The following is a 72,089-nucleotide window of genomic DNA, read 5'->3' on the forward strand; positions in this document are numbered from 1 at the left end:
ATGATAGAAAAAATATTTTTTTTACCAAAATGCACCATTACAGTAGCACAAGTACCTCTACGTGACATTACTGCTATGATGTACTTAGGCTTACAATGTCTAAGGAAGGAGGAAATCAGTTAGTCAGGAAGGAATAATGATAATAAAACACACACACACCTTTTATATACTCACTCCTTATACTAGGTGATATCATTTTAGATGATGTCCCCCCCTCTATTCCCTCAAGGACGGGCCTCCCTTTATTAATTTCCAAAGCCAGCTCCTCTGCAGGAGTGAAGCTGGCTGGTGGTGGCCCTCCCCCAGTGCCAGCAACCTCAGTCTTCTTTTTGGTCGCTGCAATTAAAAAAAAAAAAAAAAAAAAACTGAATAGTTGTAACTTCAAGCTGGCATTGATTACATATGTACATACCATTAGATTTACTTACCATTCTGAACTATATTTTTATATTTTTATATTTACTGTTATTCACACACAAACTTTGCAATGTATTGTGACACACATTCAATGTTGATAAAGTATTTTAAATAGTTTACACCGCTACTTACGCATTGAGACGATCAGCAATTTCCTGCCAACCTTTCTCTCTTGCTTTATTTATTGCCGCTGTATTGCCTTTTTTGGTGATGACATCTTTAAATTCTTCATATGTTTTCAATAGCAAACGCTGTTCCGTTGCCGTGAACATCGCTGCTCTATCTTTTCCTTTTGTTGCCATGGTAGCCCACAGTAAATCAATTGACCCATGCTCGACTTTTCAGGACTTTTAAACAATGGCGTGCACGCGCAATTATCTAGAATATTTAAACCTGACTTAAATTAGTAAGATCACATGATCCTCAATTTACTGTTATGGAACCAATTTAAGCGCGGATGTTTAGCTCGGCTCATTCAAGTCAGGTTTTGGACTTTAATCCCCGCTTTTCTAAGCGGCTTTTATGAAACAGCCCCCTGGCCTTGACTGGTGTTGGTAGCTGTTTCTCTGAGGACTTGACCGTTCGATAGTTCAGGACTGGAACTTCATACAAGTCTTCCTGAGTTTTCAATAACTAACTGGACTCCATATTAACATCCATCAACATCAACTGTTATGCTGAACTGCCTGCCAACTAACACACAGTATAAATGCAGATCAATTCCTGCTCTCTGTTTCACCCAAATAAGGATGGGTTCCTTGACGAGTCTGGTTTCTCTCAAGGTTTCTTCCTACTATCATCTCAGGGAGTTTTTCCTTGCCACTGTCGCCCTCGGCTTGATCACCAGGGACTATCTGACCATTTTGATTCATACACATTGAAATTCCATACAAACTTAAATAATTCTTTTGATTGTGTAAAGCGCCTTTGGGACAATGCCAATTGTTAAATAAAATTGAATTGAATTAAACCATTCTTATTCTGAGGAAGTCTAAGGGAAAGTTCATGTCCAAATAATGTCTCTAAATGTTTAACAGGCAGTGTCCTTCAGTTCTCACTCTGCAAAGATATTGTTTAGTTTGTCAAACTCATCATTGTAGTCCAGAAGGGCAAAACACCCATGAGGCTTCAACAAATGTGTAGTATTTACTTTGCTGTGGAGGAATTTTAGCCCGTTATCCTTTCCAGAATTGTTTTAATTCAGCCTCGTTGGGGGCTTTTCAAGCATAAACGGCCTGCTTAAGGACCTCAATTGGACTCTCCAAAACCTTAACTCATTGAATCTGAGTGTGTGTGTCTCTCTCTCTATATATACGTGCCATGCATGTTGGGGGTGTGTGGCCTAAGTATGTAGATTACCCAGACTGTTTTCCCTGTGAAAAGTGGTGGGTGACCTGTCTCAGTTCATTATCAGATAATGTTGTGTGACGGAAAGGCTTGTGAATCCACTCATTAAATTCATATGGATTACAGAAACTGTGGATATTTGTTTTTTTCTTAACATGCTTTACTTAAAAGTAGACCCTTGAATTAGCACACCCTGTTGATTTTCTTTATTTTATAAAGGCACAATGGTTTGTTCATATTGTGAGAGTTCATTCATTAAAGTAGACCCTTTACAGTTTTAAATAATTTCTACACTTTCAGTATGTATATGATAAAAAATGACAGAACATTTTAAGTTCTTTTTCTGTTAATCAGAATATATTTACATTTATTGACAAAAATTATAAATTGCAGTTTATTGTTTTTGTTGCTCTTTGAAAAATTAATTTTCCACAAATAGGATTTGTATGATCTACATCAAGGTTGTTGTTAGTATTATAAAAATGTTTGCAAGATTAATGAACATCTGCCTACTGTATACTTTAAATATAAAATAGTGCCTACTGTAGCTTTTTGTTCACATACTCCAGAATGAGTCTTGTAACATCATCAGGTGGAATTATGCAATATTGTTTGTGAACTTATGCATGGTGTTTAATTTCAAAGAACATCTGGGCCATGGCAGTGTCAGATACCACTCACACTCTGGTTAATAATTGCTTCACCATTACTACCCATTTACTGTATATTAGTAAGAAATATGTTTCTTTACTGGATTCTTCAGGTAATCATTGAATAGGGTAAAGTTATAATCTGATAATCCTTTGTTGTGATAATGCTGAGCATTTGTGACACATACAGTAGTGTACAGTGTATGTTACAAGGTGACTTGTTATTTATCCTTTAACGTTTACCATTTAGATTTTTGATACATTGTTTTCAGCTTTATATGAAGTAGTTGTGTCAGTAACAGTCTCTGTTAATTAATGAACGGGATATAGTCTGATAACATAACATTAAAAGCAAAAACATTTAAAATACATAGGTTTTGGATTCTGTTTATGCCACCGGGGAGGGCTGGCTCCTAAGGCATGTCTCTGCAGTGGCATCTAGGGGTCTGCTGTCGTGTCTGGCACCAGGATGTTGTCTGTGGATCCTTTGGGTGCTGTAGGCTGCGAGGTGACTCGTCCATGGATCAGACTGTTTTTAACAACATCAGTACTAAAAGTCATACTGTAGCTCAGTAACATATGCACTTTCTTTGCTTGGCTTTAATTAGCCTGACTTTTACCCACCCAAATCACACTAGGCCAAGACGATACAAAGTATTTATTATTAATTATTCTATATAAAAAGGGACAGGACAAACTCTCTGTGACATTACTTATACAGCATTTCACATTTAGGTGGAAAGGTTTGTTTCTAAGTATTGTGACACAGTTTGGGGATTAGGCCAGTGTTATTACGCATTATAAAAAAAGAGTCATCCCAAGTCATCCCACAATCCACGAACAAAAGAATAGTCTTCATTATAAAAATTAATTTTTGTACAGTAGATTACAGTACAGCAAATTGCACATGTGTGTGTTGGGAGGGGTGTATATTTTTAGATTATTTTAGCCATTATTTACATTGCAATTTGTCCAACAGCAGGCATGTATACAGTTGCATCCTTAAGATATGAGAAAAAGAGAATTAGAGAAACATGATACAGTAACATCAGTACTGAGTACACAGCAAAGTCCCCAGTGTTGCATCAACATCAGTAATTCTACAAGTAATTATATGAGTCCAGAGAATCTTATTCATCCTCTGATCAGCTCTCATGTATCTTCCATTAAAGGTTTTGAACACATCATTATTTTGTATAAAGATAATATTCTAATTACGAAATATTCCAGACTTTGCTCTGGACACAGGTCAAAAGTTTGCCTTTAGACAGACTGGATAAATCAATAATTTGGCAAAAGATTAATCTGGATTATTTTATGCCTAGACAAGAGTCTACCAATGCTAAACTAAAAAAAATAAAAATAAAAATAACTAACTAAAAGCTAAATCTTTACTAAAAGTTAACTGTTAGCATAAGACCTCACAGTGTCTAAACTGTGAGGTCTTTGCCTTGGATGGGTGACATAAAAGTAAAACCTTCTACTTTACTGAATAGCCTAGCTATTTTATCCACTTATTTGTTATTTATTTATTCTAGGGGGGAAAAACTGGCATAGATTTAATAATTTATTATAATACAAGATTTTTTATGAAAAAAAAAATGTTAAGTTAGCATGGGCAAGGTATTAATTCACTCTTAATTACTAATAAAGCCTAAGAACACTTGGAAGCTACGGAACTATCTACGTGTTTCTGGACAGTGAGAGCCCAAGCTCTGTTAAACAGATCTGAAGCAGCAATGCCACCCTAATGTTTGGCCATGCTGCTGTGTTTCAGAGCTAAAATGCCCTACTCTCTCTTTTGATCAGGGTCCAGATCCAAATATATATTTTTTTTTTTGTAAAAATGTAAATGTTTTTTGCTGTTTTGTAAAATCTTAATTGCATTACCAAAAAGCACTTTTATAACACTTACTCATTTCAGCACATGTAAGCTTTAAAATGTGACTTTTAAAATAAAAGGGAACAATGCACTCAACTACAATTTAAATTGTAGTGTAAGGAATCGCCACTAGAGGGCTAGTGTTTTGCCCTTTGTAGTTTTTGTTTTGCAGACTCAGTTTCCCAGAAGGCACCTTGGTTTTGGTGATGCTTGGTCAGGTTAAGTGTAGCTATGTGCATGTTAGGCTAAAGACATGTTTAGCTAAATGAATGTGTAGCTGACCGCCATTTTTAGCTGATTGCCATGTCTTTAGCCTTAGTCCTGTCTTGTCTCCCCATGTCTCTAGTCTCTCAGGCTCTCGTCTTGTCCCTGTTTTTAGCTCTATGCTTAACTTAAGTCTGTGTTTTGTCCTTGACCCTGTGTCTCAACATAGTGCTTCTATGTTGGGTAATGGGTATTACAGCCTGGATTTCGTCCTTAAGCATGTGTCTCAACGTGGAGCTTATATTTTGTGTAAATGGGTATAAGAGTCTGTGCCTTGTCAGTTAAGCATGTAACTCAACATAGTGCTTATATTTTCAGTATAATTCTTGTCTTGTCCTCTATGGGTCAGTTATGGGTAGTATAATTTAAGTGTTCGTTTATTTGTTTTTGTTTCTTTGGGACTCTTTTGTTCAAAAACACTCCTCTGTGCCTATGCCTGCCCATTGGTTGAAATGGTTGATATTATAACATATTACTGAGTGTCACTTAAAATCACCAGGATTTTTGAAATCTTTTGACCTTTTAGTACTTTTATCACCCTGCCCTTGAATTATTAATAAAAATGTATATTAATAAATAAATTTAACAACACCCTATTATTATAGGTACCTTCAAGTGACAGCAGAATGCCTACATTCTGTTACATCCGAGGGTTATTTCAGTATATTTCATGCCAGTATTAGTTCCATTACAGGATGGGTCCCTGCTTATCTCCTCATTCAAACAAATCACTGCAGTGCATGACTCTGATAAGCAAATTGGACATTATTATTATAATGGGACATATAATAATGACATAAATAAACTCTTCACTATCAAAGCAAGGGTACTTCTGAAATTTGGAACTCAAATTATTTATGGCATAACTCAATTATAAACATTAGGATTGCAGTTTTTTATAACAGTCCAGAGCAATTGAGAGTGTGGAAAGGAGGTGAAGAGGTGTGTACAAGTTGTAATGGGTGGAGAAAAGTGTCAGGTGTGTTAAGTGACACACATTCGTGAGAATGAAAGGTGTACAAGACAGTGGTGAGACCAGCAATGCTCTATGGCTTAGAGACAGTGGCCTCAAGGCCAACATGCAGCCTATAAAGTGTTTGCTTTGGGTGAATTTATGGCCAAAACCTTTGACCCAACTGTGTTAATATACTTCAGAATAAGTCTTGTAACATCATCCAGTGGAATTATGTAATATAATGTAAAACTTTAGTGTTTCATAAAACAAAGTGGTGAGACCAGCAATGCTCTACGGCTTAGAGACAGTGGCACTAAAGAAAAGACTGGAGGCAGAGTTGGAGGTAGCAGAGATGAAGATGTGGAGGTTCTCTTTAGGAATAACAAGGACAGGCAGGATCAAGGAGTTGTTCATCAGACAGACAACCCATGTTAGATGTTTTGGAGGTAAAGTCAAAGAGGCCAGATTAAGGTGGTTTGGACATGTATAGGTAGATGGATGCTGAGGTTGAAACTGCCAGACAGGAGGTCTAAAGGAAGACCAAAGAGGAGATTAATGGATGCAGTGAGAGGACATAAAATTAGTTGGGATGAGAGAAAAAGATACAGAGGACAGGGTTAGATGGAGGCAGATGATTCGCTGTGGCGACCAAATAGCCAAAGAAAAAGATTACAGTTTTTATGATCTAATCCATGTGGAATGTGCAAAGTCCTCCAGCAAAACCACTGACATTTCAGTATAGCACACACACTAATATATATATATATATATATATATATATATATATATATATACACTGTACATACACTATATATGTATATATAGTGCATCCGAAAGTATATTCACAGCGCATCACCTTTTAAACAATTTATGTCCTTATCCCAAAATAGATTAAATGCATCAGAATTCTACACAGAACACGCCATAATGACAATGTGAAAAATATTTACTTTAGGTTTTTGCAAATTTATTACAAATATATTTTTTTGATGGAGAAATAAGATGAGATAAAATAAGATAAGATAAACCTTTATTAGTCCCACAAGTGTGAAATTTGTTTTGCCACGGAAGCAAGTGGACAGTATAAAGTTAAACATTAAGAAACAACAGAATAAAGAATAAAGTAAAATAAAATAAAATAGAAAAAAAAAATACTAACAGCATTAAATGTACACTATACAACCTGGATATGGAATATGGAATAAGTATTCCATGTACATTAGTATTCACAGCCTCGAGGAAAAGTCCTGATGGTTTCAAACTTCTTCCACTTACTGTATGGATGAAGGAGGCCACTGTGCTCATTGGGACCTTCAAAGCAGCAGAAATTTATCTGTAACCTTCACCAGATTTGTCCCTCGAGACAATCCTGTCTCGGAGGTCTACAGACAGTTCCTTTGACTACATGCTTGGTTTGTGCTCTGACATGAACTGTCAACTGTGGGACCTTATATAGACAGGTGTGTACCTTTCCAAATAATGTCCTATCAACTGAATTTACCACAGGTGGACTCCAATTAAGCTGCAGAAACATCTCAAAGATGATCAGGGGAAACAGGATGCGCCTGAGCTCAATTTTGCAAACGCTGTGAATACTTATGAACATATGCTTTCTCATTTTTTTTATTTTACATTTTTTTGGAAAACAGTATATCAGTTATTTTAACTAACAATACCTATTGATTTAGACTTTTGTATATAGCCTCTTTCACAAATGCATCCCTTTTTTTCTTCAGACACAAGACATAACGTGTGAAACATGAACCATATAAAATTAAACCTTACACCACTTGATTTTTTATTTTATTTTGGGTCATCTTAAATCAGTAATCTCTCAGAATCAGCAGAAGCAGAAGTGCTGATTTGGTTTTATGTGAAAGTGTTTGTGTAAGTAGCCAATGTTATTCACAGTTTGTTGCCCAAATGTGGACAGGACTGAAACCAGTTTAAACTGAACCAGTCTTTTGCCTTATGCGATGGTCATAATTGGACTCTTAGAAGTCTTCTGTTTACATTTCTACTTACCTTTAAAACTATTAAACGTACTGAGGTTGTATTAGACTTAAACTCTCTCTCTTTCCCTCTCTCTCTACTTTTCAACACAATTATGCCTAATAGCCAGCATAAAGTGCCTTCAAATACTACCAGAGGTGGTTAGAGGAGCCAAATTTACTCAAGTAAGAGTACTGTACTTTATGTTTTAAATTTCTCATGTAGAAGTAAATAAGTTGAAAAGACTACTTAAGTACTAACTGTTTCAATCGTAATGTCTGATTACATTTTTTAAAATAAAAAAAAAATATATATATATATATATATATATATATATATATATATATATATATATATATTTTTTTCCCGCTATCCTGTCGGTTTGAAGGTGTGGTCTTCTGACTACATGTGGTTATTGTTACTGTGGCTGATTGGTCAAGTCATGCGGTATATCTACTGGCTGCATGTGTAGAATAAATGGTTAAAAAAAAAAACTGAGAGTCCTGTCTCTGAATGTAGTGGAGTAAGAGTAGCATTTCTTCTTCACAAATTTACTTAAGTAAAAGTAAAAAGTATGGTGCAGTAAAACTACTTATAAATGTAAGTAAATGTAAAAAAAAAAAGTAAATGTAACTAAGTAAATGTAAGTTGCTACTACCCACCCACACAATACAAAAATTCAGAGTGAATGTAAAACAACACCGATCAGTAACTTAGTGAAGTAGAAAGTACAATTTATTATTATTATTTTTGTATAAACAAGCCTGAAGGGTTAGGCTTTCCTAACTTTCCTGACTTCATTACACCACTTCCACTAGTCTGGGCTGTTTCACAATCATTTCAAAACTGCGATTCCTTTTTATTATTATTTTTTTAAATCCATATTTATAGGGTTTTTTTCCCATATTTTTTCCCATTTTTCCAATTATGTTGTTTTTGTTGCCAGTCTTGTTTAATGTTATTTTTAAGTACAAGGATAAAAAGTGTCAAAACAACCATCAGTGCACGCAATTATAATTTAAATTTATATTGGTTTAAGTCATTATAGAGAAAATGTATTTGTGGTATATGATTTTGTCCAGATAATCCATATCCATAAGTTCTAAATTGCACATACATTTAAATTTACCTCACCTTACAATAAGTGCTTCTCATCCACCGGCAACATTGCGTTTAGGCATGATAATTATTTAGATTAAACATTTAAATATTATGTTAGGAGGAAGGAACCGTGAAAAATTTTAAAAATTACATGGGCTTGATGTGCCCGATCATTTACTGTGCACATACAGTATGTGGTAGATAAGGTTGATTTTTCCTAATGACATTTATCAGTGCAATAATATGATCATGAGGAGTGTCAATGTCCATGAAAAATATATTGCATTGACCATTATATCAGTCCTCACTTAAATTTAATTGTCAGTCTCAAATCAGAAGTGTTCTTTTCACTGCGGTTTACATGCCAACACACAAAAGTAGTCTGTTGTGAACTGTAACTTAGTGTCAGGTGACGAGACGCCCATTTCCTCTAGAAACCTGTAAGAGAATTGAGGTTCAATGTGTTAAAATTTTTATAAAATGTCATTTATAAGAATAGATTTATTATAGAGCACATCATGTGTAAATTACGTAAGCCTATCTACAATTATGTACAAGGTAATAAATTGCATTTGTAAATTATTCGACAACTGAATAGCATGATGTATTGCCCCTGCAAAATTGATTATTAGCCCATTGTAGCACATCTCAAAGAAGTTTATTCCTCTAAGACTAATATAAGTTTTACAGTTTCTTTATTTAACACAGGATGATGTGTGTTTTTGCCTGTGTATTCATACATCGTAAAAACATACTCAAGACAAATCAGCTTCTGTTATCATGTTATCTATATAATATTACAAAATGATTATAAACTAAGAATAAACTAGATTACCGTGACTTCACTGACTCTAAAAAAGCAACTGCAGCTTGGGGATCTGTCTTAAAGTAGATCTGACAAGAAGACAAGGACTCCACAAAACCTACAAAACCTTCAACCGTCATTTCCATTCTCGTTGGAATTCTTTCAATCCTTTAGGAAAAAAGAGAAGTAAAGGTATAAACAAAAAGGATATCACACAAACATTAGTTGCAACTCTGAGGTAGGGTAGTTTAACTTTAGCAAAATACAATGTAAAATATTGCTAAAACACTAACAGTAAATAAATAGTATTAAAATATAATAATAAAATTTACAATAATAATATTCATAATAATAGTAATATTAATAATAAACCAATTGTTATTAATAATAATGGACCAATGATACCCTTTTTCCTACAGCATTGCTTTTAATACATTAGTTTGTAATATGAAAAAAAAGTAAAGAATTAAATTTTCTACCATACAGTATACTGTAATCTATTATTAGCAGCTGTAAGAGAACTCCATCTCACCTGGGTTGCAGTCAAAGAACCAGTCTGGCTGCAGGATATTCTTTTTTATTTCGAACTAAAAGTAGCCATACCTAATAGCTTATAGAAGACGTAATTGAACTGATCAAAAAGAAAGAACAGTGAATGGCTTCTGCTTTGTTAAATATATATTTTGTAGTCACCTTTGGTAGATAAGGTTGTACAGCTCTGGAATAATTCCTGCATGGTACTACAATAAACTAAACAACCCCACAAAGCATTGGATTATGTGCGCTGCGTAAAAATGTGTTTTAAAAATTAATTATCACACTGCTTGTCTTTTGCGTGTACCTCTCTTTGTCAGGGAAGGGTATAGCTTCAAATAAATCCTTCAGTCTGTTTCTGACCGCCTCCAACCGGGGACTAGCATAAGGTTTGAAAACCTCCATTACCTGAAGAAACACAAACAGAAGATACCGTACAATTGTATCTTACAAATAAATTTACATTTTTACAAAATAAATATACAGGCTCTGAGGTGGCACAAAAAAAGTTTTTAGTCATAATTTTTTTCAATTACCTTTTTTGTTTTATTAATTACATCATATCAGCATTCTTATTCTACGGAAGTCTAAGGGGAAGTTCTGGCCTAATAGTGTATCCTGTTTGACAAGCAGTGTCCTTAAGTTCTCACCTCTGCACAGATGTTGTTCAGTTTGTCACCACAGGATCCATAATGCAGGTTAAACTCATTATTGTAGCCCAGAAGAGCAATGCAGCCATGAGGCTTCAACACACGTGCAGCCTCCTTTAGGAATGGTTCGGTATCAAACCAGTGAGCTGCACATGCTGCAGTCAGCAAATCCACAGAGCCATCAGGAAATGGCAGAACCTCTGCTGGACCTGACCTGTGATAAGCACAATGTCATCAACCCAGCTTTATATTTCTTAATTTAAGTGCTTGTCCAAGTTTGTTAAGAGTTTACAGTGACATGTTTCTAAATGATTCTTGAAATAGAATGTATCGTGTCTTATGTAATGTATTATCTTTTATATTTTAACATAAACCTAAACAGAGAAAGAGAAAAGGCTTCATGGCAAACCTGTAGGTGACATTAACAAACCCTGGCACTGCCCTGGCTTCCTCCAACTGGGACTCACTGACATCAATACCCACTACTTTCTGGAAGTGAGGTGCCAGGAGACGAGTGTTCTGTCCCGTCCCACAGCCCAGGTCCACAGCAAGCTCATGAGGAGGTCCTTTCTACCAAATAAATTACATTTATATTTATTCATTTTAGACATTAATGTGTAATGTGAATTACGGTTGAGCTGAGCAGAGTTGGATTAGATGTCTTGCTCAAAAGTATGGATGGATATCGTACCGATGGTGCCAGAATTTTATCTCATGCCCTTAATCTACCAAAAATTACCTGAGTTAGAGAAGGAGAGGTGTAGGAAGTAGACCTTGTTTAAATACACACAGGTTAATTAATAGTTTATGTCAGCTCATCCTCGCGGATTCTTGATAAGCATAAAAAGACAGATGTTTAAAGTTACTGTACATCATAAATAAACATCACTGGAATTCATTCATCTTTAATAGTTTGTTTAGGATGTAAAATTAGGATGAAAAATTAATTAATCATTTACATGAGATTGGTATCAAAACTAAGAAATGAATTTAAAATATTGAAAATAAAATTGTATAATATACAATAAATATATAAGATAAGATATTTCACTCACTTATCAAGGGCACAATGCACACACACATATTTACATACTACGGGTAAAATTAGAACACCAATTTGCCTAATCTGCATGTCTTTGAAAGAGAATATGCAAATACAGACAGGAATCAAACCTGGCCAGGAGCCGAACCTGGACCCTCAAGGTGCAGGGTAACAGTGCTAACCTCAAGGCCAACATGCAGCCTATAAAGTGTTTGCTTTGGGTGAATTTAGGGTCAAAACCTTTGACCCAACTGTGTTAATATACTTCAGAATAAGTCTTGTAACATCATCCAGTGGAATTATGTTATATAATGTAAAACTTTAGTGTTTCATAAAACTGAAAGTGGTGAGACCAGCAATGCTTTATGGCTTAGAGACAATGCCACTGAAGAAAAGACAGGAGGCAGAGTTGGAGGTAGCAGAGCTAAAGATGTTGAGGTTCTCCTTGGGAGTGACGAGGATGGATAGGATAGAGAATGAGTTTATCAGAGGGACAACCCATGTTAGATGTTTTGGAGATAAAGTCAGAGAGGCCAGATTGAGGTGGTTTGGACATGTTCAGAGGAAAGATTGTGAATATATCGGTAGAAGGATGCTGAGGTTGGAACTGCCAGGCAGGAGGTCTAGAGGAAGACCAAAGAGGAGATTTATGGATGCAGTGAGAGAGGACATGAAGTTAGTTGGTGTGAGAGAAGAGGAGGCAGAGGATAGGGTTCTTGTTTTTCTTCAAAGAACCTGTGGGCCATGGCAGTGTCTTTTCAAGAGTGACTCATGATTCGCTGAGGTGACCCCTAAAAGGGAACAGCCGAAAAACAAAGAAGAAGAAGAAACTGAAACATGGTGTTTCTCTTTAAAGAACCTGTGTGCCATGGCAGTGTCTTCTCAAGAGTCAGCTTATATACTGCTCATAACAGTATATAACACTAAATCATTGCTTTATGTTTACTACCAATTACATGGGTAAATTACGGTGGCCCTGAAGTGCAAAACAAATTAACAAAACTGAAAACAAAATAACAAAACCCAAAACAAAATAACAAATTCAAAACCAAATTAACAAAACGGAAAACCAAATAACTAATATCTGACTGGCCCAGAAGTGCAATACAAATTAACAAAACGGAAAACAAATTAAAAACCAAATAAAACCCAAAACAATTTTTTTTGGAGGGGGGGAGTTTTGTTGTTTTGTTTTTGGTTTTGTTATTTTGTTTTCAGATTTGTTAATTTGGTTTTGAATTTGTTAATTTGTTTTCCGTTTTGTTAATTTGTATTGCACTTCTCGGCCAGTCCGATACAAACCGGAAAAGGTAGGTATAGTTAGCGAATAAAATGCTTACCGCTGATTGGACGAGACATCTGTCACTCAAGATATACAGGAAGTAGGAACTTGTTTCTTTATGTTTTTTTTTTTTTTTTTTTAGTTTTGATAATTGCAACACATTTTATTTAATTATTCAATTTTTAAACATCACAAAACAAATGAGACATGATCATTTTTTACAGTCTCCTTCTGTGCAGCTAAGCAATCTTGCCTTTTTTAAAACAGGGAGATAAAATAATTTACACATTTTTGTCCCATATCTACAAAAATAAAATCAAAGGAATAACTAGAGCTTTACATAAAAAGAACATTTATAAAACAAAAGTGTGGTAGCTATATTACATAAGTAAACAACATTGAGAATAATAATAGCAACAATAATAATAAAATAATAAAGAATTATATGCACACAGTAGTTTCCACAAGCTCTGGCTCTTTCAGTTGGCTTTCCCCCACATTGTGCATTTTAATAAAAAAAATAATAAAGTATGAACATGTGGAGATGGAAGAGACAGGGTTGAAGAGGGAAAGATCGAAATTAAATTAAAAAAATGGTGAGATGATGAAAAACTGTGCATAAGTTAAAGCTAAGAAGAGAAATAGGGTCAACATTTCTCCACCTGAGTTACGCAGTAGTTAAACACGCACAGACTCGACCCACTCGTACTGATAAAACCTCAGCAGTGGACAAATTCCTCTTCCTTCTCCCTTTTGTGTGTTAGATCTTCCAGGCTCAACACTACAGAGACTAACTTAGTGTTAGGCAAATGAGATATAGTCTGATTTTGCTCAGTGACAGACATGTTTGGCAACAAAGGGCGGAACTTAGGTTACCGCTCATCTATCAATCACAACCTTCATCATGGCATCATTGTTAACTTTCGAATTTCTTTACACTGACGTAAGGCTTAGCATTAAATACTGTTAATTTATTACATTTTTTTGTATAAATTTTGTAGTAACTAGTGACATTTTGCTCAATGTTGTAGTGATCAGGTTCTTGATTAACCCAGGAAGAAAGTTTTAAGCACCAATTGCTACAGAATCAGAATTCCAAGGGGGTGGAGTTTGATCTCATCCAGTTTCTGCTACCTGGATGGATGGGGGGGTGGGCTCAAATCTGATTTAGCACCAGAGTCAAAATAAAACTGCAGGGGTGGAGTCAGACCTGATCTAGTCATAGTCCAAATAAATCTGCATGGGTAGAGTCAGACCTGATCTAATTAGAGTCCAAATAAAACTGTAGGGTTGGAGGCAGACCTGATCCAGCTCCTCCCATTTAAGTAGAGGTAAAATAAAATTGCAAAAGAAGGAATTAGAACCAATATAGCTCCTCCCACCAAGGTAGCGGCAAAGTAAAACTACAAGTGGTGAAGTCAGAACCGATCCAGCTTTGTTTCTTTATGTTTCTTGTGTGTTCTGCTTCACTTTAAACTATGATGGCCGTGAAGTGCAAAAAAATTAACAAAACTGACTTCAGGGCCACTGTAAGTTCGCCATATTTGAAACCACAATAATGTTTGCACATTCATACACACGCGAATCTACCGCTACTACAGTACTTCCTGTATATCTTGACTGACAGATGTCTCGTCCAATTAGCGGTAAGCATTTTATTCGCAATCTATACCTACCTTTTCCGGTTTGTATCGGACTGGCCGAGAAGTGCAATACAAATTAACAAAACGGAAAACAAATTAACAAATTCAAAACCAAATTAACAAATTCAAAACCAAATTAACAAATCTGAAAACAAAATAACAAAAACAAAAACAAAACAACAAAACTCCCCCCCCTCCAAAAAAAATTGTTTTGGGTTTTATTTGGTTTTTAATTTGTTTTGCGTTTTGTTAATTTGTATTGCACTTCTGGGCCAGTCAGATATTAGTTATTTGGTTTTCCGTTTTGTTAATTTGGTTTTGAATTTGTTATTTTGTTTTGGGTTTTGTTATTTTGTTTTCAGTTTTGTTAATTTGTTTTGCACTTCAGGGCCACCGTAGTAAATACTTTTCATAACCGGATTCTAAAATAATAGCTACTTACAGTAATAGTTCTCCAAAGCAGCTTGACGGTTTCTCAGTGAGTGATCATCTAAGAGCTCAAAGGTCGTCCAAAGTCAGCAGTGGTTTCTGGTTTCTCCTTAAACCTTTTCATAATATTATGCACTGTAACTGGTAATACCTACATTTTTTGCCGTCCTGCTTAGCGAAATATTTGAACAATCCTGAGAACTGATTGATAAAGTAAGCCATGACCTGTGTCATCTCTGTTTACAAAGACTCGTCCACTTGTAACTGCTTCTTTTATACCATAATATAAATAATGTAACATAATTCCCACACCTGTTAAAAGTCCACCTGCTTATTGTGAATATTCTATAACTTTACACTCTTATCTTGCCGCAGACATTAAATTCGAAATGTTGTTATATTCAATAAAGTACAATCAAGCTGGTAGGACTCAAGAGAATTTATTAATAGCAGATTATTGTTTTTGGGAAAAAAAATCTTTTTTCCCCCAGAAATCTGAATTGTATGACCTACATCAAAGCCATTGTTTAAGGTATAAACATTACCAAAAGATTAATGAGTGTGTGCCCATATTTGAAGTATTAAGTAATGCCTACCTTTTTGTCCATATACTCCAGAATGACTCTTGTAACATCATCAGGTGGACTTATGCGATACTTTTTGTAAACTAACGCATGATGTTTTTCTTCAAAGAACCTGTGGGCCATGGCAGTGTCTTTTCAAGAGTGACTCAGCAGATAGTCAGTTCAGATACTACTGTATTCACCCCCTGGTTAATCATTAGTTCACCATTACTACCCATTCACATCGGTAAGCATTCTTCAAGTAATCATTGAATAGGATAAAGTTATAATCTGATAGTCCTTTGCTGTGATAATGCTGGACATTTGTGACACACAGTGGGTAGTAGTGATGGTACTGTGACACAGAAGCTCCGGAGCTTGTATCGGGCAGAAGGGCCGTGTCCAAACGAAGCCTTGCTTCGAGGTTTCCATGTGAGGATCATGTGGATCATGTGACTGAAGTCCGGGCGCCGCTTAAGGAAAGCTTGTGCACTCTTCTGCACAACAAAGATTTTGCTTCTTGAACACTGTTTGGTGAACCTGATAGGGTTTTGGCTGCTGATCCTGTATTGTCATGTTTTTCCTTCTATTTATAGCAATTTACGTTGTTTCTGTGATAACCCTATAAACAATGTTTTTTGCACTTTGGCATGCCCAGGTACAGTATGAGTGCAGGGTTACAGTTCAGTGGTACTGTATGCGATTCATTGTGATAATATAGGCATTATAGTGTGCACATATTGTTTCAAAATATAGCACTGTCTCAGTAGCTATGCAACAAGTAAGACTATAGACTTTTTAAAAGTACATTCTGTTACATCTGACATTTGTATACATTATGCCTCAGATAGGCTCAATGACTGCTCTTGTAAACAAGAAATATCAACTGTACTTTGGCTGTAAAATTGGTTAACAATGACAAGGAACTAGTGTTAAGAGACTTTGGTTTATCAAAAGCAAAACCTCAATTGCTCGGTTCGAGAATTTTCTGTTTTTTGAAGCTGCCAAGACGATATAACCAACTTCTTCGCACAGGTAGACAATCTCGTCTTCTGTGTTGACATCGAAGTTTGTGACCATGACCCTGAAGAGTTATATCTCTTTATTGCTTTAGTGTTAAGTCTCAAAGATGTTTTGCTACACAAGTTTACCCTGCAATACCTGTTGGCTCTGTTGCACACATGAAAGGATTCCTACGAGAACCATAGCATATGGTTCTATTTGTATTGCATAGCGAACACAAATGGAATATCCGTAGAGATCTAATCGTTACATTATTCTAGAAAGATTTAGCCACTCCGCAGGAAGGACAGACAAATATGGTGCATGAACCACTTGTAAACCATGAAAATATATTTGAGCCTCCTCTTTACATAAAACTGGGACTTATTAGGAATTTTGTAAAAACAATGAACAAGGTGCAGATGTTGCCGAAAAGAGCCAAGATCAAAGAGGGCATTTTTGTTGGTCCTCAGATCAGAGATATGATGAATGGCAATCAGTCGAGGATCTGATGGTTGGGCCAAAACAGATTGCTTGGAAGGCCTTCAAAGGTGTTGTTGACAGTTTCCTTGCCAATCGCAGATATCTAAACTTCATTGAGCTGGTAGAGAATTATCCTAAAGCATACTAAACAATGAAGTGCAACATGTCACTCATGATTGATTTTCTCCACTCACACATATAATTATTCCCATCAATTCTCGGTGCCATCGATGATGAACATGGTAAAATGTTCTATCAGGACAACAAATAAGTGGCAACATCAGGGCAGCGAGAATCTGTTAATGCACGCTGACTACTGTTGGACACTGAATTGTGACACACCTGACATTGAATACAAGCAAAAATTAGGAGCTAAATACTTTTTTACTTCTGTTAAACTTTCACAGCATATGAGCACAGTGGCGGCTGGTGAAAATTTTTCCTGGTGGGGCTGATGTGACAAAATATTTCTTTGCTTAGTCCAATATAAGAATTAAAATCAACAGTCAGACGATGATTACAATTAACAGTAATGATTTAATCTCCTCCTCAAAATCACCAGTTTCACAGATAAAGTAAATGAACAAATTTCCATTGTATAATACGCCATGCATGCTTAAGAGTATCAAATACAATAATCAGCATCAAAGGGTATGATCAGCTGGATCACCTTCCAAGCGAAGTTGCATCTCAAAGTGGTTTACACAAAGAAAAACAGTTTAAAAAATGCAATTTAACACAACAGTCTAAAACGGGTATATTAATAAGGATCTCACCGAATTTGGTGGAAACTGCTCTTCGCTCGTTAAGTTCGCCATCATTACTCTGATTGACCGCGCCTCTCTCTGATTGGCCGCGCCTCAAAAGAAAAAAAAAAATTTAATCTCGCGGTATTTTCTGCGGCTTGGGGCAGAATTTCCAGCGCCCCAAGACCATAAAATTCTGAGAACCTGATTGGCCGCATATTTATTAATTTACCTAGCAACAGCTACATGACGGGCTATTTGGCTGCACTCAGGGGCGCTTTTTCTCAGCGCCCCATGACAGAAACGATACAAGTGTGTCTGTGGAAATTCACTGGTGAATGAATGTCACTAGGTGGGAAATGTTGTATATGTTATTCATATCGCATGTAGACACATACTGGTGGGTAAACCGAATTTAAAAACTTAATTTGTAAAAAATATATTTTACATTTTTAGCCCCTCTTATCAGGGAGGGCGGTGCCCCAGCGCCCCCTATGGGCCGGCCGCCACTGTATGAGCAACATGAATACGACTAAATGGATTACTGCCAATAAACTAATAACTACTATTTGTGTTTAACCATAAGGTGCCTATCAAAATAAGCAAAAGCTTTTGATAAAGCAAAACTTAAAAAAAATATTTTTGTGCAGATTTAGAGATGTTGATTATGTGCATAAACACTTCCTTGAACAGTGCAGCTACTTGTACATATTCATTGTGCTGCTTTGTCATGTTATGGTTTAGTTGCTACACAAAATTCGTCCACTAGATGGCAGTAAAATAAGCCTTGAATGAAGCTTCATGAAATGAACCTTTTGGTGAAACTATTGGTTCACCTGGCCATTACTAGTGTGTAATGTATGTTACAAGGTGATGTTATGTTACACTTTCCTGTTCCAAATCTCCCAAATTCTCGCATTCCTAAGATGCAAATATTTTTACCACTGGAAGGCATTATATTTGGGCATCAGAATTGAGCATGTTATATTTTTATTCTGTCATCTACACAAAATGTATTTCTCTTGCTGAAACTCGAAGGAGTTTTTCTCCCTCTAATTTGGGTTGCCAGATGACTCTGTCAAATTAGGGAGTGCTTAAATGTCCCATTATATATATCCCACCCAACTTAATAAAAAAAAAAAAAGAAAAAAAGACAGATCAAATACTAACACCAGTACTTAAAGTTATACTGTAGCTTAGTTACATGTTTTTTCCTTAACTTTAATGAGCCTGATTCATATCTATCCAAAACACACTTTCAAGGCCAATATGATAAACAGTAGCCTATTATTAATTTGATTTACATTTTTCTTCATAGAATAGTGAATGAAAACAATAGCTTGTATCCATATCATCATCACAGAAATATCCTCATGCTTCATATTTCACTTTATCAATTAAGTATTTTATATGGGATTTTTTTTTCCTGCACCTGAAAATGATCTGATCTGATCCTTGACCTAAAAAGTTGGCTCTGATTTGAATTGTGAGTTTAGTGATCTGTGGCTCAGTGGTAGGTGCTTCGTCTGGCATGCGAAAGGCCCGGGTTCGATTCCTGCCCAAACCCCAGTCACTGGTTACAGTGCTGGTCCTATGCCCAGGTAAAATGGGAGAGTTGCAAAAAAAAAGGAACAAAGGGAAAAGGGCATCCAGTGTAAAAAACCAGTGCCAAGCTTGTATGTGCGGACCAAGTGTCCGCTGTGGTGCCCCCTTGTCGGGAGCAGCCAAAAGACCAACAACTAATAAGATATTGCAAGACACAAGAGAGAGAGAGTAAGACATGTTACGTGCTGAGGCTAATGGGTAGCAAAGGTCTGCACCTACTGGTACTATCATGACAGACTGTAAAAGAAACTCAAATGTAAAATAAAGACTTTATTAGCTCTCTGTGCAAACACGTGGTGGATTTCTACAAATAACAGATCCATTTAATAGTGCACCAATGTGATTATAGCAAACAGCAAATATGGAGAATAATGTTCTGTTAGCCTTCATGTTTAATGTTTTCATGTTCCTCGTTTAAATCAGAGCATTTCTCTTCACTGTGGTTTACATGCCAGCACACAATAGAAGTCAGTAGTGAACTCTAAGTTAGTGTCAGGTGATGAGACGCCCATTTCCTCTAGAAGCCTGAAACAGAATGGGGGTTAAATGTGTTAAATATGTGTTTGTATATATAACACAATGCAAAAATGTCTTTCATAATAAAACACTTAATGTAAAGCAAGCAAGACAAATTAGCTTCTCTTACCATGGTAGCTATATAATACTACAAAATTATTATAAACCAAAAATAAACTGATTACCGTCTCATCATTGACTCTAAAAGAGCAGTTGCTTCTTGGGGATTTGTCCTAAAGTAGGTCTGACAGTAAGAGAAAGACTCCACAAAGCCAACTGCACCTGCAACCGTCATCTCCATCTTCAGTGGAATTCTTTCAATCCTTTCCAAAAAAAAAGTCAGTTTACAGGTTAAAACAATGTTATCACACAAACATTAGTTATGACTTGTATGTATTATAGATTTTAATATACATTACTGTTGGCAACATGCAATGCCAAGTATGAATGAGACACTAATAGACCAACACTTATTCTCTACCTACAAACTTGTAAATAATGAGTAATTAATTTAAAAATATAAAAACAAATGCCACAATCTACAAATAAATAAATAAATAAATAGTCTTTGTTAAGGAAATACAGCATGCATTGTGTTACTAATGAACCTTAACAGAGTATCACACAACATGACTTGGACCACTTGTAGGAATTACGCCTATACAGAGCTCTTTGTTCCTGCACAGTTTGTAAATATCTATTCCTAAACTGTGTAATAACAACGGCCTAGTCCTACAACTGTGCCATGATACTCAGAAGCAATCCTTCCCAGCTGATTAAGAAATTCTTCAATTAATAGCACTGATTAAACGGGATCATGTAAAATGCCCACAATGTTGAACCAAATTACAATAGCTTTTTGGTTTGGGAAAGCGCTGGGGCAGCCAAGGGGCAACATCAAGTTCAGAAATATGAATTAAATGCAGATGTGCGAAATGTGTACCTGGCTCCAAAGGAATAATATATCAAATTAATATTTAATAAATAGAAAATAATAATAATAAAAATAATAATAATAATAATGTGTTTCTAAAACAGTTAGTTTTAAATAGTTTTCCATGAAACAAAATCAAGCAAGGTTATCCTATCCTATTCGCAATGGTTGGTGTTGCAGTAGGTTTTTATTCTGAACAAACAGAAACCAAAATGACTGAGGGCCAGACTGACCTGATTAACAAGGTGACTTGCACCAAAATTATTTCATGATGCTGATGAATGACTCAACAACTACTTAAATCCATGGATCGATGCTATGTCATGAAATTGTTTACACAGATTGTCATTTGCATATACCTTTCTTTGTCAGCGAAGGGTATTGCTTCAAATAAAGCTTGCAGTCTACTGTTGGCTATCACCACCCGAGGACTAGCATAAGGTTTGATAACCTTCTTTACCTAGTGAAAAACCAACAGAAAATACCATTGTACAAAAAAGTACACATATAATAAAAGTAATCTGCAGTACACTCTGACCATTATACCCATGCGCTTTCTGAACATCCCATTCCCAATTTAATCTCAAACTACTGCTATAGTAAGTTTCAGTCTTCTGAGTAGACTTTCCACTAGATTTTGGAGTATGGCTATGGAGCTTTGAGATCATTCTCAAATCATTAGTGGAGGATTACAGGAGCATTAGTGAGGTCAGGCACTAATGTTAATGGAGGAGGACTGGGGAAGCCTGTTTTGCACTCACTGTTTTAATTATCCCCAAAGGTCTTCAGTCAGTTTGAGGTCAAGACTTTGGAAACGTAATACAAGTTCGTACATTCTAAAACCCTTAAAAATGTCTCCAAGGACCTTACAGAGAAATTTTCATGCTGGAACATTTTTGGGCCCCACAGTATTAGTAAAAGGAGATTCTAAAGCTTTATTATACAAAAAAAAGTCTTCAAACTTTGTGGCAACAGTTTGGGGATGGATCACATATGGGTGTAATGGTCAGGTCACATACATTTGGCCATATATTATAAAAGAATTTAAATGCTTAAAATTTAATCTGACATAAGAACAAAACTTTGCTTCTATACTGATTTAAGCAAATTTAAGCCTCTCTGCTCAGAAACCATATCATTGTTCCTATTCCTAAGATGTCTGATGAGTCTTTTTTACAGACCTTTTTGTTTTGTCCAATTAGTTCTCACCTCTGCACAAATGTTGTTCAGTTTGTCACTACAGGATCCATAATACAGATTAAAGTCATCAGTGTAACCCAGAAGAGCAATACACCCATGAGACTTCAACACACGTGCAGCCTCCTTTAGAAATGGTTCAGTATCAAACCAGTGAGCTGCAGATGCTGCAGTCAGTAAATCCACAGAACCATCAGGAAATGGCAGCACCTCTGCTGGACCTGACCTGTGATAAGCACAATGTCAAAACTCTCTATTATCATTTACACTTTATTAATCTTATTTTTCAATCTAATTGCTTGTTTGTTGGCAAGATAAGTGTGTTCTTATAACTGTTCTTACCAGTATAATTTTAAAAAGCTGAGATCATATTGTCCAGACAATTAAAAATTCTTTTCAGTGCACAATGCATCATCTCAAATAAATTGTTTTAGACAAACCCACACAGAGAAATAGAAAACGCTTTGTGGCAGACCTGTAGGTGACATTGGCAAACCCTGGCACTGCCCTGGCTTCCTCCACCTGGGACTCACTGACATCAATGCCCACTACTTTTTGGAAGTGAGGGGCCAAAAGACGGGTGTTCTGTCCCGTACCACAGCCCAGGTCCACAGCAAGCTCATGAGGAGGTCCTTTCTACCAAACAGGCCGCATTTATATTTATTTATTAACAGTTATTAATTGTTATTATTAATTATCAATTGAGCTGAGCAAACAAATGTCATTTTTATAACATGAATTATTTGCATTATAATAGATACATTTAAAACAGTAGGAAATTAACTGATTCGGCTTTTTTGATGGTTAAACCTTGCTTTATTTGTAAGTCTTGCATTGTGTCTAATAAATAAATCCAGTTTTAACTTTGCATTTGGTTTTAGTTCAGTAGGCCTATGGTAATTACACAATGTTGGCACAATTTCTTGGTTGGTACTTGTAACATTAGAGTATAACCTTTTATTACTTATAATAAAAGCACATTTAGTGCTAAAAATACTTCTAAATGTTTTAATAATGTTTACGTTACCTAAGTTTTAGCTAGTGCTTTTCATCCAACATAAGCGTATAAGCTCAATTAGGTACGGTGGTGAACCAAGAAGCCAAAACTTTGTAGTGTTACAGTAACTAAGGTAGTATTACAGAAATGAATGACTGCATGATTGAATAACTATCCTACCTTTTTGTTTAGGTACTTCAGAATGAGCTCCATAACACTATCAGGTGGAATTATGCGATATTTTTGGTAAATTGATGCATGGTGTTTCTCCTCAAACAGCCTGTGGGCCATGGCAGTCTAACTCTCAGTTGATTTTCTTTTCACGAGTGACTCAGCAGGTGTTTAAGCTTGTGTCCCTGCTTACAGTCTGGTTGATCATTAACTTAAAAAAAAAAGAAGGAGAAAGAATAGATGCCGAAAACTTACATAAGTAAACAGACTGTGTTGAATGTTATCACATTTCATTAATTATAGTGGAGACTGGTGTAACTGCTGTGAGTTTATCACTCACCAATTATTTATTAACCACTCTTGATCATTCACACGCGTTTTCAGTTTGCTAAAAGAGACTGGTTTTATCTTGAACTAAATTTAAACATTTATTTCTTTTTCTATACATGCAAGCAAATTAAACAGTCACAGAATAATGTAAGTGGTAATGTAACTGCATTTAAGTGCATTTTTGCTCTATGCTTACCCTGTACTATAAGTACTTTACTGGAATAGCATACAGGAGTCTCTCAGCCAGGGAGTGTGGAATATAAAATGTAAAGTTTTTCTTTTTTGATTGACCCTTGTGTTAATTAGGGGAGAGGCATGCAGAAGCACACACACTGGTTAATCGATATGTACCACTAAATTATATGAGATTATAAACTTACACGAGACGTAAACACAGGGAAGCTACAGTCTTGTTTAAATTGAACAAATAATAATTTATTTAAACTCCTTCGTGCATGACTATGCAAGAATAGGAAATCATTCGCAAAAGCATAATAGGAAATAAATAAGAGAGCAGCCAAAAGTATCTATCTATCTGTGTAAACTTACCTTTTGCAGTTTTTAATCTTTATACGCAGCAAACAAAATAAATCCGGAAAGCAGTCATGGAAAGCGGAAAATTAAGACAGTATCAATACACTGACACTTTCACGACACTTCCACTTTTTCTCGCGAGATTTTCACAAATCTCTTAAAGAGACAGCACATGTTTCTGACACCTCCCATTTCAGTCTTCTGTTTGTGAAATTTTATGATAAGAACGAAATCATGTTTACGAAGTATGTGGTGTAGTTATTTCACCAAGTTTTTATGAATAATATTAATAAAAAGATTTAGTTAAACGATCCAAGACTATAAAGCTTTGTTTTTTACCCTTAGTTTTTTTTTTTCAAGCATTTTGTTACATTTTATTTTTAATCGAAGATAACACATTTATACTTTTTCACAATACTTATCTATATTCAAGATCTGGAATAGTGGAATAGTGTTAGTCAGCCACTCTCTCTCTCTCTCTCTCTCTCTATATATATATATATATATATATATATATATATATATATATAACTTAATAAGATACAGCAAACAAGTTGTTGTAACCATAGTGGATTTATGCAAGAAAACTGTAAGAAGTGTTGAACATTTGACGTAAAAAAATAAACGACAAAGAATTCATGGACGTCCAAATCGTCAGTAAACTAGTTCAATAAGAAAGATACGCTTCAGAACTTGTGGAATAACATGCCCGTACACACGTCATTTACAGACCTCCAGGGCCGTATTCTAAATTTCTTTGTGAATTTGCAGGTTTCCTCTCAAACCTAGTCGTTTCTGTAGACAAGGCGTTAATTGCTGAAGATTTTAATATTCATTTTGAGAATCCAGAAGACCCTTTGCGTAGAGCATTTATGTCCATACTGGACTCAGTAAGAGTAAATCGGTGTGTAGTAGGACCCACTCATAAAGCAGGTCACACTTTAGATTTTATTCTTCAGATTATCCATAAGAAATTTATTCGCAACTCCACTGTCTGAAGTTATATCAGATCACTATCTTGTCTCAATTAAAGTGTGTTATAGTGATAATGTATGCGCAGCACCACGCTACCGTACTAGTCGTACATTCACATCAAATACCACACTAGAGACCTGTGCGAGACAGATTTTTCCGTCCCGCTCCCGCCCACTCCCGCAAGATTCTGTCCTGCTCCCGCCCGCTCCCGCAAAAATATATATTATTTTCTCTCGCTCCCGCCCACAGTATTCAAGTTTTGTCCCGCTCCCGCCCGCAAAAATCCCGCAGGTAAACATATACAGTAAGTAGTTTTATTTTTACTGCTTCTTTCCGCTACTCTGTTATTTGTTTCAATTGCTTCCCTTTTTAGTCTACTGTATATAAAAAAAAAACGGGAAATAAATATGTTTTGTTTTATTTGAGTTTGATTAAATGGAATGATGAACATAGACATGAACGAGGAGCTTTTCAGAACAGAGAAATACACTCAGAACTGTTATAAATAGGCTAATAATCTTGCAATGAAACAAAATAATAATAAACGTTGATTTCTCAAGGGGTCAAACAGAAAAGCATTTGGCCTAATACTGCTTTAGAACGTTAGGCTTTTTTGCCTTCAGCAATGTCCAAACATTGAACATAAGTTATCCTTATTTCTCAATAAATAAAAATAAGTGCTGACCTTGCGCCTGTAAATAGTTTTTATTTTAATTTAGTTGTTCTTGTTGCTTTTGTGCAGTAGATAAATACTATAGTATTTGTTTTCAATAAATTAATTTTTAGATGATTCCATTTTGCGGGAGTCCCGCGGTTAATTTTCTTCTCCCGCAACCCGCACATACATGAGGACCTTACTGCCCGCACCCGCATTCACCCATCAAATCTTGTCCCGCGCCACACTCCGTGCGCTGGGTCCCGCGGTACTCCCGCAGGAGTGCAGGTCTCTATACCACACTGAGTTTTATCAGTAATCTCCCAGAGTTAACAACTTTGATTGGATTACCGTCTGATCCCACAGAACTCGATCAAGCGACTGAATATTTAAAGTCAACGTTATTATTTAATACCGTAGCCAAATTAACTAGAAATAAGACCACTTCAGAAATCTCCACGTACAATACCACATCGTACAATAGTGAGGACCTTTATGAACTTTTTAAATAATACAATTTTAAATATCAGACATAAAATTGAGGTTTTGAAACCGGACAATGCAATTGATGCAGATATTAAACTAACTATGTCAAATTGGAACCTAGAATACTTTTCTCCCCTTGAAGAGAATGAACAAATTTTACATCTCTTCTGCAAATTCATCAACTTGTATATTAGATTCTATGCCGACACATTTTCTTAAACAGATAGTACCAGCAATAACAGAACCCCTGTTGAGAATAATTAATTCTTCACTCAGCATTGGGTATGTTCCAAAACCTAGCAGTAATTAAACCGATTATTAAGAAACCTGACCTCGACCTCTGTCAGCTGTCCAATTACAGGCCAATATCAAACCTCCCGTTCATCTCTAAGATGCTTGAAAAGATAGTAGCGGAGCAGCTATGCTTATATCTACATAGAAATAGCATACATTACCTGTATTAGTCAGGATTTAGGCCTTATCACAGCTCAGAAACAGCACCCGTTACAGCAGTAAATGACCTCCTATTGGCCTCTGATCAGGGTTGTGTAACTACAGTATGCTTGTTTTACTCAACCTCAGTGCAGCGTTTGACACCATTGATCATGGGATTCTTCTTCACAGATTAGAAAATGTAGTGGGAATTAAGGGTACAGCCCTCTCCTGGCTCAGATCCTATTTGACCGATCGTTATTCAATTCAATTCAATTCAATTCAATTTTATTTGTATAGCGCTTTTAGCAATTTTCATTGCCGCAAAGCAGCTTTACATAGTCAAAAGAATTATTTAGGTTTGTATGAAATGTGAATTTGTATGAATCAAAATGGTCAGTTTGTCCCTGGTGAGCAAGCCGAGGGCGACAGTGGCAAGGAAAAACTCCCTGAGATGGTAAGAGGAAGAAACCTTGAGAGGAACCAGACTCAACAGGGAACCCATCCTCATTTGGGTGAAACAAAAGGCAGTAAATGATCTGCATTTATACAGTGTGTAGGGTGGGAGGCAGTTCAGCTATAATAGCTGATGTTAATTGATGTTAATATGGAGTCCAGGTAGTTATTGAAGACCCAGGTAGACTTGTAAGAAGTTCCAGTCATGAACTATCGAACTGTCAAGTCCCCAGAGAAACAGTTGCCAACACCAGTCAAGGCCAGAACCATTTTCTAGGTAGAGAGAATCATTCCCAGACACCAGACGCATCCCAGAGAGACACACGGGGCATCCATGTGACGAGATCTTCAGCCAGAAGCGGGGCACCAGGATGGGTCAGACAGGTCCGGAGGGCAGAGGGAGTCTGGATCACTGGCAGCTCAGGAACGACATGTGTAGCTCGACAGAGAGAGAGAGAAAGAGTGAAAGGGGGGGACAGGAGGAGAGAGGAAAAAGAAAGAGGGGGGGAAAGAGAAGAAGAGGAGAGATGGCAGTTAGGTATGGTCACAGTCACACAATGTATAATGTGAATGTATATTAACTGTAGCGTGCAAGCAGAGACTCCGGCAGGACTAACTATGACAGCATAACTAAAAGGGAGAGCCAGAAGGAAACACAAACATGAGGGCTTCCTGACATGTAAAGCAAACAATCCCCTCACCGTCAGCAAACCTGAGTGATCAATGAGAGTGAGGAAGACAGCATCCAAACATACCAGTTCACCATAATACTCTACGTCCATGAGTCCCCCAGATCTGCTCCTTTACCTATGGCAAATCTATTTATAAAAATGCTCGGCTAAATAAATAGGTTTTTAGCCTGGACTTAAACACTGAGACTGTGTCTGAGTCCCGAACACTATTTGGAAGACTATTCCATAACTTTGGGGCTTTGTAAGAAAAAGCTCTGCCCCCAGCTGTATTTTTCATAATACGCGGTACTGACAAGCAGCCTGCATCCTTTGATCGAAGTAGGCGTGGCGGATCGTAAGACACTAGCAGTTCGCTCAGGTACTGCGGCGCGAGACCATTTAATGCTTTATATGTCAAGAGTAGTATTTTAAAATCAATGCGAAATTTCACAGGGAGCCAATGGAGTGAAGATAAGATAGGGGTGATGTGCTCATATCTTCTGGTTCTGGTGAGGACTCTCGCTGCTGCATTCTGGACTAGCTGAAGCTTATTTATGCATCTAGCTGAACAACCAGACAGTAAGGCATTACAATAGTCCAACCTAGAGGTGATAAAAGCATGAACTAGTTTTTCTGCGTCGTTTAGCGACAATAAATTTCTTATTCTGGCAATATTTCTGAGGTGAAAGAATGCTATCCTGGTAATATTATCTACATGTGCTTCAAATGAAAGGCTGGAATCAATAATCACACCAAGGTCTTTCACTGTTGCATTTGATGGAACAGAAAGGCCATCTAAAGTTACGGTATGATCTAAAATTTTACTCCTAGCTGTATGCGGTCCTATGACTAAAACTTCTGTCTTATCCGGATTTAGCAGAAGGAAGTTAGTTAGCATCCAATTTCTTATGTCCTGCACACATTGCTCAATTTTAGTAAGCTGTTTTTTCTCGTCAGGTTTTGCTGAGACATATAACTGTGTATCATCAGCATAACAATGAAAACTAATACCATGCTTACGGATTATGTTGCCCAGAGGAAGCATGTAAATAGCGTGATCAACAGTGTCAAAAGCTGCACTGAGGTCAAGTAATACAAGCATAGTTACACAACCCTGATCAGAGGCCAATAGAATGTCATTTACTACTTTAACGAGCGCTGTCTCTGTACTGTGATGAGGCCTAAATCCTGACTGATACAGTTCATGTATGCCATTCCTATGTATATATGAGCATAGCTGCTCCGCTACTATCTTTTCCAGGATCTTAGAGATAAAGGGGAGGTTTGATATTGGTCTGTAACTGGACAGCTGACAGGGGTCGAGGTCAGGTTTCTTAATTATTGGTTTGATAACTGCTAATTTAAAAGATTTTGGAACATATCCAATGCTGAGTGAAGAATTAATTATTCTCAACAGGGGTTCTATTATTGCTGGTACTATCTGTTTAAGAAAATGTGTCGGTACAGGATCTAATATACAGGTTGATGAATTTGAAGAAGAGATGAGTGAAATTAGTTCATTCTCTTCAAGGGGAGTAAAGTATTCTAGGTTCTGGTCTGACATGGCTAGATTAACATCTGCATCAATTACATTGTTCGGTTTCAAAACCTCAATTTTATGCCTAATATTTACAATTTTATTATTAAAAAAGTTCATGAAGTCCTCACTATTGCATGATGTTGTTGTGGAGATTTCTGCAGTGGTCTTATTTCTGGTTAATTTGGCTACAGCATTAAATAAGAATCTAGGATTATTTTTATTTTCTTCTATAAGAGTGGAGAGATATGTTGATCTAGCTACACTAAGAGCTTTTCTATAGTTCAGGATGCTCTCCTTCCATGCTATTTGAAATACTAGTAATTTAGTTTGACGCCATTTACGTTCTAATTTCCGAGCGTTATCAGTATGTAGAATTAAATGGTGATTATTCTGCATGTTCTCTAGGGGAGTTTGGTGTTCCACAAGGTTCAGTCTTAGGCCCACTGCTTTTTGCCCTATACATGCTTCCTCTAGGCAAAATAATCTGTAAACATGTTTTATTAGTTTTCATTGTTATGCTGACGACACATAGTTATATGTCTCAGCAAAACCAAATGACATAAACCAGATTACTAAAGTTGAGCAATGTTTGCAGGACATAAAAGATTGGATGCTAATTAACTTCCTTCTGCTTAATCCTGATACGACAGAAGTTCTAGTCATGGGACCGCATTCAGCTAGAAGTAAGATTTTAGATCACACTGTAACTTTAGATGGCTTTTCTGTTCCATCGAGTACAACAGTAAAATACCTCGGTGTGATTATAGATTCCAGCCCTTCATTTGAAGCACATGTAGATAATATTACCAGAATAGCATTTTTTCACCTCAGAAATATTGCCAAGATAAGAAATATACTGTTGCTAAACGATGCAGAAAAACTAGTTCATGCTTTTATCACCTTTAGGTTGGACTATTGTAATGCCTTACTGTCTGGTTGTTCAACTAGGTGCATAAACAAGCTTCAGTTAGTCTGGAATGCAGCAGCGAGAGTCCTCACTAGAACCAGAAGATACGAGCACATCACACCTATCTTATCTTCACTTCATTGGCTCCCCGTGAAATTTTGCATTGATTTTAAAATACTACTCAGCGCCGCAGTATCTGAGCGAAGTGCTAGTGTCTTACGATCCGCCACGCCTACTACGAACAAAGGACGCCTACTTTTTCTTACAAAGTCCCAAAATTATGGAATAGTCTTCTAAATAATGTTTGGGACTCAGACACAGTCTCAGTGTTTAAGTCCAGACTAAAAACCTATTTATTCAATTAAGCATTTTTATAAATAGATTTGCCTTTGGTAAAGGAGCAGATCTGGGGGACTCATGGACGTAGAGTATTAGGTGAACTGGTATGTTAAGATGCTGTCCTTCCCACTCTCACTGATCACTCAGGTTTGTTGATGGTGAGGTGATTGTTTGCTTTACATCTTAGGGAGTCCTCATGTCTGTGTTTCCTTCTGGCTCTCCCCTTTAAGTTATGCTGTTATAGTTAGTCCTACCGTAGTCTCTGCTTGCACTCTACACTAAATATACATTCACATTATACATTATGTGACTGCAACCATATCTGTTATCTCTCCCCTTCTGCTCTCCCCTTTTCTCTTTCCTATCTCCCCCTCTCTCTCTTCCTTCTCTCTGTCGAGCTACACATGTCGTTCCTGTGCTGCCGGTGATCCAGACTCCCTCTGTCCTCCGGACCTGTCTGACCCATCCTAGTGCCCCGCTTCTGGTTGGAGATTTCGTTGCATGGATGCCCCGTGTGTCTCTTTGGAATGCGTCTGGCATCTGGGGATGGTTTCACTCTACCATAAAGACGGTTCTGGCCTCAACTGGTGTTGACAGCTGTTTCTCTGAGGACTTGACTTGGCTGCGGTTGCTCTATAGTTCAAGATTGCAATTGTCCCCAATAACTACCTGGACTCCATATTTACATCAATTAACATCACCTGTTATAGCTGAACTGCCTGCCACCTAATGCACTGCATAAATGCAGATCAATTCCTGCTTTCTGTTTCACCCAAATGAGGATGGGTTCCCTGTTGAGCCTGGTTCCTCTTAAGGTTTCCTCTCAGGGAGTTTTTCCTTGCCACTGTCGCCCGTGGCTTGCCCACCAGGGACACAGCGCATCACTTTCCCACATTTTGTTATGTCACAACCTCATTCTAAAATGAATTAAAAAATTTTTTTTTTCTGAATTCTACAGACAACACTCCATAATGACAACATGAAAAAGGTTTATTGAGAATTTCGCAAATTTATTAAAAATAAAAAAAAATTGAAAGCACATGTACATAAGTATTCACAGCCCTTGCCATGAAGCTCAAAATTGAGCTCAGGCGCATCCTGTTTCCCGATCATCCTTGAGATGTTTCTGCAGCTTAATTGGTGTCCACCTCTGGTAAATTCAGTTGATTGGACACGATTTGCAAAGGCACACACCTGTCTATATAACCAAGCATGTAGTCAAAGGAATTGTCTGTAGACCTCAGAGACAGGATTGTCTCGAGGCACAAATCTGGGTAAGGTTACAGAAAAATTTCTGTTGCTTTGATGGTCACAATGAGCACAGTGGCCTCCATCATCCATAACTGGAAAAAGTTCAAACCCACCAGGATTCTTCCTAGAGCTGGCTGGCCATCTAAACTGAGCGATCGGGGGAGAAGGACCTTATTCAGGGAGGTGACCAAGAACCTGATGGTCACTCCTTCAGAGCTCCAGAGGTCCTCTGTAGAGAGAGGAGAACCTTTCAGGGGGACAATTATCTCTGCGCAATCTACCAATCAGGCCTATATGGTAGAGTGGCCAGAGAGTCTCATCAGATCTGAGAATTTAGTTTCTCATGGTCTGAGAGTTCTTTAGGTGCAAATACTTATGTACATGTGCTTTCTCAATTTTTTTATTTTTAATAAATTTGCAAAAATCTCAAGTAAACTTTTTTCACGTTGTCATTATGGGACGTTGTGTGTAGAATTCTGAGGAAAAAATAAATTTAATCTATTTTAGAATAAGTCTGTGACATAACAAAATGTGGAAAAAGTGATGCGCTGTGAATACTTTCCGGATACACTGTATGTGCTGGGGCTGATATCATGACAGACTGTAAAAGAAACTCAAATCACAAATGTAAAATAAAGACTTTATTAGCTTTTAGCTTTTGAATCTACATCTAGAAACAACTTACTATGTTTTAAAAATCTCTGTGCTAACACGTGGTAGATTTCTACAAATAACAATAATTTGATCCATTTAATAGTGCACCAATGTGATCATTACAAACAATAAAATATGGATGAATAATGTTCTGTTAGCCTTCATGTTAGTCTTCGTTTAAATCAGAGCGCTTCTCTTCACTGTGGTTTACATGCCAGCACACAATAGAAGTCAGTAGTGAACTCTAAGTTAGTCTCAGGTGATGAGACGCCCATTTCCTCTAGAAGCCTGAAACAGAATGGAGGTTGAATGTGTTAAATATGTGTTTGTATATATAAACACAATGCAAAAATGTCTTTCATAATAATACACTTACTTTAAAGCATGTAATCACATAAGATGATAATATGGAAAGTATATCAAGGCATGATTTTATAGGAAAATAATTAACAGTAAGGTGGTGTGATGGTGTTTTATCTGTATGCTATTTACTTTGGAAAACAATAATTGTAACAATAGCAATTAATCAAACAACTATATTTAACAGAGAACACAATGCTGTACCTTTCATCTGTTTGCACATGCATTTAAATGTTGTGAAATGTCCTATTATCATATTATAGCAAATATATAATGCTACATAATAGACTGAAGGTACTTCAGTAGCATAATGTATTGCCACTGCAAAGTTGATTATTAGCCCATAATACCACATCTCGAAGGAGTTTATCCCCCTAATACTAATATAATTTGTCCAGTTTCGTTATTTAGCACAAAATGATGTGTTTTTTTTGTCTTTTGTACAGTACACATAAATCGTAAAACATCGTCAAGACAAATTAGCTTCTCTTACCATGTTATCTACAGTATATAATACTGCAAAATTATTATGAACTAAGAATACACTGATTACCGTGTCATCATTGACTCTAAAAGAGCAGTTGCTTCTTGAGGATTTGTCCTAAAGTAGGTCTGACAGGAAGAGAAAGTCTCCACAAAGCCGACTACACCTGCAACCGTCATCTCCATCTTCAGTGGAATTCTTTCAATCCTTTCAAAAGAAAGTCAGTTTACAAGTTAAAACAATGTTATTAAACAAACATAGGATGTATAACTTGGATGTAGTATAGATTTTAATATACATTACTGTTGGCAACATGCAATGCAAAGTATGAATGAGACACTAATAGACCAACACTTACTCTCTACCTACAACCTTGTAAATTATGAGTAATTAATTTATAAATATACAAACAAATCCCACAATCTACAAATAAATAAATAAATAGTCTTTGTTAAAGAAATACAGCATGCATTGTGTTACTAATGAACCTTAATAGAGTATCACACAACATGACTTGGACCACTTGTAGGAATTACACCTATACAGAGCTCCTTTGTTCCTGCAGTTTGTAAATATCTATTCCTAAACTGTGTAATAACAACGGCCTAGTGTTACAACTGTGCCATGATACTCAGAAGCAATCCTTCCGAGCTGATTGAGAAATTTTTCAATTAATAGCACTGATTAAACAGGATCATTTAAAATGCCCACAGTGTTGAACAAAATTACAATAGCTTTTTGGTTTGGGAAAGTGCTGGGGCAGCCAAGGGGCAACCTCAAGTTCAGAAAAATTAATCCAATCCCCGAAAGCTGTAAGCAATTGTATAAAGCAGGGGTATCTTATCCTATCCGCAATGGGTTGGTGTTGCTGTACTGTAGGTTTTCATTCTGACCAAACAGAAACCAGAATGGCTGAGAGCCAGACTGACCTGATTAACAAGGTGACTTGCACCAAAATCTTTTCATGATGCTAATGAATGACTCAACAACTACTCAAATCCATGGATTGATGCTATGTCATGAAATGGTTTATACAGATTGTCATTTGCATATACCTTTCTTTGTCGGCGAAGGGTATTGCTTCAAATAAAGCTTGCAGTCTTCTATTGGCTATTACCGCCCGAGAACTAGAATAAGGTTTGATAACCTTCTTTACCTAGTGAAAAACAAACAAAAAATACCATTGTACAAAAAAGTAAACATACAGTAGAATAAAAGTCATCTGCAGTACACTCTGACCATTACACCCACACGCTTTCTGAACATCCCATTCCTGATTTAATCTCAAACTGCTGCTATAGTAAGTTTCAGTCTTTTCAGTAGACTTTCCACTTTTGGAGTGTGACTATGGAGATTTGAGATCATTCAGTCACATGAGCATTAGTTAGGTCAGGCACTGATGTTAATGGAGAAGGACTGGGGAAGCCTGTTGTGCACTCATTGTTTTAATTATCCCCAAAGGTTTTCAGTCAGTTTGAGGTCAGTGCATTGGAAACGTAATACAAGTTCTTACATTCTAAAACCCTTAAAAATGTATCCAAGGACCTTACAGAGAAATTTTCATGCTGGAACATTTTTGGGCCCCACAGTATTAGTAAAAGGAAATTCTAAAGCTTCATTATACAAAGAAAAGTCTTTGAACTTTGTGGCAACAGTTTAGGGATGGATCATATATGGGTGTAATAGTCAGGTCATATACTTTTGGCCATATATTATGAAATTTTTAAAATCCTTAAAATTTAATCTGACATAAGAACAGAGCTTTGCTTCTATGCTGATTGAAGCAAATTGAAGCCTCTCTGCTCAGAAACCATATCATTGTTCCTATTCCTTAGGAGTCCGATGGGATGTTCCTGTCCAAATGGCATCACCAGTTTTTTTACAAACCTTTTTGTTTTGTCCTTATAGTTCTCACCTCTGCACAAATGTTGTTCAGTTTGTCACTACAGGATCCATAATACAGATTAAAGTCATCAGTGTAACCCAGAAGAGCAATACACCCATGAGGCTTCAACACACGTGCTGCCTCCTTAAGGAATGGTTCAGTATCAAACCAGTGAGCTGCAGATGCTGCAGTCAGTAAATCCACAGAACCATCAGGAAATGGCAGCACCTCTGCTGGACCTGACCTGTGATAAGCACAATGTCAACAACTCTCCATTATCATTCACACTTTCTTAATTCAATTAAATTTATATAGTGCTTTTAACAATGGTCATTGTCTTAAAGCAGCTTCACAAAAATAAAATACATTTTTTTTAAGTAAATTTTTGGAAGTGTGTATGTGTGAGAAAAAAAGTGTCTAAATAATAATGAGATGAATGAATGATGAATGAAATGTCTCTGATGAGTAAGCCAAGGGTGACAGCGACAGTGAAAAACTCCCTGATATGGCAATAGAAAGAAACCTTGAGAGGAACCAGACTCAATCAGGGAACCCATACTCATTTGGGTGATAACAGATAGAAATGATATAACATCATGTGTGTTATCCAGGTGAAAGTTCAATATAACAGAAGTTCTTTAAATTAACATGAAGTCTGGTTCTGCATAGGGACAAGTCAGTAGGTGCAAAGGGCAGATGGGGTCTGGATCACTGGAAGCACAGGAGCAGCATGTGTAGCTCCAACCATCATAAAGCAGAATCCAGCTGGAGCTGGTCCTTCTCTGGATGCCTCAGGAAGTGTAGCTCCAACCATCATAAAGCAGAATCCAGCTGGAGCTGGTCCTTCTCTGGATGCCTCAGGAACCTCACAGGGTTGGCCTTTGTCTACTTAAGCCGGCACAATCTCCAGATGCCTCGGGATGGGTGGAACGTGGTGGATTGTAGCGTTTTAGAAGACTGGTTATGTATGTAGGAGCTAAACTATTTAAAGCCTGGTATGTAAGTAACACTATTTTTTAATTATTCCAAACTGAACAGGTAGCCAGTGCAGGGGTAATAATATTGGGGTTATATGATCATATTTTCTGGATCTATTGAGAACCCTGGCAGCTGCATTTTGGACTAACTGAAGCTTGTTTATTGAGGATGCAGGACAACCACCCAGTAATGCATTACAATAGTTCAGTCTGGAGGTTGTGAATGCATGAACTAGCTTTTCTGCATCAGATACGGATAAGATGCTTCTAAACTTGGCAATATTTCTAAGATGGAAAAAGGCTGTTTTTGTGATATTGGAAATATGATTTTCAAAGGACAAGTTACTGTCTAATATTATGCCCAAGTCTTTTACTGTCGAGCTGGTAGTAATAGTACATCCTTCTAAACGCAGGCTGAATTGTGAAAGCTGTTGTGTAGTGGCTTTTGGGCCAATAAGTAAAATCTCAGTCTTATCTGAATTTAATAAAATAAAGTTATTGGTCATCCAATCTTTTATGTCCTGGACACACTCAGTTAGTCTAGACAACTTAGGTATTTTGTCTGGCTTAGTTTAGATATATAATTGGGTATCATCAGCATAAGAATGGCAACTAATCCCATGTCTTCTAATGATGTTACCCAAGGGAAGCATGTATATTGATAACAGCAGGAGTCCTAAAACTGACCCTTGTGGAACCCCATATTTCACTGGCATTACACCAGACGGTTCTCTATTTAGATCTACAAAATGGTATTGATCAGACAGGTATGATCTAAACCATTTTAATGCCTGTCCCTAAATACCTACGTGATTTTGTAAGCGATCTATGAGAATATTATAATCTATAGTGTTGAATGCAGCACTAAGATCAAGTAAGACTAGTATTAAGATGCAGCCTTGGTCCGAAGCTAAAAACAAGTCATTTGTGATCGTAACTAGTAAAGTTTCTGTACTATTATGGGGCCTGAAACCTGACTGAAAAAACTGAAATGATGTTTTCCTGCAAGAATGTGCATATTTGAGCTGATACTACTTTTTCTAATATTTAATCGGTCTGTAAAAATCTTATTTTTTTATCTAATTGCTTGTTTGATGGCAACATGAGTGTGTTCTTACAACTGTTCTTTAAATTTAATTTTAAAAAGCTGAGATCATATTGTCCTTACAATTTAAAATTATTTTTTAGTGCACAATGCATCATCTCAAATAAAATGTTTTACACAAACACACACAGAGAAAGAGAAAACGCTTTGTGGCAAACCTGTAGGTGACATTGGCAAACCCTGGCACTGCCCTGGCTTCCTCCACCTGGGACTCACTGACATCAATGCCCACTACTTTTTGGAAGTGAGGGGCCAAAAGCCGAGTGTTCTGTCCCGTCCCACAGCCCAGGTCCACAGCAAGCTCACAAGGAGGTCCTTTCTACCAAACAGACTGCATTTATATTTATTCATTCACAGTTATTAATGATCAATTAAGCTGAGCAAATATATGTCATTTATATAGCATGAATTATTTACATTATAATAGATGAATTTAAAACAGTAGGAAATTAACTTAATTGGCTTTTTTGATGGCCAAATCTTGCTTTAATACTTTAAAAGTACAAGACTATAAGGTAGAGATTTATAAGTTCAAAGTCTTGCATTTTGTCTAATAAACAAATCCAGTGTTAACTTCGCATTTAGTTCAGTAGGCCTACTGTAATTACACCATGTTTGCACAATTTTATAAAAATATTTGTAACATTAGAGTATAATCTTTTATTACTTCAAAATACTTCCAAATGTTTTAATAATGTTTACATTACCTTAGCTTTAGCTAGTGCTTTTCATCCAACATAAGCGTATAAGCTCAATTAGGTATGGTGTTGAACCAAGAAGCCAAAACTTTATAGTGTTACAGCAACTAAGGTAGTATTACAGAAATGAATGACTGCATGATTGAATAACTATCCTACCTTTTTGTTTAGGTACTCCAGAATGAGCTCCATAACACTATCAGGTGGATTTATGCGATATTTTTGGTAAATTGATGCATGGTGTTTCTCCTCAAACAGCCTGTGGGCCATGGCAGTCTAACTCTCAGTTAATTTTCTCTTCAAGAGTGACTCAGCAAGTGTTTAAGCTTTTGTCCCTGCTTACAGTCCGGTTGATCATTCACTTAAAAAAAAAAAAGAAAGAGAAAGAATAGAGTTAGCACTGTCACCTTGCACATCCAGGGTCCCAATCCGATTCCCGTCTCTGTGTGCATGAAGTTTGCATGTTCTCCCCGTGCTTGGTGAGTTTCCTCCCGGTACTCTGGTTTCCTCCCACATTCCAAAGACATGTAGGTAAGGTTAATTGATGTTCTCAAATTGCCCATAGTGTGTGAATGGGTATGTGAGTGTGTATGTGTGTGTGCCCTGCGATGGATTACTACCCTGTCTAGGGTGTACCCTGCCTCATGCCCTAAGCCTCCTGGGATAGGCTCCAGGCCCCGCGACCCTGAATACAGAATAAAGCAGTATAGAAGATGAGTGAGTGAGTGAGTGAGTCAGAAAGAATAGATGCCAAAAACAGACTGTGTTGAATATTATCACATTTCATTGATTATAGTGGAGACTGGTGTAACTGGTGTGAGTTTATCACTCACCAACTATTTATTAACCACTCTTGATCATTCACACGCGTTTTAGTTTGGAAACATTTAGTTCTTTTTCTATACATATAAGCAAAACAGTTACAGAATAATGTAAGTGGTAATGTGACTGCATTTTAAGTGCATTTTTGCTCTATGCTTAACCTGTACTATAAATACTTTACTGGAATAGCATACAGGAGTCTCTCAACCAGGGAGTGTGCAATAGTGATGGGTCGTTCATGAACGATTCGTTCTTTTTGAACGTATCTTTAACATGACTCAGATGAACGAATAGTCTCGGAGAGTGATTCGTTCATTTTCTATTGGGCGCGCATGCGCAAAGCATCGCAAAACCGCAGTATGTTATATGCAGAAAACATAAATGAGTCGTTACCTTTAAGTCTTTTCGGTCCTGAGTCGTTTGTTCTTTTGTCACGTGACTCCCATAGAGGCTATGCAGTGCAGTACACAGGAAACTGTATTGGACGGTTCTGCAGTTTTTAATCTTTATACGCAGCAAACAAAATAAATCCGGAAAGCAGTCATGGAAAGCGGAAAATGAAGACAGTATCAATACACTGACACTTTCACGGCACTTCCACCTTTTCTCGCGAGATTTTCACAAATCTCTTAAAGAGACAGCACATGTTTCTGAAAACCTCCCATTTCATTCTTCTGTTTGTGAAATTTTATAATAAGAACGAAATCATAGGTCGTGTTTACGAAATCTATGGTGTAGTTATTTCACAAAGTTTATGAATAATAATAATAAAAAGATTTGGTTAAACGATCCAAGACTATAAAGCTTTGTTTTTTACCCTTAGTTTTTTTTTTTTTTTTTAAGCATTTTGTTACATTTTATTTTTAATTGAAGATAACACATTTATACTTTTTCACAATACTTATCTATATTCAAGATCTGGAATAGTGTTAGTCAACCTCTCTCTCTCTCTCTCTCTCTCTCTATATATATATATATATATATATATATATATATATATATATATATGTATATAGGTATATATACTGTACATATAAACAGTGTATTTATTATTTATTATTTTTTAAGGATAGTAAACCAGCCCACCACTCTTCCTTGTCAAAGTCACTCAAATTCTTAGGCTTGACCCCTTTCCCCAAAAAATATCTCACCCACGATTGTAATGAGAGATACAGTATATATTAGAAATCCACTTATTGTGTCACCTGCCTATTTCCTGTTTCTGGGGACTTTATGCAGCAACATGGTCAACAAGGTTCCTACACTATTGTCTTAGGACTTATGTTGAATCACCACTTTGGGTAAAGTCATAACAAATATGATGGTGTAACAAATGACTTGCATATTCTGAATTATTGCCCTTGCAGAAATGTGTGTTTAGAAAATTGCTCTAAATTAATTTGGGAAACCAGACCGGATGTAGAAAGATGTACTATATATTTATGCCAACCAATACAGATTACATGATAAAGCTTAAGGGTAGATTGGATATTCTGGACCTGTAACATAATCCTCTCGGGAAGCTTTCACTATTTGCTCTTCCAGCACATGTTAAATGTGGTGTCCTGCTCTTTCAGTGTACCGGTATATTACCCACTCCATTATAATAAACAACATAGACCTGTTACTGTTAATCAAAACTAAGTATATTCAAAATAAAGGCCGTCTTATCATGTCTTAATACAACAGGGTTTATCATGTCTGTGATATATTGACATTTACATTTAATTGTACTGACATATACATAAAATTGTTGTAAAAGGTTTTAAAAAACATGACAAACATAGTTGCAAACATGGTGACATTACATGATCACATCTACATGTTTTCTTATGCTCTGGTTAACTGGCATGATCTCCTTAACCCTGTGCTCAGCACATGATGGCAAATAAACATTATGACTACATTAGTTATTCCGAATATAATTGTTTACTTTAGAATTCGCTGTTGTAAGAAGGTAAACATACATTATTCAACACAGTTATCTGGCTAGACTTTTTACTAATAAATAATAAACATGGATTTGTCCAATGTAATTTCCTATTTATTTATACATTAGCATTAGTATAGTATTTTCCTATTTATACATTAGTATTTGCCAGGCAGCATGGTCTTCTAATAACGTTAAAAAGCCTATTGTCTGCTATAGACAATGCATCAGTAAAGTACATCTATTTCTATATCTGTTTTTATGTACAAATACCTTTACTTTTTATTTTTATTTTACAGATCTGTTTGCAGTTTACAATAAACCACAGGTAATATCATTGCATAACAAGTTACTGTTCAGGAAACGGATTAAACAGTTGTAGGCTGCAAGTGTTTGCAATATACAGTACATATTATACTGATACAAATACAGTATCAGTGCAAACACTGCGACATAATAATCAGGCTAACTGAGAGGCTTATGAAAATAAATACGTATACTCAACAAAATGCTTCGTCATGACCAATGAGACTGCACAATATTTGCACGTTAGGGGTATTTTTCCACAGGGTGTCGCTATTTCTATTACTAAAGTGAAACTGAACATTCGGACACTGAGCATTCGGACCGGATAGAGCATCTACTGTACGGCTGCGAAATAAAATGGCTTTTAATTTTTCAGAGCAGGATTTCTCCTGTCCTGTGTGCATGGACGTGTTCAACAATCCCGTTGTTCTTCTCTGCAGTCACAGTGTGTGTAAAGTGTGTTTGCAGCAGTACTGGGCGACCAACGGATCCAGAGAATGTCCAGTTTGTAGGACGATATGGGCGTATATGGAGGACCCTCCCATAAACCTGGCTTTAAAGAACCTGTGTGAGACTTTCTTACAGGAGAGAAGTCAGAGATCTTCAACAGCATCTCAAACAGTGTGCAGTCTGCACAGTGAGAAACTCAGACTCTTCTGTGTGGAAGATGAGCAGCCAGTGTGTGTGGTGTGTCGAGATTCAAGAAAACACAACAACCACAAATTCTGCCCCATCGATGAGGCGGTAACAGACTGTAAGGTAAATTAATGTACCTGTAAGATCATATGAAATAATATGAAACCATGGGTCTATTAATTCATTAATAAAATAAGCTACAGTTGCTTTTGATAAGTTATATACGAATTGCTATGTTTGTGAGTATACTAGTTTGTTATACAGTATATAAATTAATACTTAAATAAATTCAAAATAGTGTAACGACGGGGTTCTCACGAGGGGCAGAGCCGCGCAAAAATGCTTTGCACTGTTTGGAACGTGCAGATCCGCAGGCTGCTATCACGCGTAGTTCTAAAGAGGCAAAGGCGCGGGCATTTATAGACACGCGGTTGCCAGGCAACACCGCAATCAGCACCTGGCGACGTGTCTATACGTAAAAGGGTCCCGATACCTCCGCACTAGTGATGAGAAGTTTGAATCAGTTTAGTGACTCGGTTCTTTGAATCTCGTTCATCAAAATGAACGGATCTTTTTTTTTTTTTTTTTTTAAACAATTTAGTTCATTTCGTTTTTGTTTTTTGTTTTTTATCAGAAACAAAATAAATTGTTGCATTTATAATAAAAAGACCCCCAATATGTCTACATACACAAATTTTGGCTATAGTTCTACTTATTAAAATATTAAAATGCAGCTAAGGACATATTATAATAAACAGAATGAGTAGGTCACCTCTCATATCTTCCAGTCTGAGTCGTTCGTTCTTTTGAATTGATTGCACCGCATAGCGTCTATGGGAGTCACGTGACAAAAGAACGAACGACTCGTAGAAGAGTCATTAAGAAAGAATCGCCTGGTAGAAAATTAGGCTACGTTTACACGGTCAGGTCAATTCCGAGTTTCTTCTCATATGTGACACATATCGGATATGTTCTCTGTCCGTGTAAACAGGAAAAAAAACGCATGCATTCCAATATTTCGAGATCGGTTTCAGGCCTCCTTCATATGTGGAAATAAATCAGATATAAATCAGATATGTGCTAATGTGACTGTCGTGTAAACAGCAATTTACTGGGTCACATTTAACTGACGGTGTAAACGTAGCCATTGTGTTCTGTACATCATTAAAACTGTGACTTCTTCGCATGTTATTCTCCAGTGGACGCGCATGTGGAAGTTTAACATCGACATTGACATGGAAAAGAAAAAAGCAGTAAGAAATCAGTATTTGGTGAATGAAGCATATGCGCAGGCTGCAATTATGCCGTTTTTCCTCCTCCTCTGTTTTAAAACCATGGCGACGTTTTACAAACTTTGCATATATCGCAGAGCGTCAAGTATACTTTACCTTCGTCTATCTTGGCTAGTGTGTAGCGCAAGAACCTCTTTTTAAGTATGCTCGATGTTTCAGATGGCATGGCAAGTGTAAACATGTGTATCGGGTATGAGTTATAGTTGAAAGAACAGCTATAGTTATAGTTATAATTGTGTAAACAGACGGTCAAAAAATCAGATATAGGCAACAAATCAGAATTGGGCATCGAGTCCTGCAGTGTAACCGTAGCCTTAGAGAATCACTTTCCGAGACTACTCGTTCTTCTGAGTCACGTTAAAGATTCGTTCAAAAAGAACGAGTCGTTCATGAACGACCCATCCAGTGCATTCATTTAGGTAGCACCGATAAGGTATCAGGGCAAAGCAAGCAAGCAAGAAAAAAGGTGGAAGGTAAGAAAATAAAAGACAGACAGACAAAGCGTCCTGGTAAAAGACAGAGGCAAATGCCAAGCCTCTGCCTGTCTAAGTCGCCGGTGAGTAGGAGCGACATGCATCAGTTTACAGTAGCGTGCGCTCTCAGGTTTAAGTGCACAAAGCACAAACTCTCCTTCTCCTCTAAAATAAATCCTTGGTAAGAGAGGATCTTTAGTTTTTGTTTTAGGTTTCAGAGCCCTGTCCGTTCTCGCGTAGACGGCTTGGCTCTGGATACTAAAACTGGATATTTTGTGTTATCAGTTTTCTTTTGTTACCTTAAAGTTCCTTTATTCATAATCCCAAGGTCTTCCCATGTGTGTCACGAGCACTCTCGCTACTCCTATTTCATAAACCTCCCCTAAAACCCTGTGTCAGGGCTCTTATCATTAAAACATCTCGTGGTTCGGCTCTCCATACTGCACCACACATAACAAATAGGTCATTAAATTGAATTATGAAGTGTCATCTGCTTAAACAGGTAAGACAAACCCACATATTATTGGTTTAATCTTTTTTTACTGTGTAAATCTTTTACTGTATAAATTACACTGTATAAATCTGTAAAAAAAAATTGTTACGCAGTTTTTTGTCATCTGTCATATTTGTCAGATTATTACAATACACTGGAAACTATTAACATGTTTATTTACAGCATATCCTGTACTTCTTGTTTTTCTACACTGCTCTACTATATTTCTTATCATACATCATAAATTATTTACTAGCTTTCCTTACACAATTATCCTGGACCAAGACTACACAGATAGAGCATACAGTCACATTTTTTAATGTGTGTTAAATATTTAAAATGTTAAAATGATTAACAAATTACAGTTCATGTGATCAGCACATTTAAAACTTTTAATACATCAATAAACCAAATATGATTCAGCATCATTAAAGAGAAATTCGAAAACAAAACGTAATATCACTAAAGCACACCATCGTAAAACTAGGTAAAATGAAAAGCAATTAGAAAAGAAACAATGTAAATGAACAGCAAAATATATGACAATAACATAATTTAAAAGGAGAACATTAAGTAAATGGTAAACACATTTTTAAAAAATATAGAGGAAAAAAAAACAAGTTTTAAGCATGACACCCAATCAGATTAAACAGCAAACCTTAGAGTGGGTGTGTCTAGATGAAATTAGATCAGTCCTTTTATTAAATAGAACAGACATGCATTTATTTTAGTATTTATTAAGTAGTATTATAAGTATTTATTTCACTTTCATTTGAACAGCTTTCCCCTCACCTATGTTGCTAATCACCTTGCCAGCTTTTATTTTGTTTCCCCACTCTAGATTTATTTCAACAAAGCATCTACAAGACAAATAAGAAACAAAAAAGTGGTTCAAACTTGGTGTATTTTAAAAGCTACTCTGAATATTTGCAAGAGAATTCTATTAATGTCACATTATAATGTGCCTTTAATTGTATTTCATTTTTTTTTTTATTTGAATCCCACATTAAGCATTATACATTTGATAATGTTATTGATGTATAAATATAAGAACTGAAAGACAGAGTCTCCATACAGTGTGTTTATTTGTTTCAGAGGGAGCTCACAGTTCCTCTGATGCGCCTACAGAACGAACTGAAAATCTTTAAAGACTGTACACAGAACTGGAGTCAGACTGCAGAACATATAACGGTTAGAATCAATAACATGAGTGACATTAGAATTAGGTTGTGCATCAGTGTATAATCAGTTATATTTTATTGATTTCCTCTTCACTGCAGGTTCAGGCCCAACAAACAGAGCGTCAGATTAAAACAGAGTTTGAGAAGCTTCACCAGTTCCTACGAGATGAAGAGGCAGTCAGGATCGCAGCACTGAGAGAGGAAGAGGAGCAGAAGAGTCAGATGATGAGGGAGAAGATTGAGAAGCTGAGCAGAGACATATTATATCTTTCAGACACAATCAGAACCATAAAAGAGGCGATGAGAGCTGAAGACGTCTCGTTCTTACAAGTGAGGATCATTTAATCAGTACTTATAGTGTTAGAAAGTAAAACATGATGTTTCAGTTGTGTAAAAATGTAAGTCATCCACTGATGTTTGCATTGTTGTTTTACAGAACTACAAGGCCACAAAGAAAAGGTGAGTAATGTAGTTTGTGTTTCTCTCATTCTGTGTTCCTGAATGCAAACCCACAGCAACACTGACTCCTGAATGTTTTTGCAGAGCCCAGTGTACACTGCAGCATCCAGAGGAGACTTCAGGAGCAATGATCCATGTGGCAAAACATCTGGCCAACCTGCAGTTCAGAGTCTGGGAGAAGATGCAGCACATAGTCCAATACAGTAAGACTTTTATTCTAAGAAAAACAAAGTACGTACTGTGTGCAGGCTAAAAATTAATACTTTATGTTCTTTTTTCTACTATATTTTTGCTTTTGCTAATTATTATTACTTATTCGTTTTGCTTTTGATTAACGTTAGCAGAAAAAAAGCTTAAGACTAAAATGCTTCACTGAATGAAAGTTGATTTTGATTATTTGTGCTCCTACTGGCCAGCAGGCAACTGTTATTCCGCATGCAGCAGCTGCTGAAATTAAAGTCTATCATATCTATTACCAGAGGCTGATCATTTCTCTTTATTCCATCTATACTGTGGCAATTTATTTGTTGTTTGATGGGATGACAATGTCGATAATTGTGGCCTTTATAGCCTGTTTGTCGATCAAAACAACGTCTGGTCTGTTGTCTTCAACAGCTCTGCCCATTGCTGTCAGACTGTTCATTGTTTTAAACATTGATATAATATACCTAGGTGCAGAATGGGTCTCTTTGGCCTGTTGTTTAAGTATGCCAGTGTGTTCGCCATTAGTCCTTGCCTGTTAATGTATATAGGTAAATGAGGGAGCAACTAGTTTTCTGTATAAAATTACTATAATGTGTTACTAAATTTAATTTATATAATCTTACAGTGGGGCAAAAAAGTATTTAGTCAGCCACCAATTGTGCAAGTTCTCCCACTTAAAAGTATGAGAGAGGCCTGTAATTTTCATCACAGGTATACAGTACCTCAACTATGAGAGACAAAATAAGGGGGGAAAAAATCCAGAAAATCACATTGTAGGATTTTTAATGAATTAATTGGTAAATTCCTCTGTAAAATAAGTACTGTATTTGGTCACCTACTGTACAAGCAAGATTTCTGGCTCTCACAGACCTGTAACTTCTTCTTTAAGAGGCTCCTCTGTCCTCCACTTGTTACCTCTATTAATAAGATCTGTTTGAACTCATCAGTATAAAAGACACCTGTCCACAACCTCAAACAGTCACACTTCAAACCCCACTATGGCCAAGACCAAAGAGCTTTCAAAGGACACCAGAAACAAAATTATAGACCTGCACCAGGCTGCGAAAACTGAATCTGCAATAGGTAAGCTGCTTGGTGTGAAGAAATCAACTGTGAGAGCAATTATTAGAAAATAGAAGATGTACAATACCACTGATAATCTCCCTCAATCTGGGGCTCCACACAAGATCTCAAAATGATCACAAGAACTGTGAGCAAAAATCCCAGAACCACATGGGGGGACCTAGTGAATGACCTGCAGAGGTCTGGGTCCAAAGTAACAAAGGCTACCATCAGTAACACACTGCGCCGCCAGGGACTCAAATCCTGCAGTGCCAGACCTGTCCCCCTGCTTAAGCCAGTACATGTCCTGAAGTTTGCTAGAGAGCATTTGGATGATCCAGAAAAGGATTGGAAGAATGTCATATGGTCAGATGAAACCAAAAAAGAACTTTTTGATAAAAACTCATGTAACCCTTTTCTTAACCCTAGGGGTTAATTTAATTGTATAATCAACAAGAATCCTGGATCCCTGGCAGTTGGATGGTGAATTAGGCCGGTAACTTCTTTACTTTTTGTTTAAAATTTTAGCAATAACTCGATTTCTTCTTAGATCTTTAAATTACTTGCTGGACTTAACTTAGCTTAATAACAACTTGTAAATATTGACCACCCACTGTCAATTTATAATTATAGTTATTTGCAATATGTATACTATGCTTACATAATATCCTGCACATTATGCTTATATCTATTTGCAAATTTCTGACTACAGTTAATAACAACCTGTATATACGGCTCATCCACTGTAAATTTATAAGTATAGTTACTAGCAATCTGGATAATATCCTTCTGTAATAGTTACCCATAGCTTCTCCCTGCACATATCCCTCTTAAGTGTACTTAGAACTTATACCTTTATCCTGCACTTTCTGCTAATTACACTTCTGGTTAGACCTAAACTGCATTTCGTTGCCTTGTACTTGTACATGTGTAATGACAATAAGGTTGAATCTAATCTAATCTAATCTAATCTAATCTAATCTAATCTAATCTAATCTAAAAGACTCAATGAAATACCAGAATACCAATTGTAAAAAGGAAAAAGAATAACAAAGATTTATTGTATTACAATAATGTAATAGTTTGTGGTCAAATAAAAGACATAAACCTCTTCTCTGATCTCAGAGTTACTCTTACGTTGTTATACTTTTTATAATCGTTTAAACTTTGTCTATGTTTCTGTTTTGGAATACATTAGTTAAATCACACTAATAGCAAACCAGTTAGAACACTTTTCAAGGACTCAATTTCCCTTCAGAACTAGGTGATACAAAAAACCAAAAAAATAGATCATCTATCCCAGATGAGTTTAGACTCGGGAAAACGTGTAGTTCACACTATAACAGTATTTCGGCACCATATAGATATTAGACGGATAGATATTCAAATCCATTTAAAGTATACATGAGTCAGTCAAATAGTTCAAAAGTACGTGAGTCAGTCAAATAGTTCAAAAGTTGGATCGATCATTAACGTTGGGGCCCGTTCGTGGGTGCACATTTAACAGACGATGAATTCCAAGGTTAACTCCACATGAAAATAAATTTACTTACTTTCTTCGATGAGTCAATAAAACAATCGTTTATTCACCGAACAACAAGAAGACTCAGCGTCCCTCACGAGCTGTCTTGAAATCCTGGATGAATCCAGCCAATCCACTTCGAATAAAGAAATGCATGCGCTGCACTTCTGAAGACTTCGGCGGTGATAATGTTTTTATCAGCAGTTCTCGCTGCTTACGAACACTGTCTCTCCGGCCTCTAGGCCTTCGCGTCACACACACGTCATAACTACGTGCTGGACTCAATATCGCGAATGGAAGAAAACCAGAAAGTATATGAGGAGTAAACAAACCACGGCACAGCGCTCAGTCATTGAGTTGCCCATGTCGCCTCTGACCTTTTCGCAGAATCGTGAGTACTCACTTTCTTGGGTTTACTTCCAGATTAAGTGTGTGTTTATAGGACGCGGGTTAAATTGTGTTTATCCCTTGCTCCCCTTTCGTGAGAGTCCTTAAAACAAATCGCGTGGTTATCCTGCCTATTCGTGTTATTTACCATCCACGCTACAAAGGGCTAACCGCTAAAGCTACGTCTTCTGGTCTACTCAGGTTAGTTCTTGACAACTTGCCATGTTTGGAGGGGAAAGAATGCTGAGTTGCATCTGAAGAACACCATACCTACTGTGAAGCTGTATGTACTGTATGGTATGCGGGAAAATATATTTGCGCATCTTGGACATGCAAACGCATTTGTTGACAGGGCAAAGCTCCAGCTGCACGCGTTCCCAGTAGTGAAAAGCAATTTGTGTTGTGCAGTTGTTGGAAATGGGTCTCTCAGCACGGAAAAAAGTATTCATAATTCATAAGTATTATTTCCGCTCATACGGAAGTGAATGGGGAACGAGTTTAAAAAATGTGGCAGAACAATATCCTTCCATACCTGGCCCACTCCCCCAAACCTACACCACCTGATGCATACTTGTGGGGAATGTTAAAGGAGAGTGTGTTTAACTTTGAAGATCGACCAAGAACTGAATCATTACACGAGCAAATCTTTTGCTTTTAACTGTCTAAACAAATGATAAAAAATGAGTACTTTATCGAGTACAGTGTTAAGCATTATGGGCACCAAAATGTACAGTCTTCTATGTAACTTGATGTCTCCTGGTTTAGCAGGTGCAAAGACTTATCAAAAGATTGTTACTGTTTTTGCCAAAGCCACTTATAATAGCAGAACGATTCTGTTTCCACAAATGTAATAAAGAAGAAGGATTTAGCAATTAAGACAAGCAAACAATTGGCACAGTGGCTTATAGGCTAGGATTGTCGCCTTGCATCTAATAAGTTTGCATAAACCTCTCGCAGCCGGAAGTCTAGAAAGAGCTGATTGGCTGAGCTCTTTCAGAGGGAAGGTATGAGAGGTACAGTAGTTGATCAATTGGAATGGTTATTACCGTCGCGCTCACCGCCGCGTGAAAACGTCAGCGGCCAAAATAAATTAGTTGCATTTCAAAGTCATTCGTAAAATGGCCGCCAGGTGGCGCAAAGTGACATTTTCGCTCGTTGCCGTAAATACAACAGTGACCGTTATACAGCGTATCTCTGTATCTGTTTATTGTTATTTAAGTTCTGGATTATTTCAGGTACTTTAAACACATTGTTGGGTTGCTCATGTTGGCTCATATGAGATGTAGTTTACAAATATACACCTGGTTGGGTTATTTTGACCCAACAACTGGTTTATTCATTATTCTTTCCTTTCTCCAAATATCAGCCTGCAGAATGTTTGAAATATTACTGTTATTGTGTCACAGGTGTAGTTTTAAGAGTTGTTTAGGCAGGAATGCGTGTGTATACAGCTCAAAACCTCCATCAGTTGTTAAAGATAGCGGCTATTTAGAAAAAATGCCTAGTGATTTCTGAGCTTCAGGAAATCTCCCGGCGCTCTGCGCATAACACCGGGCCAACTCATGTCGGAAAGAATTTATAAACGGTTTCTAAACGTGGGCTATTGTTTTTTTTTTTTACTTATAGTATTTGTTGATTTAATTTAAATGAGGTTTGGGCTCAGGACTTCAGAATCGTGATTCTCCTCTTTAATTTACTCCATAGTTTTAATCAGCGCTCAGCCGCATGCATTAAGTTTTCCAGAGCGCACCGGCAGAAGTAGACTAATGATTATGAACGCGTCGGGAAAACAGCAAGCAGACTTTAAAAAAAACGTTTGCGTTCATTTTCTGACGCGCTCAAGTTCACCAAAAACAATACAGAGCAGCACAGCTTACAACACTTACAAAATCACAACACTTACAAAATCACAACGTTTTTTCGTTATTGTGAGTGCGCTTAAATAAAAGTTAAGTCTTATAAAGGCATGTAGTCTTATATAGTTTTATTATATAGTTTTTGCACATTAATCTGACAGCAGTTTTTTCAGCCTGTCACGGCGTGCGCCCAAATCAATATCGCTCCTCGCTCACTAGTTAGGCGGCCTCCCCTTCAGACATGCGAAGCAGCGGGACCGCAGAATTACACATGACTGGTGAGCTATCGTTGCTATCGTTGCCCGGGCTTGCACCCCGCGCTATAAAATACTCGGGGTTTGTTGGGCTACAGTGGATTTTACTACGCGCTGTGTATGCAGCGCGCGTGCAACAACGCGGAAGTGCGGCATGCAAGCAGGGCAAATGGAACGCGCCCGGGGACTTCAAAGGAGCGAGAGGTGGGAGGGGGCCATCCGCGGAGAGCAGAGTCAGCGCGAGCAGACGGATGGCCATTGCACTCACACCGCGTAGTAAAATCCACTGTAACCCAACAAACCCCAATCATCACCAGCCGTGCCTTATTCCGTCATGTCATGTGGGCATTATAAGCTTTGTATTGAAAACTTCTAACTAAAAAGTGGCAGCTGGCACGCCTAAAAATAGACGCAGGTTATTTTTTTAATAGTCTAAATAAAAACCCTCCGATTTAATTTCCTATAGTCTAACCAGCGCTCAACCGCACGCATAGTTTTCCCGAGCGCGAGGAATTTTTTTGTGCTAAATAATGTTTATGCAGTATAAGAATTCCTATTAATCCTGGGTTGTTCTTTTAGTGTCACTATAGTGCTTTACAATGCCAGACAACATTCAAATACAAACGATTCACCCTCCCCAGGTGTGAATCGGCTGTTCTCACCTATACATTCAGAGAAACTGTAATGGACCTCTCCACACTTTAAAAACCACTTGAATCTGAGGCTCTTCTGGAGACTTTCAGTGATTTCAATTTGTGTAATTTTAATCTCCTGGATTCTAGATTCTAAAGTTGACATTGTTACCTTTTTTAATCATTGGAATGGAAGAACTTGTTATTTTCCTTATGATAGCATAAATTGCATTGTTTTTAATCAGTCTATACACAGTAATATTATTTGGTATTTATTTATTTATTTATTTTTTAAACGGGTATGGGGGCTATCTTGGTTCATTAATCTCCGTGCCTGGTTTAGTATTCAGTGCGCATCTGTTATATTAAAACTATCATAACACTCAAATACCTTTTATTGGGGGTTAAGTGACTGATGTGCCTAACATTTTTCAGCTGAGCCTTTGTTTCACTGAATAATCAACCACCGCGACACCCCCCTCTCTCTCTCACACACACACACAGAGCCGACCAAATCATTAGCACGTCCCTCCCCCAAACAGCACAGACATTTACTTACACCTGAACTGAGTTGTTTGAGTAACATGGGTCGAACCCGTTACAAATCATAACGGTCTACTGCATTTCATTCTTATAATAACGCAAAAACACAAGCGGGGCGGAATGACCGACATCAGCTGACGCAGTAGAACGTCCTAACACTGTTTTAATTTTATGGTAATTTATTTCAGTTAATAAATCTACTATAAATTTAAAGAACACAAGAAATAAGATGACACAAATCCATACACGCTTTTTTTCTAATTACAAGTGATAGAATCAAAAGGCTCACTGTGTTAACATTTATTGTGCTTAAATTTGATCCTAATAAGATTTGATTTAATTTAAATTCTAGAACAGTGGCAGCTGGAACACCTAAAACAGATGCAGGATTATCTTTTTATAATCTAAATAAAATGCTGTTTTAAACGTGGGCTATTGTTATTTACATGCAATATTTGTTAATTTAATTTAAATGGGGTTTGGTCTCCGGAATGTTGAGCATCAGGATCCTCTTCTTTACTTTCCTACGTAGAATCAGCGCTTAATCGCACGCATTAAGTTTTGTAAATTCGTTTAATGTTTAATAGTAAATAATGACCCCCGTTGCGCTGTACCACCGCTCGGAAAACCTTATGAAATACAAGTTTAGGACAATTATGATGATCTGCCACGGCGTGCGCGTGTGATGGGTGTACGCCCAAATCTACTATAACTACTCCCTCACTCCGTAGGCTCCCTGAATAGGCAGCAAAGGGACGGGAGCCGCCTATTTGTGCCGGCTGGCGATAATTAACGTTAATATGATCTCGGGCTTGCTCCGCATTATAAAAGCAAGGCGCGGAGGTTTCTGTCTGAGGTCTGGGAAGTACGTGATGTAATGGAGAATATGAAAGAAGCATGTCAGTGGGGAGATGTGACGCGCCCCGGGGACTTTAAACAAGGACATTAGAATTCCGCCCTTTGATCTCCGCGCTGAGGACAGCGCGAGAAAGAGCTGCGCGAGCTCCCGCGGCATCTTCACTCCCGCACCGTGCCCGCCCTCGCAGCCTCGCTGCCGAAGAGGAAAAGTGTGGTTAGGTTTTTGCGTCAGCGAGAACTCGCGCCGGCCATCGACAGCGGGAGAAGCGCCGTCACGAGGGAGCGTGCAGGAGCGCTGCCTCCGCGTGCTCAGTTCTGCCACTCGCACCAACACTTATCGTCAGCTGTGTGCCCGCATGCCAGTGTGGCACAGCCCCCGGAACTGCACATGCACAACCTTTATCCCATTCTTTCCATTCTCCCTCCTTCAACACTTTCCTTCCCCATTTTGCCTAAATAAATTACCCTTTTCCCGTAAGACCTCTCCTCGTGTCCGTGCTTTATGGTGCAACATGGGTCGAATCCGTTACAGATCATAACAGTCTACTGCATTTCATTCTTATAATAACGCACAAACACAAGCGGGGCTGAATGACCAACATCAGCTGACGCAGTAGAACGTCCTGACAATGTTATAATTTTTATGGTCATTTATTTTAGTTAATAAATCTACTATAAATTTAAAGAACACAAGATATAAGACGACACAAAACCCTACACGCGTCTTTTCTAATTACACGTGATAAAATTTAAAGGCTCACTGTGTTAACATTTATTTTGTTTAAATTTGATCCTAATAAGATTTAATTTAATTTAAATTCTACATTTGTATCGTCATTTTAGTTCTGTGATTATAAATTTGTTTAACTACAATGTTTTACTTAATTTTATCCGCTACTACGTGCAGTTCTAAAACTCCGTGTCTCATTAATCCAGCAGAGAATGAACTAAGGCATGAGGCGTCAGTCTGTAGTTATATAGCGCCACTCAACGGTAAAAGCCAGCAAACGCACAAAGCCAAACGGTACCGCCGAGCGCGGCGACGGTAGGACCTACAGTCCGATTGATTAACCACTGTACTTAGTGCTCCCACATTAATCACGGCTCTACAGCCAAATCAGGGGCGTCTGTGAGCTCACTCAAGGGGAAGAAGTGGATAGCGCTGTTCTCAGAGTGTGTTACTCTGCCTCCAGCGGTGTGTGAGCTAGCAGTTAGAAAAAATGCGGTCGGCTGGCATCACGTGGTTCGGAGGAAACACGTGACAGTCTTCAGCCCTCCCGACTGAGTCATAGTAGCAGCTTAATGTGGGAGCCCCCTAGTGATCGGGAGGAATTTGACACGACTAAATTAGGGAGAACATCCACTAAATGTACATTCGCAATTAATTTAAACATTTCATTTTTTCTAATCCTGTGTGTGTGTGTGTGTGTGTGTGTGTGTGTGTGTGTGTGTGTGTGTGTGTGTTTTCAGCACCTGTAACTCTGGACCCCAACACTGCTCATCCTAGACTCACTGTATCTGATGATCTGACCAGTGTGAGACACATTGATGAGAAACAAAACCTTCCTGATAATCCAGAAAGATTTGATAAATGTGAATGTATCTTGGGCGCTGAGGGCTTTAACTCAGGGACACACTGCTGGGATGTTGAAGTTGGAGACTGTTCAAGGTGGGAAGTTGGTGTGATGATAGAATCTGTTCAGAGGAAGGAGAATGCATTCTTTAGAGGATTATTAAATTTTTTATCTACATTATTTAATACGAGTTATAGGGGGATCTATTGTGTGAGGTATCATGATGGCAAATACAGTGCACATTTTACACAAAAGCCAGTGACCCGGCTTCCATTAACACAGAAACTCCGGAGGATCAGAGTGACGTTGGATTGGAACAGAGGAAAACTATCATTTTCCAACCCTCTCACTAACACACACATACACACTTTCACACACACATTTACAGAAAAATTAGTGCCATTTTTAGGAGTTACTGGTAACGAATCACCACTACAGATCCTTCCACTTCCGTGCTCTATGAGAGTGAATCAGATCCGTTAGAGATAATATTGTGTTGTTCATTAATGAAACATTGCAAAGTCATATAGAATAAATCTATAAAAGTTTTTACTGACACTGACGAATTCCGAAAAATTACATGTAATTTTCAACTGACATTTACAATTAAATTTGAATGTGAAAACTGGATATATTACAAAAATACAATTAGATTTTAAAATTCCAATCTATTAAATGAAATTAAAGTAATTTTAAGCTAAAGTTCAAGTAATGGCATGAAATAAGGAGTTATTTAAAAATGCATTTATGTAATAAAAAAATGTTCCGGCAAATAAACCACAGAATGTAATTAAAATCACAAAAGTGTTTTTAAATGTAGACTTGGAATTGGACTTGGGATGACAAAGTAAGGCTTTGAAAGCTTGTTTCCTTACTGCATATACAGTACATATTCAATAAAATAACATTTTATTTGTATTTTGCTTTTAACAATGGTCATTGTCATAAAATCTGGTTTACAGAATCAAAAGAAAATTATGAAAGCTATACACACACAGCATATAGCTGTGATGTCGACTATCAAGACAAATTTCTTCCAAGAAGTATAGAGTCTACCAATATCCTTCCAGGATATTAATGTGTTGGACAGTTTTTAACACAATTTTATCTCCTTTATCTCCTTATTATTACAATAATTTAAAATCACGTATCGGAATTACATTTTCTGACATGGTTGTTTAAGAAATGAGAAGCAAACTCATACAGATGATTTTCAGTACATAAAAATGCAATATTCAAATACATGCAATTTAAGATTAAATCTCCAAACTGCACAAAATAGCAGATGCTTTAATTCTCTCCTTCACACTCTCTACTTTAGGTAGGTAGGTATGTAGGTAGAGACTGACAAAATGCTTTGCATAACACCTTTCAAAAATTATCTTAATACATATTTGAATAATGAACAACTAAAAAATAATCCTAAAAAGTACTGCATACCTTGCCTGCTGTTTCCTGTGTATAGTTGAAGCAACTGAAGGCTGTTTTTGTCAGCATTAACTACTGATCCATTGAACTACTGAAAACTGAGTTTAAAAGTCGGTTAATGTGACTGAATAAAACATGTACACTTCACTCACCTTAGGATAACCAGTAAAAAAAAAATTAAAAAAAAAACAGTACTTGAAGGTCTGTGTACTAAAAACCCAAATTTTAATTTAACATGGACCACATTATAAAAATAAACAAAATACAGATTGCTTCATAAGGATATGTTTTCTTCATATGTACGATAGGTTTTCTCAATACGACAGTATGATTTTTTTTTTTTTTTTATAATTTACTACATCTCAGATCAGGTATAAAATGGTTTAACAAATAATTTAGCTGCCCCTACTGACCAAAGCATGAAGCCAACAGCATGGGAGCTAAATTACTTAGTATAAGTTAAATGAAAGAGTGGCTTAAATAGCTTCCATGAAAATAAAAATTAGTCTAGTAGTGTGAAATTCGTTAGTGGATGTCATGTTCTGCTAGATGTTGGACTGTGGGCATGGTGTTGCAAGACATAGACACAGAGGGGATAAGGTGGCAAACAAAGTCTTTTAATAATAAACAAACCAAATAAAACATGATCAAAGGAAGTTGGCTTTACTTGGAAGCATATTATAAACAATACCAATAATCCACTAATACACAGACAAGGGATTACACAACCTAATATACAGTACAGACATGGGATACAAACCAGATGAGACAAGACAAACTAAACAGACTAGAGGACTAGACACAGGGGACTATACATGCAAGGGGCTAAACACACAAGACAGGCTTGGCTAGGCCTACTAGCGGTTATGCACATTAGCTGCTAAGCTAAATAGTAGCTAAATAGACTAATTGCTAAACTGGCTAGTAGCCAGAGACCCAAAAGTCAAACAGACTAGGGGCACAGCAGACTAGATATAAAACAGATTAAGAACTCTAAAGGTTAGTAGCTAAACAGACTTTGATCTAAACAGATCCTGAGACTAGACAGACTGAGATTTAAGCAGGTTAGTAGTGCACTGATTAGTATTTATACAGACTAAGAACTACACATGCAAAGGAGGCTACTCACACATGAGGGTAAAAACAAAAGGCTAATTTTCCTAGAGGCTAATCCTGCTAGGAGACAGAGACAAAGAGACATATTAAATTAAGACAATATAGCCTTAACTTAAAGCTCCAGAAACCAAAAGGCTAACTATAATTTAACAAACTAAAACAGAACATAAGGCCAACTTAAAAGAACTTACATTAATGCTCGACCCAGTTTCCCAGAACAAACAGGTATTTATAACAAAGCTAATAATACACACACACACACTCTTTTTCTCTGTCGCTTTTACTGTGTGTCAGTGTTATGTGTGTGTGTTTTTCTTTCTCTCGCACTACAGAGTGTGTGTTATGTGTGCGCACGCGTAATTTGATACCGTGCAGGTTTGCACACACACTCTCTCTTGTCGTTAGTGTGTGTCAGTGTTTAAGTGTGTGTGCTATGTGTGTGCGCGCGCGTAATTTGACTCTGTGCCGGTTCACTCTTTCTCTATCTCTCTCGCCTTTATTGTGTTTGTGTGTGTGTCGTGACACAGATAACACACACTCAGCAACGCAGGAGAGAGAAAAACACACACACACAGCGCCTGTGCACATAAATGGAAACACTTATCTTTCGGGATTTATTTGTACTTTTTTAAGGTAACGTGCAGGTTAATTTGTTTTATATTTACTTTATATTTTGTGTTATATATTTTTATTTTTATTTTTTTGGGGCTGTGGAATGAATAATTTTAATTTCCATTATTTCTTATGGGGAAATGTGCTTTGATTAAAGAGTGTTTTGGAATACGAGTCAGCTTCCTGAACGAATTATGCTCGTAATCCGAGGTTCCACCTTACTAAATTAAGACAATATAAACTTAACTTAAAGCTCCAGAAACCAAAAGGCCAACTATAATTAAACAAACTAAAATCTGACTCAGTTTCCCAGAACAAACAGGTATTTATTACAAAGCTAATGAGATTCCTCGGTTCAGTTGGGCTTCGGCGTCACCAGACCGAGGTGTCTTCTGGGAAACTGAGTCCACAAACAAAAACTACAAAATAAACACAGTGCCCTCTAATGGTGAACCCTCACAGTGGAAACATTTCTACTAAAAGTACAGTTAATTATTCTGCCAATTTGTCAAACTTAAATGATTCAGTTCATTAAACAAATTTTCAATCAAACAAGACAACCCAAGTGAATACAATAATTAAAAAAATAAATATATGTCAAAATACAGGTTTAAAGTTATGATTTCATTTACTAAGGAAAATCAAGTGTTTTTGATAATTGGCAATGAGTCTTACCAATATAAGACTTATATATATATATATATATATTGTATATGTGTGTGTGTGTGTGTGTGTGTGTATATGTGTGTGGGTGTGTATTTGTGTGTATATACAGTATGTGTGTATGTATATGGATGTATATGTGTGTGTGTGTGTGTGTGTGTTTTTACGCAGCCATTTGCTAAAATCCTTTAACTTCATTTTTTTTCTCATTAATGTACACACAGCACTGTCCATTTCTTCTGATCATCCTTGAGATGGTTCTACACCTTCATTTGAGTCCGGCTATGTTTGATTATACTAATTGGACTTGATTAGGAAAGCCACACACTTGTCTATACAAAACCTTACAGCTCACAGTGCATGTGAGAACAAATGACAATCATGCGGTCAAAAGAACTGCCTGAAGGGCTCAAAAACAGAATTGTGACAAGGCACATATCTGGCCAAGGTTACAAAAAAATTTCTGCTGCACGTAAGGTTCCTAAGAGCACAGTGGTCTTCATAATCCTTAAATGGAAGACGTTTGGGATGACCAGTACCCTTCCTAGAGCTAGCCGTTCGGCCAAACTCAGCTATCGGGGGAGAAAAGCCTTGGTAAGAGGGGTAAAGAAGAACCCAAAAATTACTGCAGAGTGGCCCGACGGAAGCCTCTTGTCAATGCATGACACATGAAAAAACACCCAAAGTTCACGTTACAACAAGACAATAAAACACAGCTAAAATAATGAAGAAATGGCTTTACAACAACTCTGTGACTGTTATTGAATGGCCCAGCCAGAGCCCTGACTTAAACCCAATTGAGCATCTCTGAAGTGACCTGAAAATGGCTGTCCACCAACGTTTACCATCAAACCTGACAGAACTGGAGAGAATCTGCAAGGAGGAATGGCAGAGGATTCCTAAATCCAGGTGTAAAAAACGTGTTGCATCTTTCCCAAAAAGATCTGAATACTTAGGCCCATGTGATATTTCAGTTTTTCTTTTTTAATAAATCTGCAAAAATGTCAATAATTCTGTGTTTTTCTGTCAATATGGGGTGCTGTGTGTATATCAATGAGGAAAAAAATAAATTAAATGATTTAGCAAATGGCTGCAATATTACGAAAAAATTTAAGGGGGTATGAATACTTTCCGTACCCACGGTGTATTATATATATATATATATATATATATATATATATATATATATATACACACACACACACACACACACACACACACGTTATATATATAATCCATTCCATATAATGTGCATTAAATGCTGTTCTCTGACTAATTGCTCTGCACTGACAGTAGTGTAATAATCCATTATATGTATTGTGCATTAAATGTTGTTGTCTAATACTTTGCATTGAGTGTACATAGTGCTTTTTTAAATAATTTTAAACCTATATAGCACAAAAGTGTTTTAATCTCTATAGAAATATTTATCACAATTTATCAGATATTAATAATATACTGAACAGCAAGAACAATGATAAGAACAATTATAAAATCCATAGCACAAAAAAGCAGACTTTAATACAACTCGTGTGTACTGTTTACTATAACACCGTGACTACATGTGTGCCCATAAAGCAACTTTTATTTTGTGTTTGTCTTTCACACACACTACTTTACCAAATAATTGTGTGGGTTTAGCCTGTATCGGTAAACTTGTGTGAATGTCCGAAGGTACTGTACAGAGCATGAACACATTCCTATTTCATTTGATGGTTGGTGCTGACACCTTCACTAGTATTTCTTCCTATAGTAAAACTTTGATAGAAATCTTCCTATTTTTTGGTGTCAAACAGAACAAGGCCTCAAGGATATTAGAGGTCTATTAAATCCACTAACAGAAGTAACAATGCCCACAAATACAGATGTCCATAATCTGTGGACATCTGTATGTCCATTGTGTTCAAACTATTTTTAGCATTATTATTCTGACACAGTAGTTATTTTATTGCCTAGTTTGCTTTTCTCTGTGTGAAGGAACAAAAGTCCGCAGGCATAGCACAGCCATATACTATAAATATCCTAAACATAGTGCTGCCTCATCTTTTAACTGTTAAATTATAGTGGAATAGAAATAAAGTAATTGTGTATGAGGGCTGTTGAGATATTCACTATGCATGTATATGGATATTTTCTATTAAGATATGCAAAGTGGCAATAGGCCACAGTAAAATCTATATAAAAACTATTAATAAACATGATAAGCAATATTATTTTAATTTAAAAGGTTGTGCCCCCTGTAGGACATGTGGTCACATATTTTAGAAAAGCTTTTGTGCCAACAGAATACACGACTTGTAAGTTATTGAATAAAATTATTCATATTTCTAAAACAATTACTTGTGAATATACAAAGTGATAATATTTAATAAAAAAGAATTGCCTTCTGCAGGACAAGGGGCCACACATTGTAGAACAGATTTCAAGGCAATAAGTTACATAATCTGGAAGTTATTGAAATAAATTTTTAAATGAATAATTATTAATAAATATATAAAGTGATATATAACAACACTAGGCATCAACACTAACAGTTACTAAATGTATTTTTACTTAGTTTATTTATAGTATTATTATTTATAATAATAATATTGACCGTATTTCGGACAGTAATTTATAGACGGTCCTTAACTCGCTCAGTAGGCAAGGTTCTGTTCCTGGACTCTGTTAGCGAATGTCCGCCACAAATCGGAATCTGAAAGCTGGAGCGCAAATATCCAACGTCTAACCTTTAACCAGCTTCCCCACAGTTATTTCCATGTCCCTTTTTTTTTTACCACTGTGTGGGCTCATTAGTCTCGTTATTGCCCCGATTCTAACTTGTTAGCAGAGCAGGGGACTAACTTGTAAGAGCACCCTAGAGGGCACCGTGTGCCCAGTAATTATGTTTGTTATTTTGTTTGTAGACTCAGTTTCCCAGAAGGCACCTCGGTCAAGGGATGAGCTCACAAGATCCATTATAAAAAGCTGTTAGTTCTAGGAAACTGGGTCAAGCATTAATAATACTGTTAAATGGGCATTTCTTTTGTTTTTGTATTTTGTTGGAGCTTTGTTGAGTAACATCTATTTAGGAGGGCTCTAGTTTTATGTTTATTTTGCATTTGCTTTGTGGAGCTGTTCTGTTTAAGTATGTGTGGTTAGTTTGTCTTGAGGTCATGTGTAAGTACTGATCTGTGGGTCTCCAGTGTTTGTTTGCCTCTTGTCTAGTTCCCTGCATGTCTAGTTATTAGTAGGTTTAGCCACTTGTGTGCTTAGCCTCTTGTGTGTTTATTCCCCATGCAGGTTTAGTTACTAACGCGCGTACATACTAACCCAGTTAGTTACTAACCCATTTATGTCATCACCCAACTTGACAATAGCCAGTTTAACGACTAACCCAATTAACAACTAACCCGATCAGTAGGTCTTGTCTCGTCCCTCATCTGCCTTGTCTCTTGTCTGTAGTTTGTCTTGTTTTAGTTTACAGTACTTCGGCTCCATGTTTCTTGTGTAAAGCTCTAAGCCTGTGTAAAGCTCTAAGCCTGTTTCGTTAAAGAGTTCTTTGTTTAGTTTTTTATGTTTGTTTGGTTTCTTTATTATTGTTTGATTTAGTAAATAAAAGACTCTTTATGTTAATTACACCCTCTGTGCCTATGCCTGCCCAATCAAGCTCGCAACATCCCGTATACCACCTCGTTTATAACATAACTGGGCAACTCTCTCATTCAGAAGTACGAGATGGGGCCCGAGGAGCATAGTGTACATCACCTCATGTCACCACGGGGCCAGCAAGGAAAAAAGTGCATGTCTAACTTACAGCAATGCAATTAGTAAAATCACTCACACTACGAAAAAGCCCTAGTTAATTTATAATGTGGGAAGTATACAGTATGCAGTACTGTATAGTTTCGCTAGCATATTTAATTTTTCTGTTTTGTGTAAAATCATTTAGAATAAAACAGGGTGTCCCAAAAAAAAATTACATCATTAAATATATAAATATCTGAGTAACTACAGTACATGTCCCAGGAAAATAAAAATAAATAGGCTTCATGTTCAAAAATAAAATGTTTATCAAAATTCCAACAACATATTTAAACCGATATAGATATTATAACCGATTTTACAAAGCTTTGCACATTATCAATATGTGCACCACCTGTGACAACACACGTCGGTAGTCCAGATCCTGCATGCTGCAGCATATCTTGCATAACATTCTCCAGCGCCTCAATGATTCTCTGCTTAAGTTCCTCTAAGCAGGGAGTGCGGAATTGGAGCGCAGCATCTCGTTCCCGTCTTTTCAGGGAACAGGGTTACAGCAAAGTAACACTCGTTTGGGTATTTGGGGAGATAACACTTTTTTGGAGACCGGTGTTGCCCGAAACACCAGTAGTGGTGGAGCATGAACACCAACCTCCTCGGGGTGCCAGGGAGAACACTTCATTTTAGAAAGGAATTCTCACCCCCATGGTCCCAGGCACTTGAGCCTCAGGACTTCTTTGTAAAGACAGTATGCCAGTCCGACCTCTTTAGGGCGGATTGCGAAGCGCAGCGGGCTGCACCCCAATCTTTCCGAGGGAGTGTCTGGCTCTCCTTGTGTGTTTCACGACTCGCAAGAGTCAGACCCGGTCAAGACTGCGTGGCCGACAGTCCCGACTCTTGAGCATGGCGGGGAAGGAATTTTCCCGAAGGCTTGTTCATATAACTTAGCCTTATGAACCTAATGGCGACCGAGTTAACGACATCGCCAAACAGGCCGAAAGGCGAGATGGGGGCATTAAGGAGGAATGCACAATCCTTATCCTTGATGCCCCTGAGATTCAGCCACAAGTGCCTCTCCGCTGAAACCATCGCAGCCATGAAACAGACGATAGCACGAGTCATTTACACGCTTGAAAGAGGGCGGAGGAATTTTCCGTTCCGGCGAGGGCGCGAGAGAAAGGAGTGGAATCTGTCTCCCGCACACCTGCCAGATTCAGGCGTAAACCCCAGGAATGCACTTTAAACGAAACAGAAAGTGCAGAGATCGCCCTCCGATATGGATTATCAAACACGGAGGGACAACTCGTTTAAAACTCTGCAATATCGGTGAGTTAAACACTTTCTTATCTTGCTGGTTTACAGATGTCGCCATTAAAAACGCACGTTTCGAGAAGCGGCTTTGCGCAGCAAGCTGTAAAAATGCCCTTCATTAGCTGTAGGGGGCAGTCGTGTTTTAGTCTAAAGTACTGTGTATCTACTAAAGCCGAAAATGTGTTCTCTCTCTTAGGCACCCATTGACAGCAAGCGACAGAGTTCATAAACGTGTCGAGCTCAAACTGTAAATACTAATATGTATTTGTTTTTCATTTTCTTTTTTCCTTCAATCATGATACTAATTTAACTGCGCTTTTTCCATTCAATATTATTATTATTAGTAGTAGTAATGCTCCGAATTTATTTATTTTTTTTAATTATTGTTATTATTCTTATTATTATTGTAACGCACCTGCGCGTGTGTGCAAAAAGATTACAAAGATGTATATGATATGTTAGCCTAAAATATTATTGTTTTATTGTGTTTATGCACTTTAAATATACACTAAACAATAAACACTGCCTTTTGCAAAGTGAAAGTGAGTTGCGCGTGCGGCTTTTTGATTAAGGCTGAACCCAAACGAAAGAACATAATAATAATAATAATAATAATAATCATCATCATCATCGTGATTTTTAGCTGTTTATTTCCAGCATTGAATTAATATTTAATTATTCATGATTGAAACTGCTCATCTCGCGCGCACTTTCACTTAAAAAAAATGCAGTGTTTAATCAGCAAGTATATGTTGCTCCTCTTGATGATTGATATGATTTGCTTATATCGGGAGCATTTTTATCAAAGGGGAGATGAAAAGTGAAAGTGTGTATTGTACGAACAACATAGCACAATGCATGTGTGTAAATAGCTGAAATGTGGTTGTGAATAAGGCTTTTAGTGAATGTAAAATGTTCGCGTGAACCCGCGGCGCGTGTGGGCTCTTTCACTTTGCCGAGTTAATTGTAGCGTTTTAACAATGATAATGACCATGAATAGCTTCCGGCATTCTTCATCATTAATACGTAGGGTTTACATAATAAAGACAACGAATGACGGTTGCATTGTCCACCAATAAATATAGACATTTTAATGTGGACACAATGCCAACGCATCCGTCATCATTAATAAGTACATTTTTAGCTCTGGGTCAGAGTTGTATCGAATCTTTAACGATTCGGTTTAATTTGATTAATTGAATCAAAATTTATAACGTACACTATATTGACTACCGGTCCAGCGTTTAGCACAATTTAGTGTATCTTACCAGTTCTGGTTATCACATGGCCAACGGCTATAACACAAAATCTAGTATTTGGCAATTTATGAGCAAGGTAACACGATCTGGGCAAATGTTTAGGCTTTAAAATACATGACCAAGACAACAGTACTTTATAAGGAAACGAGAATTTATTTGACTAATCTACGATACATGAAACTACACTACTTGAACGCACGCACGCACACACACATACATACAAACAGTTTGGCAAGTGAAAATGAATGAAGTTATTCTAGTACTGGTTACTAGAACAACGAAAGCCACAAGAGCAGAGTCTTGGGTTCAATCTTACGGTTCAGTTATGAAACGAGCACCAACTTCAGCAAGGTATGCAGCGTTGTTTGTTTACTTGCGTTATGTTTCGTTCTCATCCGTGGGTTCGCCTCCAGCGAAGGGAATCACGGCGTTGCTGATTGGTTGGTGCACTGTTGTAGAGATGACGTCAGTCAGGAAAGCCCTTCGGTGAAGCGTTGGTTGCCTGGTTACCGATGGCTGCGCTCTGGAACTTCTCCTGAGGTTTCCTTCGTTGCGGGACTTTGGAGTTCTGGCACGAAGTCTCGTTGAGAGTTCTTGAAGAGCGGATGACGCCAGCTGCGGTGGTGCAGCGCCCGCAAGGGCGAAGCCCGAGCTGCTTGGAAGATGTTGTAGGTTGCAGTTGTGATGATATCTTCTCTTCTTCTCCCTGTGTGGACTTCCTGAGGGTTTTTGTCCCTTGGGGGTCAGTCCGTCCCACAGGTGATTCCTCCAATCGGATGTGATTGCAGGGCTTAGCCACGCCTCAAGTGGTTCCTCCTTCCGTGCATAAATTAGCCAGGTGTTTCAGCTGTCACGTGTGACCCATCCGGTTGGAGTTTTTAATACTTTATACAAAGTAGTTTTGCATGAGCTCTGTTCATGCTACCAATTACCCATGTTTACCAACACTCTTAAAATAAAGCCAGCTTGAGATTGACACCAAACATTACATATCTTACCCACTCATTCATTCCTTTATCTAATAAAAATGTTTGTAAATGCTGATTACACCTTTAAAGTTATGCAGAATAATCAAACATATACACAGGAATAAAAGGAACTGAGTAAATATATGTAAATATGTTTTGCCCTACTGGCACACTTTAAAGATGTTTAAAATAGTGTCCATGCCGTATGCCTTTGTTCATGGAAAGTCATGTCTTCCGGAGGTCAAAAGAGTGTCCAGATGTGATGAGTTCTCTTCCCCCCCAGCTCGGGGTGAAGCTGTAAAACTGTATTCTTTGTTTACCGGATCGCCGATTTACACCCTCGGTTTCGGGGTCTACTTTAAAGCATCTGGCCTTGTGGAGTTTCTTAGTTTTACAGACGTCCTCCTTAAGATAGCAAACCAGATAAGGTTATCAGGATGGTGCCATGCATGTTGGGAGAGGGGGTTCAGGAATGTGATCCATTGACTGTTCTCTCTATGGGAGCCCTGTTATTCGCTACATAATCTAACGTCAGATGAACGCGCGCATCAATATGAGAGATTTATAAGAGATTTCTCTTTCCCAGAAATATAACAAACACAAATTTATACGTGTTCAATAAGCGCTGTCTTTGTGGTGCTGTGCGAAACGCATGCCGATGTGACTGTGCGCACAACCTCTCGCGGGTGAGCCTTTCTTTGAATATGCTGTTTTAACGGGGGTGTGGATAAGAAACACCGCACCGGCAGAAGTAGACTAATGATTATGAGTGCGTCGGGGAAAACAGCAAGGAAACTAACTGGCCAAACAAGCACTAACAACAGCTCAAGGGCTTTTAAAAAATTATTATTCAGACTAGCTAATTAAGTTCAATAGCTAACGATTTTATTTGTACAAAGAATGAACTGTTGAATAGCTGCTGTTTGTATTGGTTTATTGTTATTATAAAAAAAAATACATTTAAAGACATAAAAATTTAAATATAGAAATGACTGGGAAAATAGACCTACAGAATAGAACATTAAAATAACTAAAATATACACTTCTATCTTTAGTATAATATGGTTATAGTACAGTATATCACGGCTGGAATTTTGTTTTACTAAATAATACTTATGCAGTATAATCAGGGCCTCCTATTTCTATTTACTTTAGGTTGTTGTTCTTGCAGTGTTACTGTGTGTGCTTTGCAATGTCAGACACATTCAAATGCAAATAATACACCCTCTACAGGTGTAAATCAGCTGTTCTCACCTTTACACTCGGAAAAACTCAAATGCACCCCTGCCCACTGTGCATGGTTTCAGCAAAGTGGGGAGGATCTTGGATTTTGGTTCAGGCTGTTTCAACAGGGGTGGGGATAAAAAACACTGCACCGGCAGAAGTAGACTAATGATTATGAATGCTTCGGGGAAAACAGCAAGGAAACTCACTGGCCATTTTAATAATTCATTGATAAGTTGATGTCTTTTCGTTTTGGCTGTGAGTGGATACGCTGTAGTAATCCACATTTCATACGAATTACATAGGCTGATTTTTTTTATTAGTTTATATAAAAGCAGACATTTTGCTTTCTGTAAGTATATATTTTTCATGTCTGTGAGGCGAGTATACATGGAGTTTCGGTTCATGTGCTTAAGTTCACAGAAACCGATACAGAATAGCGCTGTATCCCTGTTTTCTTTCATTATTTTACAACATCATAACGGTTTCTTGTCATTGTGCGTGCACTTATAAAATTAAAGTCTTATAAAGGCTATGTAGCTTATTATATAGTTTTTGCCAAATAACCCAATGCCAAGAGTAATGGGTTAGAGCACACCCCGGAGCAAGCTACAGCTCCGTGCGCCGTCAGCCGGCGAGGCGACCTGCAGCTGCGCCTGCCTTCCTACAACGGCGCAGAAGCTGCGTGAGATGGCCGACTCGGGCGTCATAGAGCTAGCGTCCGGACCGTGGTCTTCACGGGTGGTGCTTGTGCATAAAAAGGACGAATCGTGGCGGTTGTGTGTGGACTACCGGCGGTTAAACGAGGTGACGCGCAAAGATTCCTATCCGTTACCGCGAATAGATGCGCTGGAACACGTTGCGGGCTTGGCGTGGTTTAGCTTGTTGAATTTGCGTAGCGGGTATTGGCAAGTAGAGCTCGCCCCGGAAGCACGACCTAAAACCGCGTTCTCGATCAGGCAAAGGCTATGGCAATTTCGGCGCATGCCGTTCGGCCTCTGTAACGCTTCAGCGACGTTTGAACGGTTGATGGAAAAAGTGTTGGCAGATATTCCTCGCAACCATTGTGTCATTTACTTAGACGATTTATTTAGAAAATTTATTGGATTTTGGCTGGATTGGTGGCAATCCCTTGAGCACTAATCACTAGAAATACCTCCCGTAGGTTAGCTAGCGCGACCCTACGGGAGGTATTTCTAGCTATCCGGCGGGCGAATTTGCGGCTCAATCCGAAAAAGTGCCAGCTGTTGCGGCAAGAGACCGTATTTTTGGGACACGTAATTAGCGCTCAAGGGATTGCCACCAATCCAGTTAAAAGTGCTGCGGTACAGAATTGGCCTGAACCGTTAAATGTGTCGCAGCTACGCACCTTTCTCGGGTTAGCCTCGTACTATCGCCGGTTCGTGAAGGATTTTGCCATGATCGCCAGTCCGCTGCACGGGCTCACGAGAAAGAATCAGCCGTTTCGCTGGGACAGGGTGCACGCGCGTGCTTTCACTCGGTTACGGGAAGCTCTGGTCACGTCGCCCGTTCTCGAATATCCTGATGCATCTCGTATGTTCATTCTCGACACGGACGCAAGCGATGTAGGGCTAGGGGCTGTCCTGTCTTAGGTCTCCGAGGGCAAAGAGCATGCTATCGCCTACTTCAGCCGCGCGTTGTCTGGACCGGAGAAGAATTACTGCGTCATGCGGCGTCACGCTTCGCTGGTGTGGCTGCTTAGTTTTAAAGAGCCCGAGGGGCAGTTAGCGCGCTAGCTTAAACGGTTGCAGGATTATAATTTTACCGTTTAGCACCAAACGGGAAAACTGCATGCTAACGCTGATGCTTTATCCCGCCGGCCGTGTAGCAAAGAGCGTTGTCGGTACGGCGAGCGGGTTGAAGAGCGCGTGGGTGGTTGCGACATCGAACACTCTCTGAACCCCGTGAATCCAAACATTCTCCCTGCGCAGTCCTCCGGAGCCCCCGTGGGTAATCAGCCGTCCGAGCTGGCGTGCAGCCGAGTTACTGCAACGCCTAAACCATCGCCTGTAGTCGTTTCGCCTGTGCCACAAATGGACTGTGATCAGCTAATTGTCAAGCAGGAGAAGGATCCGGCGCTGCAGCGGGTACTAGGTTGGGTTAACGCGGGCCAGAGACCGGATTATGCCACGGTTGCTCACCTGGGACCAGAGGAAAAAGCTCTCCACTCGCAGTTTAACCGACTAGCGTTGCGGGGGGGGGTGGGGGGGGGGGTGTGTTACTCTACCGCCACTGGAAACGGCCGTGTGGCGCTGGCGAATCTTTTCAGCTGAAAAGACCCGCAGAGTCTGGTGCCGCAGACTCTGCGGGCACTTGTGTTAGGAATGGTTCATGGGCATGTGGGTGCAGGACACTTCGGAGTCATTAAAACGCTGCGGCGGTTGCGCCGGGCTGACACACTGATAGTGAACTCTTTGTTCACAGATGCGATGTCACGCCCCTTCATCCACAACGGTGACGGTCTTGTGGAGCGTTTCAATCGGACGCTCACCACCCAACTCGACGTGCTGACCAGCAACCGGCAGAAGGATTGGGACGAACATTTGCCTCTCGTGCTTTGGGCCTATCGCACAGCAGTGCAGGAGTCATCACAGCTGACGCCAGCTGCGTTAATGTTCGGGCGCGAGTTGCGCACACCTGTGGACCTTGTGTTCGGGCCACCTCCACAATCTGATTTACCCACGAAGCCTGGGTTGGATTATTTTTGCTCCCTTAAAGACAAACTGTTCCGTGTTCACGAGTTGGCGCGTAGACACTTGGCGGACGCCGGTGTTAAGCATCGCCGCGTGTAAGATACTCACAGCCGAGGGCGAGACTTTGCTACTGGGAAACAGGTTTGGGTGTATTCCCCTTGAAGGAAAAGGGGGCTCTCGCCTAAGCTTATGTCTCACTGGGTGGGCCCCTGTACAGTAATTGCCCAGCTCTCTGATGTGCTCCACTGGGACCGTCTCGCGCCCTACCAGCCCAACGCCAGCGAGACCTCAGCTCCACTCAGCTGTAGAAGCCAGCAAACACACAAACCCAAATGCTGCCACCAGGATACGTGGCGGTAAAACCAGAATACTGCATGAGTAACATCTGTATGTAAGACCTCTTGACACCCCTCTCTCTCTCTCTCTCACACACACACACACACACACACACACACACAGCAGACCAAATCATCATTAGCACGTCCCTCCCCCAAACAGCGCAGCAATTTACTTTCTTTCCATTTGCTTACATCTGAACTGAGTCGTTTACATAAGTCACTGATCAATAGCTCATCATATCAATTTATTCATACAGATGTTCCTGTTTTACATGGAAATTTACAGGTTTGTTACAGAATGATTTACTCTGACAGAGCCATTAGAACAGTGGCAGCTGGAACACCTAAAACACATACAGGATTATTTTTTATAATCTAAATAAAAATGCTTTTCTAAACGTGGGCTATTGTTAATTACTTACAATATTTGTTAATTTAATTTAATTGGGATTTACTTTCTGTCACGGCATGCGCCTATGATGGGTGTGCGCCCAAATCTACTATCGCTTACTCTGTAGGCTCCCTAAATAGGTGGCAAAGTGACGGAGCCGCCTATTCGTGCCGGCTGGTGATAATTAACATTAATAAAATTGCGGACTTATAGAGTTACTGCATTATGTTATCAGCAGTCAATTAATTTAATTTAAGACCATTTAAACCGCGGCAATGCTACTCTTTAATCGTTTTGTCCCTGTTAAGACATTACAAAAACTACTATAAACTTACTATGAATTTCAAAGCAGAAATTTGGGCATCATTATAAAAATAATATGGAGCACATAAACACTCACTCATGATGAAAGAGCTATTGTAAAAAAAACTAAAATTCATGTTTGCTTCAGCAGTGTTCAGCCGCGTCGTTACATATATATCCACAAATACTTTTTATAAATTATATATTTATTCATTTATGTCTTCTGATGATGGCAACAAATATTTACGTTTTAAATAAGATCGAATCAGGACATTCGTATAGTCAGATCAGATGGCCTACTATCAGGAAATTAAATTAATTTCAATATCATTTAAACCGAGGCATTGCCATGTCTTTTATTGTTTTGTCCCTTTTAAGACATTACAAAAACTATACAGTATAAGAAACTTACTATGAATTTCAAAGCACGAATTTGGGCATCTCATTTCATCCTTATAAATTCCTGAATGTTGCTCGCGGCAAGTCGCGGCACGCTGCGCGCTAAATTGCGGCATCTTTTGGGAAAACATGCACAGTCTTAATGGCGACATCTGTACACACTGACACGCAGAACACAACTAGGCTGTCATGAAGACAAAAGATCTGAGGAATGTTTCCGGTTTACTCCTATTTATAACCTGCAGGTGCGTCTCATCAGATGTTGTCACCTGACCGAGGTTATATAAGCCAAAATTTGGCGTGTTTGATACACAAATGCTTCACTATTATAAATACTTTTATTAGTTTCCATTTTTATCTCCCCTGATCCCCTCCAGGAAGTGCTTCACACCCACAGTCCACAGGGTTTAAGGATAAGGTGCAGTAATTTAGCTGTATATCAAACTGTACTTCTCTCATTGAGATCCTGTTCATCCCATTCTGAATTAAAGCATTCTGTGCTTTATGTCTTAAACTGGAAAAATGATTTTATAAAATTTCAGTAGACATACGTAATTCTTGTTGTTGTTTGTAATGTAAATGATGCCCCGCCTATTGAGGAAATGCCAAGTCTAAGATGACTGCAGTCCCACATTAACAGTGCAGCGTTCTTTTCAATTCTCTGAAATCTGCATCTCATTTTCAACACTGGGACATGATGTGAGTCATTTTTATTTTAATGCTGATTTATTTTAGGATGAGCTCAAAACTGCACTGCAAAAAAAAAAAAAAATTAAGTAAGGGTATGATTACATTTTACCAAAGTGAAAGTGAAACCCTTAGCATTTGGACTGGAGAGAACAACAGCAGCAAAAAAAATGGCTTCAAAGTTTTCCGAGGAGGATTTCTCCTGTCCTGTGTGCTATGAAATATTCAAGGATCCTGTTGTTCTGCCCTGCAGTCACAGTTTGTTTAAAGTGTGCCTGCAGCAGTTTTGGGAGACCAAAGTATCCAGAGAATGTCCTGTTTGTAGGAAGAAGTCAGCTCTCGACATACCTCCCACAAACCTGGCTTTAAAGAACCTGTGTGAGACTTTCTTACAGGAGAGAAGTCAGAGATGTTTATCATCATCTGAAACAGTCTGCAGTCTGCACAGTGAGAAACTCAAACTCTTCTGTCTGGACGATCAGCAGTCAGTGTGTGTTGTGTG

General features: G+C 37.9%; 5 protein-coding genes across 5 annotated transcripts in view; 2 read left to right on the plus strand and 3 right to left on the minus strand.

Annotated features, from left to right (window-relative positions):
• Positions 1 to 8,676: 8,676 nt before the first annotated feature.
• On the minus strand, positions 8,677 to 15,711 carry LOC128523864 (putative methyltransferase DDB_G0268948). Its single transcript, XM_053496015.1, has 6 exons — positions 15,590 to 15,711; positions 11,007 to 11,167; positions 10,598 to 10,811; positions 10,255 to 10,355; positions 9,444 to 9,581; positions 8,677 to 9,046 (listed from the first exon to the last, which is right to left on the minus strand). Exons 1-6 carry the CDS (start codon positions 15,698 to 15,700, stop codon positions 8,956 to 8,958), a joined length of 816 nt encoding a protein of 271 aa, XP_053351990.1. The 5' UTR covers positions 15,701 to 15,711; the 3' UTR covers positions 8,677 to 8,955.
• Positions 15,712 to 20,241: 4,530 nt separating this feature from the next.
• On the minus strand, positions 20,242 to 24,225 carry LOC128523865 (putative methyltransferase DDB_G0268948). The gene is made up of 5 exons (XM_053496016.1): positions 24,087 to 24,225; positions 23,217 to 23,418; positions 22,515 to 22,675; positions 22,052 to 22,265; positions 20,242 to 21,302 (listed from the first exon to the last, which is right to left on the minus strand). The coding sequence occupies exons 2-5, from the start codon at positions 23,325 to 23,327 to the stop codon at positions 21,159 to 21,161; spliced, it is 630 nt and encodes a 209-aa protein (XP_053351991.1). The 5' UTR covers positions 23,328 to 23,418; positions 24,087 to 24,225; the 3' UTR covers positions 20,242 to 21,158.
• An 8,186-nt stretch (positions 24,226 to 32,411) lies between these two features.
• Positions 32,412 to 39,357, minus strand: LOC128523863 (uncharacterized protein YafE-like). Its single transcript, XM_053496014.1, has 7 exons — positions 39,162 to 39,357; positions 38,106 to 38,307; positions 37,407 to 37,567; positions 35,197 to 35,410; positions 34,337 to 34,437; positions 33,351 to 33,488; positions 32,412 to 32,725 (listed from the first exon to the last, which is right to left on the minus strand). Exons 2-7 carry the CDS (start codon positions 38,214 to 38,216, stop codon positions 32,635 to 32,637), a joined length of 816 nt encoding a protein of 271 aa, XP_053351989.1. The 5' UTR covers positions 38,217 to 38,307; positions 39,162 to 39,357; the 3' UTR covers positions 32,412 to 32,634.
• Positions 39,358 to 41,352: 1,995 nt separating this feature from the next.
• LOC128523855 (zinc-binding protein A33-like) lies at positions 41,353 to 54,970 on the plus strand. The gene is made up of 6 exons (XM_053496008.1): positions 41,353 to 41,763; positions 44,994 to 45,089; positions 45,179 to 45,409; positions 45,516 to 45,538; positions 45,623 to 45,741; positions 54,327 to 54,970. Exons 1-6 carry the CDS (start codon positions 41,362 to 41,364, stop codon positions 54,911 to 54,913), a joined length of 1,458 nt encoding a protein of 485 aa, XP_053351983.1. The 5' UTR covers positions 41,353 to 41,361; the 3' UTR covers positions 54,914 to 54,970.
• A 16,563-nt stretch (positions 54,971 to 71,533) lies between these two features.
• The window catches only part of LOC128523861 (E3 ubiquitin-protein ligase TRIM35-like), a 4,092-nt gene continuing 3,536 nt past the window's right edge, over positions 71,534 to 72,089 (plus strand). Inside the window, 1 exon segment of the mRNA XM_053496013.1 lies at positions 71,534 to 72,089. This exon segment is cut by the window's right edge and continues 67 nt beyond it. Within this exon segment, the coding sequence (XP_053351988.1) occupies positions 71,758 to 72,089 (332 nt within the window). The 5' untranslated portion in view covers positions 71,534 to 71,757.

Source organism: Clarias gariepinus, chromosome 5 (genome assembly GCF_024256425.1).
Source record: "Clarias gariepinus isolate MV-2021 ecotype Netherlands chromosome 5, CGAR_prim_01v2, whole genome shotgun sequence".
Classification (NCBI taxonomy): Eukaryota; Metazoa; Chordata; class Actinopteri; order Siluriformes; family Clariidae; genus Clarias; species Clarias gariepinus.

Bases quoted from the DNA above. Each gene is read 5' to 3' on its own strand.
- LOC128523864 (XM_053496015.1), bottom strand. From the start codon at position 15,700: ATGGCCCACAGGTTCTTTGAAGAAAAACATCATGCGTTAGTTTACAAA. The intron at 9,582-10,254 runs GTACACGCAAAA...TTTTTCCTAAAG, and splicing joins CCCTTCCCTGACAAAGAGAG to GATTGAAAGAATTCCAACGA. The intron at 9,047-9,443 runs GTAATCTAGTTT...ATTCTCTTACAG, and splicing joins TTAGAGTCAGTGAAGTCACG to GTTTCTAGAGGAAATGGGCG.
- LOC128523865 (XM_053496016.1), bottom strand. From the start codon at position 23,327: ATGGCCCACAGGCTGTTTGAGGAGAAACACCATGCATCAATTTACCAA. The intron at 22,266-22,514 runs GTCTGCCACAAA...TGCTTATCACAG, and splicing joins TTTGCCAATGTCACCTACAG to GTCAGGTCCAGCAGAGGTGC. The intron at 21,303-22,051 runs GTGAGAACTAAT...GTTTTTCACTAG, and splicing joins TGAACAACATTTGTGCAGAG to GTAAAGAAGGTTATCAAACC.
- LOC128523863 (XM_053496014.1), bottom strand. From the start codon at position 38,216: ATGGCCCACAGGCTGTTTGAGGAGAAACACCATGCATCAATTTACCAA. The intron at 37,568-38,105 runs GTAGGATAGTTA...TCTGTTTGGTAG, and splicing joins TGGAGTACCTAAACAAAAAG to AAAGGACCTCCTTGTGAGCT. The intron at 33,489-34,336 runs GTATATGCAAAT...TTCTTTTGAAAG, and splicing joins CCCTTCGCCGACAAAGAAAG to GATTGAAAGAATTCCACTGA.
- LOC128523855 (XM_053496008.1), top strand. From the start codon at position 41,362: ATGGCTTTTAATTTTTCAGAGCAGGATTTCTCCTGTCCTGTGTGCATG. The intron at 45,090-45,178 runs GTTAGAATCAAT...TCTTCACTGCAG, and splicing joins AGACTGCAGAACATATAACG to GTTCAGGCCCAACAAACAGA. The intron at 45,742-54,326 runs GTAAGACTTTTA...GTGTGTTTTCAG, and splicing joins GCAGCACATAGTCCAATACA to CACCTGTAACTCTGGACCCC.